Raw genomic sequence first — 55,783 nt, 5'->3', positions numbered from 1 at the left:
ATAATTTATTTAGTTCTGCATTTTTGTTTGTTTGGTTAGCTTGTTTTGTTTTCCTGAGACAGGGTCTTTCTATGTAGCCCTGGCTGTCCTGGAATTCACTATGTAGAGCAGGCCAGGCTTGAACTCACAAAGATGCACCTGCCTCTGACTCCTAAGTGCTAGGCTCGAAGGCCTCTAAACTTACTCTTAAGGACTCTTTATGATTCCCTTTTTTTTTATGAATTAATTTTAACTTTATGTGCATTGGTGTTTTGCCTGTATGTATGTCTATGTGAGAGTGTCAGCCCTGGAACTGACGTTACAAAGAGGTGTTAGCAGCTATGTGGGTGCTGGGAATTGAGCCAGGCTCCTCTGAAAAAAAAACAGCCAGCGCTCTTAACAGCTGAATCATTTCTCCAGCCCCCAACTCTCTTTTGGGTCCCAGTTGCAGAAGCACGCTAGTTTCTGTTAGTCCAGAAATATCCTTCTCTCCTTTTTCACAACAACCACATGGAGAACACTTGGATTTGCAGCCACGGCACATCCCCAAACAAACTTGTAATTCCTCTCTCCAGTTCTCATTGATCCACAACAAGGATTCCCCTGACTCAAAAGCACACACACTTTGCTGTGGGTCAAACACTCTGCTTTACGGGAAGACCTTGTTTGTCACTCCCAGCACTCATTCAGATCACATGACCCTACCACTCTTCAGCCAGAGCATCAACGGCTACTTCTGTGGCCATTGCAGTCCTCATAAAAAGATACCTTAAACACATTATCCACTACAGGGAGTTTTTGACGACTGGTGGCTGGGAGAGAGCTGTTCATCTTGATGCAACTGACCACCTAGGATGTTCCAGGAAAAAAATAAAAATCAACAACTCTACCTCCCTCTTCTGATGATGGTTAACACACTTGCTTCAGTCCTTACATTTTTTGTTTTTATTATTTGGGGGTGGGAGAGTTTCAAGACAGGGTTTCTCTGTGTAGCTCTGGCTGTCCTGGAACTCACTTGTAGACCAGGCTGGCCTCGAATTCGGAGATCCCCCTCTGCCTCCTGAGTGCTGGGAATAAAGGTGTGTGCCATCATGGCCTGGCTGTTTTAGATTCTTTAAAACATAAGAGAAAAGTATAGATGCTTCCATTCCATTCTCTCTCTTTCATGTTGGACATGAATATTATCCTGAAGATGAGTCCTGTCTTGCTGTTCATGTTACTAAACAGTTATTACATTGGTACTTACCTAGAATAGTCTACGTTATTATGCGTTATTTATTTTTATTATAATTCATTCATTAATTTATTTAATGAGACAAGATATGGCTGTTTCCCAAGATGGCCTGAACCTGTCAATCCTCCTGCCTCTGCCTCCTGAGTGCTGGGATCAGAGGTGTCTGCCCTCACACCTGGCTTTGGCTTTACTTTTTATTTTAACATTTCAGCTTTTGGCTTCCTGTAACATGGTACTTCCTGTATGTCAAAATTAGCTTTCAAGATCCATAAGTTCATTGACCATTCTATTTTCCACCTTGAGTATTTTGTTACCTAAGTAGAAATTTAAGTTATTACCATGTCTTATTGTTTACAAGCAGTGCTACAGTGGACACTTGGCTTCTAGAATGTTCCACAGAGCGGGAAACATTATTCCAGGTGCCAGCATTTATGTACGAATTTCTTTAGTGGATGAACCAATAAGGAGAGCTGTTGCAGCTTCACATTAATTAGATAGTGCCAAATGAGTCCTCAAAGTAACTGGCAGTTTATACTTCCAAGAACAACATCTAAAATTGCCATTTTCATTTGAAATTCCCATTTTCGTCTAAAATGCCCATCATCATTTGCAAGCATCCGCCCTGTTCATTCTTCAGAGCTGAGAGTGTAATCTGTTGTAATTGTTTCTAATGTTTTATTTTATGTAGAGGGTTGTGTTGTCTGCATGTATGTCTGTGTACCACCTGGTGCACCTGGTGCCCTTGGGGGTCAGAGGAAAAACTGGGGTCACCTGGAGCTGGAGGAACTGACTGCTGTGAGCTGCTGGGAACTGAACACACTGCTCTTGACTGCAGAACCATCTCTCCAGCCTGTTGCGATGTTTTAACTTGCACCGCCTACATGACCAGTCAGTTTGGGTACTATTTACTTATCTGTTTACCTTTGGGACAGGGTCTCATATATCCTCAGTCACACTAAGTAGCCAAGGATGACCTCGAGCTCCTGATCCTCCTATCCCTGCCTCCCAAGGGCACTGGGATAACAGATATTCATTGCCAACCCTGGTTTTATGTGATCCTGGGGATCAAAGCCAGGGCTCTGAGCAAGCTAGGCTCGCACTCTACCACAGGAGCCACATCTGGGCATCTTTCACAATTATGTTGTCCTTCTCGGTACCCTCGGTAGTGAATTGCTTGGTTGAAACCTTTACTGAATTTTCAATACTCTCAGGGCTAGAGAGATAGATTAGCAGTTAAGTGCATCTATTGCTCTGATAAAGGACCCAAATTTGGTTCCCAGAACCCATGTTAGGCAGCTCTCAACTGTCTAAAACTCCAGCTCCAGAGACTACAACAGTCTCTTCTAAAGTACGCATGTACTGCACTCATGCGCATACCCCATCCTCCCGATATACATAATTAAAAATAATACAATATTTAAAAATATCGATACTCCGTCTTTTTCTATTATTTTTACTAGTGCTTATGCATTCTAAATGTTGTTTTCTTGTTGCAGATAAGCTTTGCAAATATTTTTTCCCAATATGTTGACTTGATTTTTAGATTAGTTTATGCATTTTCAACTCTACTAAACCATTTAGGTTTTTCTGTTATTGAATTTATCTTTTTGTTTGTGTCATTTAAAATTCATTCTCTCTCGAGGCACGGTACTATACACCTGTAATCCCAGCACTCAAGAAGCTGAGGGGAAAGGATTAAGAACACTAGGACAGCCTGGGCTATGTAGTGATACTTTGAAGACAGAGGGGGAGAGGAAAAGGAAGGAACATAGGGAGGGAAAAAGGAAGAAAGTGGAAAAAAAGGAGAAGCCAGTTGCGGTGGCTCATGCCTGTCTGTAACTCCAGTTTTGAGGTATCTAACACCTATTTCTGGCTTCCAAGGACATGTACATACGTGGCACCCACCGCTACACTCGTATAAAAACATTTCTAAAACCAGAAGGTAGGCTTGAACAGACACCCCAGCAAAGCAGAGGTCCATGGAAGCAGTAGACTTTATAAGTCTGAGAAACATCAATTAAAGTAGCAGGATCCACAGATCAGGCTGGGCAGCCATTCTAGCATTTTGACAAGCTTTGGCTTCAGTGAAAGATTCTGTCTCAAAAAGTCAAGTGAAAAGAGTGGACATCAACCTCTGGCCTGCATACACACATCTACATACACTATGCCAGTGAAGTTCATCCTTCCTAATGCTGGGACACCTTAATACAGTTCCTCATCATAAAAATATTTTGTTGCTACTTCATAACTGTGATTTTGCTACTGTTATGAATCTTAAATGTAAATATCTGAAATGCAAGATATCTCATATGTGACCTCCAAGGGGGTCATGACCCACTGGCCAAGAACTATTGCACTATGCTACACACACACACACACACACACACACACACACACTTAAAAAACAAGAAAGAAAAATAAATAGAAGGAAAGAAAGAAGAAAGAGAAGAAAAAAAGCATGTGGTAAGGGTTGGCTTGCCTTCTGTCACAGTTAGGCCTTCTTGTCACCTACGTCCATGGTGCCAGGGAAATGTTGGTGAGCTCAGATGATCTTGGAATTCTGTCTGCTTTGTTCAAAGCATTACCAGCCCATGGCCATACTAGGCACATGCTGCTCTTTGCAGATGTTTGTTAGCTGCTGGATGAGAGGGTGGGGAGCTCCGTGACGTCCCTTTCCAGAAGCACAACGAGGGTGTTGGTGGTGTTGGTGATGGTAGACTCCTCGCTGCACAGATCTCAGATGTGGCCACATAAGATGCTGTTGTAGGTGTATGTTTCTGAGTATTTTTGCATGAGAGAGAACTCTTCCAAAGGGATTGGATGTGGAGATCAAGTTAGTATGCCTTCTTCCTATGGTTTATGGGGCTGCTTAGCAAGTTTTGAGAAAGACCTGTAGCTTTTCATAAAGAAGTCCATGCCAGGCAGCCTGCACATCTATCTCCTCAATAGGATCAGACTCTTAAGTGGCTGAGTCATTTCCTAGAGTGAGGATATTGCTCAGCAAACAAGGGTTACCTAAGGTACTATCAAATTTGGATTTTCTGACTCTTTTTGCTTTAATTTTTTCATTAATTTCTTTTCTGCTGACTCTATCATGGTCCATTTTCTCTTTTTTCTTTAGAAAATCATTTTATAGTTAAATAATAATTGCAAGAGTAGTAGAAAGGATCAATGTCTATTTCTCTTCTTTCCAGATTGTCAACGTAACCCCGTGTCAATATTAATGGCCAGAATATTCTCAGCATTTTTTTCTCATGTCCCTTCTCTAACCTGTATATTTATTCCAAAATCTCACATTAGTCTCTAATTGATGGTGGTTCTTTCTTTCTTTCCCTGTCTCCCAGTTAATCCTTCTGGAGAAGGAAGGGTGGGTCATTTTATACAGCATCTCTTAGTTTGGGTTTTTGCTGTTCTCTTATTGATGAAGTTGATGACAAATACTATCAGGAAGAGATAATGTGTCCTACAGAAAATATCTGGGTCTTACACAAGAGAAGAGACAGTGTGACCTTCTCAGCTCATCATTTGAGAAACTCCATAATTTTGCTGTCTTGTTGTTCTGTGTAGTGTTCACCTTGAACACTTAGAGTGGTCCTGACATGTTTCTGTACTAGATAATCATTGTCACCTTTGTGATCTATCAATATCTTTAACAGATGCTTTCAAGAATCACATCTATCTGTCTGTCTGTCTGTCTATGGGTGTATATGTCCATGCTTTGATGCATGGAGGTCAGAGGACAGTTATCTGGGCTTGGTTCTCTCCTACCATTTGCATCTTGGGGAGATGGAAGGAAGGGAGAGATCAAACTAAGGTCTTCAAACTTACCAGCAAGCACCTTCTACCTGCTGAGCCATCTTACCAGCCCCTGGAGAGATACTCCAAGGTTACACTATCCTGCATCCTCCTCAAACTTTTGTCCCCTGATTTTAGGATAAGAGAGAAGTTCTATAGGAGACATTCAATTTCCTAAGGCAATGTTTTAATTATAGGTACTGTAGAAATGTAATCTCAGGCTCAGTTTACAGAGACAATTGTGAAGTCCTTTTCACTATTGCTATGTAGGATCACTACCAGCCCAGAAGTAAAATCTTCTTGATGGCGTCTTTCCAGAATGATTACAAAATGTCTCCATCCAACTCCTGTTCCTCCAGGTGACTTGCTCTCTCTGCAGACAATACATATTCTTAGCTTCTCCACTATCCATTCAGAAATATTCCTTGTACCTATAACCACTGTTGATATTTTTCTTTTCTATGCCAATGGTAGTATGACTTACATGTAGCTCCATACCTTAATTTATGCTCTTATATAAAGTACACCTTGGTGATCATTGCAAGTTAGTACATAGGATGTCTGGTCACTGGGTCTGATGGTGGCAGAGCCTTTTCTAGAAGGGTCCCATCAGAACAGCTACTAGTTTCCCCATGGTGGGTGTTCAGTTAGCTTTCTGTCTTTTGGTGTCAAAGTTTTTGGCAGTACATTATGCAGAGGCCCTGCGCTGTGACAGCCTACAGGCTGATAAAACCGCCTTTAAGTTGAAAATATTATAAATCGAAAGAACACCTAACATACCTGATCTCCTGACACCCTAGCTCAACTGAGGAGCACACAGCAGAGGACTCACTCCCATCCCCTGTGACTGCCTACATGTAGCTGACTGGCAGATGCAGCTTATGGTAGCTTTTCAACATTACAGGAGATCATCACATTTCATGTCCATATTTCCAGCCTAGGAAAAGATCAAAATTTAAAACTCACAGAATGGTGTGAGTTTGGGGCTTGGGTAGATGGGCAGAGTTTCACACTCCTGAGACACCTCTGGCCTTCACCTCCCAGGAGCTGAGATCATACACATGCATCACCACATCCAGGGTGTTGAAGTGTGGTTCCTGTCGAGAGGAAATCATTCTTGTATCATTGTAAAGTAAGACATTAGAACTGTAACCATACTGGTAGGTCACAGTCTGTCTCATAGAAACGTGAGTGTTACTACCAGTGAGAACATTATTTGGCACAGAGCCTCACTATTCCACCCAGGACCCTCCTGCACCAGTGCTCTGAATGCTGAGATGACAGGTGTGTGTGTGTGTGTGTGTGTGTGTGTGTGTGTGTGTGTGTGTTGACATGTATTATTTTTGTGGTGAATTCCTGTGTAAGGGAGATGCTTGCATTCCAGCACTACTTCCAGCAGCCTGAGTAGTTTTCCTTTCCCAGATACCTTCGCTCAGATAAAGCTGGTCTTTCCCTACACTGCAGAAAAGAAAGTCCAGACATGGGCCTGGAGATGTTAACAGTGCTCAGCAGTTGGTGCCTGCTGCTCTTCCACAGGACCTGAGTATGGTTTCCAGCACTCACATAAGAAAGCTCACAAGTGTCTGTAACTCTAACAGGCCCCAGGGGATCCAACACCCTCTTCTGGGCTTTGAGGGTACTTGTATACACACACACACACACACACACACACACACATTCACACACATATTTGGAAAGATAGGCTGCTGAGGACATAACTTTAGTCTTTGCCTTGTGAGCATGAAGCCCTGAGTTTGACCCCCCAGAACCCATGAAAAAATCTGGAGGTGGTGATGTGTGTCTGCAACCCCTTCGCTGGAGAGGCGGAAGAATCCCTGGAATTCAGGGGCCAACCAGGCCAGATTACTCAGTGAACTCCAGGCCAGTGAGTGAGTATGCTTTAACAAACAAGATGGCTAGCTCCTGAGGAACAACACCTGAGATTGTCTACTGGCTTTGCGCGCGCACACACACACACACACACACACACACACACACACACACACGTGTACACAGGAAGAAAACATTAATAAAAAAGGACAGTGAAACTCTGAGTGTGCTACACACACCTGTAATCCCACATGTGGAATTCAAGTCCAGCTAGAGATACAGGAGAACCTATCTCTAAAAAAAAAAAAAAAAAAAAAAAAAAAAAACCTAGCAGAGCATCAGGAGCCAATACCATGCAGAACTCTCTTACACCTCTTAGTGGAGTACAGGCTCATAATCAATAGCTGCTTACTAGGCTCTCTGGCCTGTCACACTCACTCAAGAGTTTGTCTTTACTCTAGGATCATCAAGGTTGCCTGGCAACCACCAGCAGGCCGGGCTCTCACATGGTTTCCTTAAAGAACATGGCAAAGCTCTCCTTCCTGTTACAGTCCAAGAAGGGCCTAATTAGTGTGAACCAGAATCAATGCTGGGAAAGGGGAGGGGGGGGATGTAGGATGGTGAAAAGAGTGTGGAGAGCACAGAAGAAGGTCCTGCACACTTGGGAGCCAGCATGATAATAGCCATGATTTCTTAAGGGTCTGTGTATGAAAATCACTCACAGATAAAAATCTAAATTCTCTTCCTTCTGCCTCCATGATAGAACACAGCACAGGGCCCAGCAAGCAGGGCTTCTGAGGCTCATGGCTGAGCTACTGTGAAAAGAATATAGGTTCTATAACCTGGAAAAGGTTCCCCGTGCGGTTGGGAGCGATGGTTGGCTTAAAATATTTAGAGGTTAAAAGGGCAGCATGAAGATTTGGAGGAAAGGAATTCAGGCTCAAAAAGAGGAGGGTGTTTTTTTACGTAGGGTTTCTTATAGGCTGGCATGACCTTGAACTCCATATGCAGTTGAGGATGACTTTGAGCTTCTGAGCCTCCTGCCACCTCCTGAGCACTGGGATTATTGTGTATCATAACACTCTGTTTATTAGTGCTGAGGATTGAACCCAGGGCTCTCGTGCACGATGATAGGTTATCTCCGCCCATGAAATAAGCCAATCCAAGCCAAATTAAAGCACAAAAAGGAAGTTTATTGGGATCATCTCTCAGTTTCACCAGTCCCCAGGGACAGGAACAGGGAAGTCACCATGTAGGAAGGGAGACGGAGAATGGGAGTGGGGTGAGAGTAAGTGCATGCAGAGAGAGAGAGAAACGCAGAGAGTGGGAGACCAATGTCTGGATTACGTAAGTGAAGAACCTCTGGGGAAAATAAGTCCAGTGCTTGGGCTGCAAAGTTCAGGGTACAAGGCCAGGTATGCCAGCCATGCCCTGTATCAGGTAGGGACTGAGGGATGCTGGGAGAACCCGGAGGCCTGTCCTGTTTGGTATGTTTAATAGGCACCTCAGCCACTCATCCCAGTTCTGAAACCCAATATCCCAGCCTTTTGTTGACAATAAATGAATAAGGGGCGACATACTCATCTATGACTACTTCCTGCCAACTTGGGATGTCATTATTGGGGAGGTCCAGAAAGCAGGAGTGTTGGCCAAGTCCAGGAAGAGCAAACTGTTGTTTTACTTGCTGTCCAGGTTGTGGGACCCATGGGATAGCTGCTTTTGGAGCTGTCCTGAATGCAGATTTTGAAGAAATACCTGGACCTGGCAAGATGCTGCAAAAAGATATATGTGTTAGGAGCAGAAGACAAAGTTAAGGAGTTTAGGAAGAAAAATTTTTTTTTCTTGGGCGTACATTTGCAATGTTTAGGCCCATGGTCTTGGTAGTTGGAGAAGGCATTGTCTCAGAAAAGGGGAGTAGATCCCTCCCTCAGGATTGGCAGGTGGGGAAACAGGCTGTTGACTGACAGTAATTATCTGGAGTCCATTTGCCTGTGAGAGGCGGATTAGAGTGGATTCCCTGAGACGTACAAGAATCTTTTTAAGTTTACAAAGAGAAATACATTTTAGACATGTTAGCATCACCATTATTTGTAATCTGCACTGAAATTCATACTGTAGGGAAGGCATTAGACTCACACCTTTGTGTCATAGTAGAAGCTTGGAAAATAATTTAAAATCATGAGCTTGTGACTATGATAGTGGATCTACAGTGGAATGTTTTATCAGAGTTAGACTAATAATTTATCAGAACTCCCTTCATTAATGTTAAAGCTCTGAACTTTGACAATTTTACAGTAACCTAGTGATGGGAAGAAATCTGAAGCATTTTTTTATTCTTTTTGCATATCTTAAATCACTTTCTTATCACCATTTAAGTGTTTATATCTTCCAACCTTCCTAACTTGTATTTACCAACCTTAAACACCTTTTTATACCCTCATAACTTAAGCTTTTTAATCCTTAGATCCTACATAAACTCTACCCTTTTTTTTTTCTAATTATTTACCGCTGTGAGATACAGGTGATTGATTCCTAGGAGCAGTGAACTCACTTGTAAAGAGAGTTTCTTTAGATAAAGGAATAATAAAAAGTAACTTCTTTCACTAGTCTAGTTTCACTGCAAACCCATCAGAGACCTGATAAGGATAAATTTCACCTAAGCAGGAAGTGCAGACCAGACAGCTTCTGATTCTGTAAGAGTGACAGAGACTCACCAGCTACCTGGTCCTCAGGGTCCTCTGTGGTTGGTGGGGCACTGTAGGCAGAGGCGATCTTTGGCCACCAGGCCCGGAAGATGAGAGGCTTTGTCTGTGGAGAAGGAGCATGAGAGATACTAACCTCACCTTGTCTTAAGCAACATGTAGCAACCAATTCTCCAGCATCCTGTTTGCCCACATTTCAGGCCTGGCCCAGCAAGGGGTGAGGCACTGTGGCAGTCTTTCCCAGTGGTTAGCTTACTGCTAGGATTTGGGAGTCTCTGTCTGTCACGGTAAGTTTAAACAACTTAAATGTCATATTCAGCAGATTCTCTGACAGGTTTGAGGGCTAGTACCTACTGAGTACCTACATATCTGAGTTAAAAAATCTTTTGTCTGTTTTTAGTTATTTGCTTTAAACTATTCCTTTCAAACATAAAACAGGAGGCTAAATAAAGCTTATTCCTGTAACTAACTGCATCAGTTCTTAGCATGACTTCAAATAAATTTCTGAACACATTAAAAGATATGATCATTTATAAGGTGGTTGACTACCAACTTGTATTTCTTAATTATCCTTAAGAGTTTCTAATAGTTTAGTAGCTTTCATGAGACTTTAGGTTTAATCCCTGTTAGGTTTGAGCCTTAAACATCATGAATTTGAACTGAAGATCTTCTAGTATCAAAATAAAACTTTTAATCACAGGTATAGTCCATAGAGACTGACGACATTATAGGCCATTGTAGTTTTCTGCATGGCTTAGTTTATCCAAACAGCAAAGCTTAAAGCTTAAAAGCTAAAGCTTAAAGTTAAAGCTTAAAAGACAGAGAAGCTATATAAACATTATTTTTAAAAATCTACAGCTTAATATAGATTGGCATCTTGGCAGCCCTTAGGTTAAGATGGCGGTGAAGCCAAACTTTTTTTTTTTCTTTCTCCAACCCGTAACAGAGATGGCTGCTAGCCTTGTGGCTGCCCTTAACCAAGATGGAGGTGAAGCTATGGCTCTACCTTCTTTATCCCATATCAAGATGGCGACCAGATGGCATTGTTTATATCATTTCTGCTGCTGGCCTGAAGCAGCCTTGGTAGATGATTTAAAGGAACCAGGCTGCTCTGTCACCACTACAGTCGCTGCTACCTCTGCCACTGATGCTGTGCACAGATCCTGAGACCAGGCATGGACGGGAAGGTGGTAGTAGTGGTGGTGATGGTGGTGGAGGTGGGGAGGGGGGGGGCTGGGCGAGGCAGCATCTGGAGCCGTATATACAGGGGTGCTCAGCCACTGAAGCTGTTTTGCGGTAAAGGAGGGGGAAGGGTACAAGAGTGTGGTTTCCAAAAAAATAACTGGACTCACGGAGTTCAGACTGAAGTTGTCCATACAAGGCCCGAGACAAACTCAATTTGGATTCTTTCCTCCATTTTAGATCTGGTGGCACCCATTTTCCTGCCTTTGTCGGAAACTGAAGGCTCAACATGGCGTCCTGCACATAAGCTTGGGTCGTACAGTGGGGGCATAGGGGTACCTTGGAAAAGACGTCTCCAGGTTCCTAAGGATCCCCAGTGGGAACAAGACTGTCTTTGTTCTGGAACAGACAGGCTTGCCCAGACTGGCCAGCTCTTGGCAGGAGAGCCTCTTGGGTGATTAATACCTCAAAACATATTTGGTATAAAGGAGGTTTATTATAGGAAATGGGGAGGGGGTGGGGATAGAGAGCAGGGAGGAAAGGAGTGTGCCCAGGACAGAGAGACAAAGAGACTGAGAGAGACAAAGGGACATAGAGAGACCAACAGAGGGGATGTGGATGGCCGGCAGGTCCTTTTTAATCTGGCACACACCTGGTAGTGGAGGCGGGTGATGATGTCAGAGGTTGCTAGGCCCCTGAAAGGCAGGCTAATGGGACTGCCTGTATGCTGACACCGGGTGTGTTTAGACCTGGAAGAAACACGGGGTGCTTCAAGGCTGCTGGGAGATGGTTACTCACAGAGTTCAAATCATTCAGTGTCAGGAGGAGAGAAAGACCAGCTTCGCCTAGTCCACTGGACTAGTGCTCCACAGCTCAGCACCAGATGATGGGTTATTTCCATTGACAAAATAAACCACCTACTAGGCAAGCAGTCAACCCAGTGAGCAACACGCCCAGCACAGAGGGTGTTTGGAAATGGGGATGGCCCCTAAAGGAAGTGTCTGTCTTGGGGAGATATGGAGTCCATACAGTACAGGCCTTTGAGCCTGAGATGTGTGGGCACCATTGGACCTGATGCTTTTGACAAGTTCATTAAGTATAAAAGGCTCTGGGGTATCTACTTCAGACAGCCTCTGATCCTGAACAGGCACAAATAGTTCAGTGTGAGAACACAGGATTTGCCCTAGTCTCTCAGTCGGATTGGACTTCTATAATAAAATACCCCAAAACTAGGTGGGTGACCAATAATAGAAATGTGTTTCTCATAGTTCTTGAGAAGACATCCATGACCAGAGTGCTGGCTGCTCTGGTGTCTTTCGGGAGCTGCCATGGTTCTTAGGTGGCTGCTTCTTCAAGTGAGTGCTCTCTGGCCTGGGACTAGGGATGTCTTTCAATTGATAGGATGCTCGCCTTTCATGCTGGAAGCCTTGGGTTCAGTCCGCAGCATCACATAAAACTGGCCATGGTGACACACAACCATAATCCCAGCGCTTGAGAAGTAGAGGAAGGTAGAAGTAGGAGGCAAAGCATGGCTTATCCTTGGCTACCTAGCAAAGTCTGAGGCCAGCCTGGGATACATATGACCCTATCTCAAAACGGGGAGGGATTCTTAAGTGTATAGTTCGAATGACTGGAGATGTAGTTCAGAGGTAGAGGGGTTTGTCTAACTTGTCTGAACCCTTTAGGTTCAATCCCCTGTACTGAAAAAAAAAAAAAAAAAATTTACATACAAGCATACAGTGCAGCGATGTTTGTTAATATTCTCAGCTGCCCACTGATAACTCTGGCTGCTTCCTAAGCTCTCTGCTCACAAACTTACGGAGCTATTATCTGGGCTGGGATATGGCACATACACAGCAGACCCTCTTGTTTTCTGTATCTCGAATCAGATCTTTACTGAAACAGTTAAATGTATACATTAAGGGCTCATGTGCAGCTGGACAGAACCTAACGTGATTTGCTAACATAGGTACCATGCTCTCTTCCTAAATGCTATGGTTTCCAGAGCCCAGAAGAGGAGGGGATGTGGAGATTGTACCGTAGATAAGCTTCAGAAGCCCAGCTTTTGAGATGATTAATGGTCCCTGGGCTGCTGCTCTGATTCAGTCTGATATGGCTAGAAGAGAGGGGAGTCTTGTTTAAACTATCCCTGTTCCAGCCCCACACTCTGTTATCTCAGCAAGGTCAGAATCAATCCGTGTTTAAACTATGGGTGGGGAGGGTGGCTTACAGAGGCTCCACCCCACCCCTTCACAGCCAGGGCCACCCAGCTCCCAACAAAGCAAAGAAACAATTCTGAAGTGTTACCTAAGGCCCTAGAAGGCTGACTTGAAACTTTGGGGCTTAGAGAGTTGCCCTCTTTTTCCCCAGTAGGTGTTTTGAGACCCCTGAAGCCCTGACCTTCGAGGAAGTGGGCAAAGGAGGACCAGGGTGGCTTTTCTGCCGAATGGAAGTGCCAGATGGCCAGGCAGGTGTGCTTGCTGACATAACAGCCTTATCAGATGCATGTGGGGCCCAGCCCCCACACGCAATTCTGATTAGTGAAGGGGGAAGGTGTCCTCTCCCCTCCTCTCTCTCTACCTCCCCCCTTCCTCCCTCCCCTCCTCCCTCTCCTCCTTCTGGGCTGAGCAAAGGACCATCCAGGTGGTTCTCAGTTGTTTATTGTCTTTTTCCCCCTCCTCTTGGTCTCTAGAAGAACTCTGGTAGTCTCCTTCTCTCCCTACTCACAAACTGACTGGAAAATGGGGCTGGGGAAAACCCCTCCATGGCTGTCCAAAACGACGGAGTCCTGTTGGGCATCTCCAGAGTGCCTGATCTCACTAAGGTCACAGTGTATGGCTTTAGCACCCCTAAACTTCTGTCCTAGACCTGGCCTCTGCCTTCTTCTTTGTCCCCTTTTAGGAGGGGGTCCAAGTTTCATGTTCAGTTACTGTCGCTATTGGATATCTATCGCAAATATCAACTCTCTATGATTCATGCCTACCTAACGATGTTGGGACGGAGCCCAGCTTCTTAGTGGATATACCCAAAATGATGTCTTTTTTTTTTTCATATGTAGGCATTCACCTGGGTTCCTTTTACAATCCTTTCCAGTACTCCAGCTCCCACAAACTGCTAAAGGGGATCTTAGGTTAGGTGGCATTGTGAACACACACGCTTTCCCCTTTCCCACTCTAGTTATATTGTAAAGGGAATAGCGTACAGAAGGAAGCAGATAGATATGGTGGCGAGGGGGAGGGCGGTCAGGAGGAAGAGGTGGAAAGTACAGCACAACAGTGGGCAGAAGCTGATAAGCACTGTGACTGCTGCAGTGGATCCTGTCGCTTCCCCTAAAGGGTTCCAAATTCAGGGTCAGATAAAGAGCAACCCACTACCTGGTGTTTACTCCGGGAAAAGGTGGAAGAGCTAATCTAAGGCAAAACCAGGGGATCCAGGCGTGCTTGACAGTGTACTAAGGCAGTGGCACAAGAACTGAACATGAGGAGTCATGGAAAGCTCTTCAGTGAGCCCTGGCCTGGGATGGGAGATGGGACTCATGATGCTTATCTTCCCTCCTTTTTTCTTCGTCTTGAGCTGGAGTCACATATATGTCAGGCTGCCCTTGAATTCATTACGTAGTGAGCATGACCCTCCTTCCTCCACCTCCTCGGTGCTGGGATTCCGGGCATTCGCCACCATACCTGGTTTTATTCGGTGCTAGGTATCTAGCCTAATGATTCATGCAGGATAAGCAGGCCCATTACCACTGTGCTACAGGCCCAGTTAGCACTCAGTATTTTTAAAATTCTTCAGTTGAGTCCTTTGGCCAGCCAGATTGGGAACCACCAGCTTTGAACACATTCTTTTCAGCACCCAGGAGTAGGATGAATTAGCCATCCACCTGCCTGCTGTCCTAAGGGAAGCTTGCTAGGTAATCACAGAGGTTGCTAGGATACCTCCGTCCGGAACCCCTCTGCCTTCAGCATGCTAGGCTCACCTGAGATGCAGGACACCTTTGGCTTCTGCGTCCCTATGGATGGTGCTGCCCTGAGGGAGTAGAGGAAGTACCCATACTGGGTAATTCAGTGTTTCTCCAGGGACCCTGCCTGCCTTCCCACTGCTTCCTGAGGACCAGCTCCTGTCACTCATACCCCTTAACTCCTTGCAGTCCAAGTCCTAGCAAGGACCACGTCCAACCATTCTCACACTTTTCTTTATAACTGAATTCCCTCCCCTATCCTGTATGTCAGGTCAATTGGATGCCGGGTTCTCTTGGTCTTCCTGAATCCTGTCCTCATCCCACCTCTATAATTGTACCTAGCTAGATGACTGAATGACTAGCATAACACAGGGTACAGAATGAAAGCAGAGATCTGTCTTTGCTGAGACACATGCAATCAATTCTTTAACTTTTTTTTTTTTTTTTAAGACAGAGGTATCTGGGATCAGAGAGATACCTCAGCCACCAAAATACTTGCCATGCAAGCAGTATCTCTGTAACCCACCACAGCACTGGGCATGGTGGCTTGTGTTCATAATCCCAGGGCTGGGTAGGCAGAGTCAGGAAGATCCCAGGGCTCTCGGGCTAAGCCTAGTCTAATCAGAGAGCTCCAGACCAGTGTGAGACTCTGTCTCAAAAAGCAAAGTGAGCAGCTCCTGAGGAATGACACCCAAGGCTGTCCACACACATGGGGGTCCGAGAGTCCAGCAAAGCTGATCTTTATTTGACTGAGCCCAGCAGAAAATGATCAGTTGGGGACAACAGCACAGACTCAGGAGCTGTGTCTTCGAACATTCATCCCAAGTATTTGAGCAAACATTTACTGTACTAAGGCTGCTGCTGATCGATCAGGCCATGGAACAGACTCAGGAGCTGAACTGCGACCTCGAGCCAGAATGTGACAGAGTTTTTAAGCCTGAAATCCACAAACATCTGTACCAAGTTATCCCACCAATCAGGATTTAGGGATAGGGTACTCCCTTAAGGACATGTCTTTGTGGTACACTTATTCTGTTCCCGTTGATTGTGTTATTCAACTGTGGTGGGGTGACTTGCCTTAGTATTCATGCTTCAACTTGCCAGCCCAGGATGTCAGTTACCCAGGGAGGCCTTGGGAAATTAAACTCCATTTGACTCCTATTCAAAATGGAAGTTTTATTCAAAATGGCTTCAGTTTGGTTCCTTCTTACAACATGTGCTCTCCTCGCAAACACACATGCATCAGTGCACATGTGCACACACCAATAGAGATGTCTATCAAGTGAAAGTGGCTCTCACTCTTCTGCTCACCAGTCATAGCCAGTCAACAGACCCCAGTCTAAATGTGCTGACATTTTATGACCCATGTGCTGTGAAACAATATTTATTTGACCTCCCAAATCTATTTGCTTAGGTCTTAATGTCCAATACACGGGTGGTTGGAGGTAATTAGACCACAAAAGCAGCACCTGCAGTTTGGTGGCAGTGCCCTTGTAAGAAGCGACAGGAGAACTTGATCCATACCTTCCCTGCCCTAGTGAGGTTAGGTTGTAACTGACCATCTCCAACTGAAGGACTACACTTCCCAGCTTCCCTTTTCTACTATGGAGGTCATTTTTTTCCTCTGTAGGCATATTGGCCATCCACACACATGAGTGACAAAAATGTCCCCTTGCTGTAAATAAACATGGTCCCTCCTAAGGTCCGACCAAGCCTCTTTCTTTTTGCTTTATTTTTCTCTCTACAGCTTCTGTTCATCCTGAGATTCTCTGGAGAAAAACCAACTTCACCATTTTGGGCCAAACTTAAAGCAAACTTTATTAAATATTAAATACTGACCAAGAGATGGACTCTGGTCAGGACCACTCCCTGGAATTTCTCAATGGAATGGCCCTGAGACTCGTGTTGCAGGGGTTTATGAAGACAAACCTATAGACCACCATACTTCCCCATGAGGCTTTGTTATTTTCCAAGAACTTCAACTCCCAGCATTCCAGGTTACCTGGTCCTTGGGCAGATGGGTCTTACAGATTAACTTTTGGACATTACACTGCCCTTTAAAAAAATAATCTAACAAAAACCAGGAAGAGGATCCCTACCGCAAATGGGATCTTGACCTTGATTTTAATCTCAGACTTTCCAGCCTTCAAAAGTGTAATAGTTTCTGATGTTTAAGCTGCTTTGCCTGTGATATCTTATTGTAGGAAGCTGAACTAAGACCACTGATGACTCTACCCTACACGCTCCATGTACCCCCTTCTTCACTTGTCATGTTGTGATGTTTTTCCTTTGTTGTCAACTTGACAAGATTTAGAAACACCTATGAGATTTTTAGTCAACTAAGAACTGACCACAATCCAGAACCTAGTGCTCCTCCCGCATTCCCACCCCATGCCCCTGAAGCCTTCAATGACTCAGTGAGGCTCCATTATCATTAAAGGCCAATGCGTCTCCATATTTCCCCCATGCACATGCTCCACACCCCCATAAAGTCCACCATCATGACCTCTATCTGATCCTCCTCTATCTGTTTCCATCCCATCTGAGAGGCAGCCATTTTGCATCCCCCTTCCTTCAATCAATCTCTTGCATGAGGTCTGTTGCAGGCTGTGATTTTTTTTTTTTTTTTTTTTTTTTTTTTTTTTGGTGGCAGTCCTTGGCCTGAGGGGCCAAGATACTCTTTTACAGCAAAACCCTCTCACTGGTGAGGCATGAGTCTGGCTCTTGTCCTGTGTTTCTCATTGGCAGAAGACCCATCTTGAAAGTGGACAGCACCATTCTGTGGGACAGAGTCCCAGACAGGATAAAAGAGGGAGGAGAAAGATTCCAGAGCACCAACAGCCCGTGTTCTCTGCTTCCCACCATGTTCAGTTACATTTTTAAAATAATTTGTTTTCTTCTTAGACAGCTCTGTTATTATTTTTATAGAGGGTTTTATGTAGCTCAGGCTGGCCTCCAACTTGCTGTATACTCAAGGATGAACTTGAACTCTTGATCTTCCTGCTTCCGTACTCCAAGTACTTGGATTACAGGCATATGCCAACGTGACACACCTTCCTACACATTTCTGTTAAAGCATTTCAGACCCAGTGTGTATACAGTCGGGATTCCACTTGGTCACTTGAAACTCTTAGCATCCTTGGTTTTGCTGGATTTTTTATGTGCCTTTTCCTGCTCTGAGATGTTTTGGTTATACTACACATTTGGCACCCATAGTTCCACCTGCTTTGACTCACACCTGTGATTCCTAAACAGTTGGTGATGCCTTTCCTCGAGCTGTTTTAGTGTTACTTCAGCAATGTTTTTTGAAATCTGTCTCTTGGAGTTTGCTACAGTTTCTGGAAGGTGTCTTGTATCTTGTGTTTTCCCACCTAAGGTCCCCCTCGTTCTCCCCACAGAGGTGTACCTCAGACTTGATTAGAGACCTCTCTTCTTGAGCATGTGTTGGAACTGAGAGCCATGTGGGTGGGCTGATCCTGCTGCATGTCCACATGGCCCTGTGCCTCTTAACTAACACTTTCTGAATTTCCATCTGTTTCATAGTGTAACTTGCTCACAACTATATCCTCAGTAAGTCGGGAAAAAAAAAAAAGATAAAGGGAGGCAGATCAGGAGGAAATGTCCTGTCCTGCCAAGTCATAGTGTCCCCTGGTTCCTTCCAAGGCCTCTGGTGTCCTGCAGCCTATAGAAGGAAGGGATGGACTGGTACTCCAACCAAGGACCATGTATGGATATAACCTAGAACCTCTGCTCGGATGTAGCCTGTGTTAACTCAGTAACCAAGTGGGTTTCCCTAGTAAGGGGAACAGGGACTATTTCTGACATGAACTCAATGGCAGGCTCTCTGACCTCCCCACTCCCCAAGGGAGGAGCAGTCCTGCTAAGCCACAGAGGAGGACTTTGCAGCCAGTCCTGAAGATACCTGATAAAACAGGATCAGATGAAAGGGGAGGAGGTCCTCCCCAATCAGTGGACTTGGAAAGGGGCAGGGAGGAGATGAGGGAGGGAGGGTGGGATTGGGAGGGAATGAGAGAGCAGGATACAGCTGGGATATAGAGTTAATAAAATGTAACTAATAATAAAAATAAAAAAAGAAGGAAGGGATGTTAGTTTTAGCCTAACGGTTCACGTTAGCCTCCTGCCCCCGGAGCAGGACCAGGCTCTGGGGGCTCCTAGACCAAGCATGGGATAGTGGCTGAGGGAAGGTGCATGTTTTGTGGGTGACCAGATCAGCCCCCCACGCTCCTGCCTCTGGCTCTTGCAGTGCCCCCATTATAGGCAGGACTGATGTGAGTCCAGAGAGAACGATTTGTTCAGTCCTCAGAATAGAGGCGATTACCAATGCCGGAGGGGAAGAACAGCTGCCCACCATCCCCTGGCTGCCCTCACCTGATAGCCTCTCTAGGTCTTATCAAATTTCTGTGTCTTACAATTACCTCTAATTTCATTGCCCAGAAGAGAGCTTTTCCCTGCAGCCAAGATTATTTTATGTTCCTCCTTTTGCCTCTTCAGCCCAAGCCTCTTGCTTTCCATAAGCTACATGAGCCATCCTTACCCTGGAGTTCTGCCCACTCCCCACCCCTGGTTTCTGAAGCTTCAGTCATTATTCCTCATCCTGTCCCTGAGAGGGGAAGGAGGAGAGAGTCCCTGGAGTGCCCTTGGCCCCCAAGTTTAAGGAAGGTAGAGAATCCATAGGATTCTCCACAGACATTTTTCTTACACTGATCTAGAAACAGGTGAGTATCAGGCTTCAGTTTGGCTTCATTGGGCCATCCATCTGACAGGTGCCTGTTAAGCTGTTTATTTTTTTAATTTCTTTTTAATGATCTGTATGTTATTTTTAATGTTCCAATGTTTACTACTCCAATATTTCCAATATTTTAATATTCCAATATACAATGAACACATGAATATGTCTGACTTGCCTCAACGATTTGTAATGTGAATTCTTTAAAAGGTGCTAAAAGTAACAATACTGGCACCGTAGCTACTACCGTTTATTAAATTTGCCCCACGCTCTAAGCATACACTCTTATATTTAATCTCCAAACAACCTCAGCAGCCGATTATCATTTTTCATGACTTTTTGGGACAGCATCTCCATGTAAGCCAGGTTAGCCTCCACCTCGTAGCGTCTCTCCTGCCTCTGCCTCCCAGTTGCTGAGATTACAAGTGTGAGCCACCATGCTGGTGTCAGTTTGACACTCCCTGGAGTCACCTGAAAAGGGAATCTCAATCGAGAGACCGCTCAGATCAGATTGACCTTGTCTAGGAGGACCCAGACCATGATGGGTGGTACCATTTTATGGGCAGGTGGTCCTGTTGCTACAGGAGGAAGAGAGCGTCAGCCTGAGTGAACCAGCAAGAAGCATGCCTCCATAGGTCCTACTTCAAATTCCTGTTTGATTTTCTGTCTTGACTTTCCTCAGTGGTAAAGTGCAATCCATAAGCTGAAATCAACCTTTTCCCTTAAGTTGCTTTTGGTCATGGGACTTGTTACGGCAACAGAATGAAGCTGGAAGATCTCCCATGTCCCCTAATACACATTAGAGGCACCACCACCCAGTCAAAAACTCTTTAGCACAAATCAATTTTAGCCCACGGCGAGGTGGTTCCTTGCCTCTCTGCCGTGCTCCGATTATGTTCTGGGATGCTGTAGTTTCACTCCTTCCGGATCAGGCACCGAAACCTGCAGAGCACACTTCTTCTGTAGGATGGTGTGAGTGGTGTTGGATTCCAGGCAGAAAGGGATGAAGCCTGGAGTCCCTCAGGAATGGCTGGAGCGCTTGGAACAAAGTCTGTGAGAAAGGACTTCCGGTCTCACTGGGGATGTGGAAAAGAGCTTTCCACGGAGTGTTTCCGCTACCTCTTTTAAGGAGATCTGCCGGAATCAGACAGCAGCAGAAACTCTTAAGTTCCAAAGCTGAGGTAGACGGCGGCAGGAGCCTGGTTTGGTTTGGGCGGTCAGAATGGCTGGTGAACAGCAGAAGTTCATGGCAGCCAGGTGGGCTTTAGTGGTGACCACAGCAGTTCTGCCGGTTCTGCAGCGTGAAGTCCAGGGATCCAGCAATGAATTCTTTGGGGAGAAGGGGAGCCCTTCTTTCCTCCAGTGTTACAGCTCCGAATAAACAGCCAGTCTAAGTGGATGATGCTCACTAGTTTATTTCATGTGAACCGGGGACTTATAAACCTTGGGCAGTGGGGTGGAGCTTTGAGGATGAATGCATTTGATTGGCTGCGGCTAGGATGCTGGCGATGCTCTATTTGCATGGGGACAGCTTATGTGACTTGACCACGTGTAACCACGTTGGGGGCTGTGTCACGTGCTCCTGAGGCAGGCACGGAAACAAGGAGAGAGCTTTGTCCCACGCCTTTTATTCTCAGGATGAGATTTGGAGTCTAAAATGTGAGATTTCCAGGGTTTGAGCATGTTCCATCTCCGTCCCTTCCCAATTCCTCTGGAGGCACAATCCGTGAGCTCCATAGAGCCCCGGTAATGCCTATTCACAGCCTTAATTTTAAGATTTGTTCCCTACTTTGGAATAGTTTCAAGTCTTTCAAGGTGTAGAAATAGCAATTGTTTGGTCCAGCGCTGTCAAAGGCAAGACAGCTGCCCGCTTGAGATGAGGAAGGCAAGCCTTACAGCGTTTGTCCTCTCTCAGGCCACTGTCCAACTCACTTCCGGAACACAGGTCTGAGCTTCCTTCTGCAAGGCTCTCTTCTTCACATTTCACTCAGTACTTCTGTCCCTGCTTTTCCTCCTACCTGGAATCCCACCCCCGGGGTTCCTCCAGTGTCTTCTTTTCCATACTGCCTTAAGACAGGACCCCGTATATCCCAGGCTGACCTCAAAGTTGAGGTGCTGCTGAGGAAAACCTTGAACTTCTGATTCTCCTGTTTCTGTCCTGTTTGGAATGTGCACTGTGCAGCACCACACACAGTTTTACTCAGTGTCAAGGGTGGAACCCTGGGCTTCACAAATACGAGGCAAGCGCTCTCCACACAGAGCCATCCCTCAGTCCCCTTATCATCTCTTTTGGAGCATTAGGGTAAGTGGTCATCCATCCACCTGCTTTGCTCTGAATACCTCTGGTGGATGCTTTCCACCTGCTGATGGAAGGGCACGATCTGATCTTAGGTCTGAAACCCAGGACAAATGGCAGAGGTGCCTATTTAACATATCAAAGTGGACCTGGGATCCAGGTTCTCCCAGCATCCCTCAGTCCCTACCTGTTATAGAGTCCTTATGGTGAACATGCCCTGCCCTCCCCACCCCACAAATCATTTCCAGCCCAGGGGTTGGGATGCCCTTCCCTGTACAATCTAGCCATTTTGGTTACCTGGCCTTTTTGTGTATCTTCTCCTCTCTTGGCCAGTCTGTTGGCCCAGGCTGTGCCTTTTTGTCTGTATATTCTCTCTCCCTTCCCCCTTTCCTCACAAACATGTTCACTCTGCACTCTCCCAGATGCCCCTCCCTCTGGCTATGCGCTCCCTTTTATCTACAATAAACCTTCTCCTTCATCATATCTAGAAACAGCTGTGTCCTTCCTTCTTAATTTGTTTTTATCCATCTGCAAATGTCCTTCCAAGCATCCCTAAGGTAGAAATTGTGACCATTTTACCTCCTTTCTGACATATCAACTCAGCACAAAGCTTGGCTTCCAAAAAATGGACTGAGCATACACTGAGTGGATGAATTGCAAAGCAGGTTTGTTTTTGTTTTTGTTTTTTGGGGGGTGGGGGAAGGTATGCCTTTCCCAGCTGACACATTCCTGGTCAGGACCCACGCTTGGCTGAACCAGCATGGGCTTTAAATTCATTCCTAACCTCGTTGGTCTAAAGCTCCCATCTTAGGAATGGCAAGAAGCAGCCTGATACTAAAACCCACACTTTCTTCCCTGCCATATGAGCAGGGACAATGAAAAGGCATTTGTTTGGTCTCTCAGGCTGTCCAAATATCCATAAATGAGCTCAAGCTGGACTATAGGATTTCTGATGGAAGACAAAAATCATCATTCCTCAGGAACTCATGAAACTGGTTCTCAGTTGCTAAAAGGAGTCATTCTCTTACCTCTAGCAGAAGGGACATATGGTTCTATTGGCACTTTTTCTGTAGCTGTGGAAGCCCATGCCAGCCTCCAGGCTCCCTCAGTCTCTACTCACAGGTACCTATTATACATTTCAAAGCCCATGCTATCATACTAGCCCCTCTCATTTCTCTACCCTAAGCTCCCTCCCAGATATTCATACTTACTCCCACTTATTCTCTTGTCTCTCTTGCAATGTTCTCTCTCTCTTACTATCTCACTATCTCCACAATTCCCTCTTGCTCTCTTACTTCTCTAGCCTTGACTATGTCCAGTCTGCTGACTATGTTTAGTCTATTTCTTTCTCTCTCTGTTTTGGACTCTTCCAAATGCCTCTGGCTGTTCTCTCTCTCTCTTTCTCTCTCATGTCTACAATAAAAACCTTAACTATATCATGGAACAGTCATGTTGGCAGTGTGCATCCTTAATTAAAGTATTTTCCAGAGAAGAGAAACGTGTGTGTGTGTGTGAGAGAGAGAGAGAGAGAGAGAGAGAGAGAGAGAGAGAGAGGGAGAGGTGGGGGAGATACTGAGATGAGAGATGGAGAGAAACAGAAACAGGGAGATACAGAAATAATATCTAGGGCAAGTAAACTACTAAAATAATAAATGTCCTAAACCACTGCTGCCATATTCCCTTGGCCCCACACTAGATATAATTCTCCCCACAGAACAAGCAGAATGGAATTCATCTGTATTCCCTGAGCACTGAAAAAGACAATGGGATGAAGGCATCTGAGAAAGACTAAAGTCTCAGGGTCACTAAAGATAAGGCAAAGCAACTCAAGGGCAGTGAGCTTGAGCAGAAAGCATGTCGGGAAAGAAAGTCTTCATACAGCTGACAATTATTTGAAATCTGAAGGTGGAGCAATTGCAAGCAGAAACCTGACATTTTCTGCAAAAAGCAGAAGAGATGAGCCTTGCAAGGAAGAACAGGGCAGGAAAGCAGAGCAGGGTCAAGTGTCTGGCTCTTCTCGAAAGACAGACAGTGCAAGAACCTCTTATCCACTGTTCCCATCTGTCCTTTGAGTAGTCATTAGTGCTTTTAGTGAGCAGGGTGGGAGTCAGGTCTTGGTGGGTCTTCCCTCCTCCTTGGAAGAGAGGAAAATATTGGGATAGAGAGAAAGCAGCTATAGGGACATCTGGAAGACAAGGTCAGAGAGGTGCATCTGTAAAATGGGATAATGACACCCACTTCACTGAGTCCTCATGGGGATTAAGTGAAGTGAGGCAACTACAGAGGGTCTGGCATTCAAAAAATGCTTACTAAATAGTGATTGTAATTATTTGGATTCACAGACTTCCCATAACTCTGGTGGTATTGTAATACTAAAGAGAGAAGTATGATGAGGCACGAAGCACTCGGTGGCCTCTTCCCGAAAGGGAGGAAAGACAAGAGCCTCTTACCCTGCTGTTCCTATCTGCCCTTGGTGAGGCTAATGCAGGCAGCCTTCAGTTGCTAAAAGCCTTGATGAAAGAGCCACAAGACGAGAGTGGGCATGGAGAAGGTTTGTAAATCCTTCAGGCCTCCTTGCCATTCCCTCCCCCATTCCTGACCGTGGGGAACCTTCTGAGCACAGAGGAGGAAGGAGGAGGGGTGTTGAGAACCAGTGTGTTTGAAGACCACCCTGCTGTCTGTTTATACAAAAAGTTGTGATTAGTATCTAGCAAATATTTACTGAGGGACTGCTTGTGTGCCTGGCATTGTGTTAGGCCTTGGGGTCTGTAGCTGTAGAAAAAAAAAAAAAAATGGGACCAATCTTCTGGAGAGTGAAATCAAATTTAGCCCAGAGAAAATATCCTATTCTTTTCTGAGTCAGAACACTTCTGGTTACCTAGGCCAAGCACTGTAACATTCTTGACACCTTTCTTTCTCTCACATTGTTCATCCAATTAGTTGTCAAGTCCTACTGGCTCCATCTTATGTTTATCAAAAATCTGACTACTTCCCACTCCTGTCACCCTAAGCCGGATCACCATCATCTCTTGGACAGGAGCTTCTTAGCTGGTCTTTGCTTTTATCCTGTTATTTCAGGCTCCCTCTCTTTAGGGCAGCCAGAGTGAAACTCCTTAAAACACATATCATTACGCCACTTCCCTGCTCCAAGTATTTACGTGACTCCTTCTCTTACTTCAGAATGAAGGCAAAGTCCTCACAGTGACCTACATGGTTGCCTTGGCCTCGGTTGCCTCTTTAGCCCCATTGTACTCTGGCAGCAGTAACGTCTGTTAGAATGAAGTGAAACCCACTTCCTGGAAGAGGCAGGGAGCGAAGACAGTGGGGGCCTCCCCTACTGCTAGCAGACTTCCAGGAAGTGGAGCACTGTGGCCTCCACACACTGGGCCCTGGATTAAACTGACTAACGGGAAGACAGGCGATGAGCAGTCAGATGTTTTTCAGGACATAATTATATGAAAACGAGTGTAAGCTTCACATAGAAACATGTATAATACTAACACATCTTAATATATAAACAGCTCCTAGATGACAAAAAAGAAAAAAGACATGCCGCTCAAAAAAATGAGAGAAGTCAATGCAAAAGAACTCATAATAGAAAATTAAAGGTCTTGACAGTATGTAGAGGAAAAGGAATGCACACATTTAAACTATAAGGTATGTTTTTTTGTTGGTTTGTTTGTTTTTTTTGTTTTTGTTTGTTTGTTTTCTAATTCAACTGGCAAAAATAAGAAAGGTTTATGTTGCTGGCCTGGGGAGATGGCTCAGTAGGTAAAGGTGCTTTCTGCAAAGTCTGATGACTTGTGCTCAGTCCCTGGTACCCACATAGTAGGAGAGAAACTATTCCTGCAAGTTTCTTCTGACTTCTACACACTCACTGTAGCACATAACCTAACAGACAGACGAAATGAACAGACAGACAACACAAATAAATGTAATACAGTCTTTAGAAAGAAAGATTTGTGATATAAGGAGCGAGCCAGAAGCTGGGGGCTGTGGCACACACCTGAAATCCCAGAACTCTGGGAGGCAGAGACTTGTAGATCTCTGTGAGTTCAAGGGCAGCCTGGTCTACAAAATAAGTCCAGAACAGCCAAGGCTGCACAGAGAAACCCTGCCTCGAAAAACCAAGAAAAGAAAAGAAAAGAGTGAGCAAAGAGTGCAAATTAGCACAATCTTTTTGTAATTAGTACACTTGATTCTCTGGGGGACAATTTTGTGGTTGCATTTAAGCATAAATAAAATGTACATGTGGGCCATCTATTCATTGTCTTTGCTGTGCAGTCAGGTGTTGGGCTCCTTGTTGATGCTCAGCTGGGCTGTTCTTCCTATGCTGGCTTTGCATAGGAAGAAATGTGCACGATCTCAGCACAATAAAATCTGATATGCATCAGGGGCCCTTCCAGTTCTGTGGCATTGTGGACCAGTGACTCCCGGAAGCCACTAAGCAGAGTGTACTTTGTTTCCTTATTGTTCCTGTAATCAACAATGGGAGTCAGGGCCTGGCCCTTGAATCTTCTCTACACCCTGTTGCCAAAATCTCTGGGTTTCTGCCAGTTTTCCTTAATTTTGACATATCTGACTGACTGGTGACAGATGAAGTTTTTGGTCCTCTTTTTTATAATCTTGCATTTCAGCAGAGGTCTGAGGGCAGGCCCGATGTGAAGTAGGAGAAGGCCACCATTTTCATATGCAGCTTCAAGGAAGAGAGCTAAAACTTTATTTAAATATGTAATTGTAAAATTTTATTATATAATATATATAATTATTACACATATTAATATATGTATTATAAACATATAATATATTAAAAATATGTATTTCAGACAGGTTCTCATATGTTTCATGTTTTGTACCCAAGAACGACCTTGAACTTTTGATCCTCTTGCTTTTTTCTCCAGGATGCTGGGATTAGAGGAATGCACCATCTTGTCCTGTTTATTTGATACTGGGGATTGAACCTGGGTTTGTGTGCGCTAGGCAAGCACTCTGTCAACTGAGCTACATCACCAGCCATAATTTTCTAACTCTGAACCTCGTAACTTTGTTAATAATGCTGTTATAACCGAAGACACACATTGAGAATAATTTTTTATTAATTACAGTTTATTCACTTTATATCCCAGCTGTAGCGCCATCCCTAACCTCCCTCTTCTCCCATGCCCTTCCTCAAGTCCACTAATAGAGGTGGTTCTCCTTCCCGTTCCTCTGACACTAGCCTATCAGGTCTCATCAGGACTGGCTACATTGTCTTCCTCTGTGGCCTGGTAAGGCTTCTCTTCACTCAGGGGCAGGTGATCAAAGAGCCAGCCACTGAGTTCATGTCAGGGACAGTCCCTGTTCCCATTACTAGTGAACCCAGTAGGAGATTGAGCTACCATGGGCTATATCTGTGCAGGGGTTCTAGGTTATCTCCATGAAAGGTCCTTGGTTGGAGTAATGGTCTCAGAAAAGACCCCTGTGCCCAGATTTTTTTGTTCTGTTGCTCTCCTTGTGGAGCTCCTGTCCCCTCCAGGTCTTTCTATTTCCCCCTCCTTTCATAAGCTTTCCTGCAATCTGTCCAAAGTTTGGCTATGAGTCTCAGCATCTGCTTTGATACCTTGCTGGACAGAGTAAAGGGGAACGCTCCTCCATTGCTGGTGGGAATGTAAACTTGTACAACCACTTTAGAAATCAGTCTGGTGCTTTCTCAGACAATTAGGAATAGTACTACCTCAAGATCCAGCTATACTACTCCTAGGCATATATCCAAAATATGCTCAAGTATACAACAAGGACATTTGCTCAACTATGTTCATAGCAGCTTTATTTATAATAGCCAGAATCTGGAAACAACCCAGATATCTCTCAACTGAGGAATGGATACAGAAACTGTGGTACATTTACACAATGGAATACTACTCAGCAATTAAAAACAAGGAAATCATGAAATTTGCAAGCAAATGGTGAGAACTAGAAAAGACCATTCTGAGTGAGGTATCCCAGAAGCAGAAAGACACACATTGTATATATTCCTTTATAAGTGGATAATAGACATATAATATAGGATAAACATACTAAAATCTGTACACCTAAAGAAGCTAAGCAAGAAGGAGGACTCTGGGTAAGATGATCAATCCTCACTCAGAAAGGCAAATGGGACTGACATGGAAAGAGGGAGAAAACAGGGAACAAGAAAGGAGCCTACCACAAAGAGAATAATTTTTAAAGGTGAAAACAAACAAACAAAAACAAAACCCAAAACCATTTCTCTTCCTTCCTTTTTTTTTTGTCTTTTTCCTTTTTGTTATATAGAGTCTTATGTGGTTTAGATTGACCTTTCCTCTGTATCGGAGGCTGACTTTGAACTTCTGGTCCTCCTGCCCTGCTGGTTTTATACAGTGTTGGGGATCTTATGATTTTGTACATGCTAAGCAAGCTTTCTACCAACTGAACTATCTCCCTAGTCTTATGGAAGAAACTTTCACACTCATAGGAGTTTCTTTTCTTTTCTTTATTTTTGAAGAAAAAAAAAGTTGGTGTGGGGGGGGTGGCGGGTGTGTGTGTGGGAGTGGGTGTTAGGCATGGGCTTGCCAGGCATGTGTGTGAAAGTCAGATTACAGTGTTCAAGTCCGTTCTCTCCCTCAGCCTTTGGTACAGGTAAGCAAATTCAGCAAGTGCCTTTATCCACTGAGCACTTGGGAGTATTATTCAATCACCAGCACTGTTTATATGCAGCAGCATGCCTGAATTAAGTCTCTTTGTACCAACATAGAGCAAGCTTAGAAACACACTGAGAAATGAAAAGGGCTGGTCACAAAACGCCTATGCCAGAATCTTTTCCTATTTAAGCTGAAGTGAAACAAAACTATAAATAGAACTGTGTATGCTCATACATGTAAGTGGGTAATTCCTAGAAAGGCCTGGAGGGATAGACAGTTCTAAGTACAGAGGGAGGGGCAGGCCTGCCATGCGGAGGAGGTGTAGCTACTGTCTACTCTGTTTCTATACTACTTACATTTTACAAGAGTAATGTGTTTTGCGTTATTTGTGCAGTTAAAATTTTGGGTGGGAGCTGGGTATGGTGGCTCGTGCCTGAAATCTCAGCTCTTGGGAGGTGGCTGAAGGTGTATCAGAAGGTGAAAGCCCTCTGGGATCATAATGAACTGAGACCAGCCTGAGCTACATGAGATTCAGTCTCAAATGAAAACAAAACATTACTGGCTGAGCACAAACCTGTAATCCCGGCTACTCAGGAGGCCGAGGATCACAAATTCAAGAACTGCAGCCTAGGCAACATAGTAAGACTGTATTTCAGAATAAAAACTAAAAGCACGTTTTCCCAGTATGTACAATTCAATCCCCACCATCTAAAAATGTGTAAGCATACTCATATATATCTAACTTATACATTCATATGAAATTTAGTTTTTCCATAAATATAACAGCTCTCCCATACTCTCATCCCACATGTGCTTATGTCACAGACATGAAAGCAAGTAGAGAAACGTGCTTTACTGAGTTTCCACAGCTGGGAATATAGAGAAGGAGCCAATGTTCACAGAGAAGTCAGAGTGCTTGGCCTGGGTTGGTGAGTAGGGTATGAAGCAGTCCTGAGCCTTGAGAAGTACATAGCTTCATCGAGGAAACAAACCCTCAATATTCCAAGGCAAAGTAGTCTAAACTGGTAACAATCAAATTAGAGTAAACAAGCCCAGGTAGGTGGCATTCACCTATAATCCCAACACTGGAGAGGCAGAGGCAAGAGGATCATGAGTTCAAGGCTGGCTTTTGCTATATAACAATATATGTTGAGGGACCACCCAGGAACGAGAAAAACAACTGTGATTATTTGAACTGAAGCCAGGTGCAGATAGCTCATGAAGGGCAGGGTGAACTGTTCTGAGAAAAACCATAAACAACCAGCTGTAAACTATCTACAACCAGCTATAAACTATCTTCATGCTATTCTTGCTGACCAATCAACGTATAGAGCAAAAGCGGTCTGATTTTCAGGTATAAAAACCCTGTGCTTTGCATGTTCGGGGTCGTCTCCTGTCTTTGGAGGGGTGACCCTATCACGATTGGAATAAACCGCTTGCTTTTGCATCAAGTTGTGATCTGTGAGTGTTCCTGGGAAGGGCGTGATCCTGAGCTCCTGAGCAGTGAGACTCCAGGTCTTACAAAGTCAGGCCAAGTGCTAAGAATGTCCCACCCTAGTTTTAACATGACTATTACTATAACTAATTTTATTCCCCTGTGATATACATACTTTAGATTTATTACCCTCATTGTCTAGGTGGGAAGGTCAAGACGCTGTGCAGCCAAGGCTGGCCTTGAGCTTCTGATTCTCCTGCCTTCACTTCCTAAGTGCTGGGACTACAGCTTCATGCCACCACGCCTACTGCCGCTTACCCTTGTGTGACCATGTGTAGGCAATGTCTGTCCCTTTTGGGGTCTCAGTTTCATTCATGGAGAAGGAAGGGAATTGGGCCTTGACAACTTTGGTAATACTTTCTCAAGACTTCAGATTTAAGGATAACAGATTTATAGATAACCTCAAGGAGCAGGTGTAAACATTTCCTCCAAAAGGGCATGGAGTCTCTGAAGCTCTGAAGCCCCTGAGATTACTGAGCTTGGAAATGTTAGGACCTATCCAGAGATTTATCTTTCTCTTCACAACCAGTCTATATTCCTAAGTCATCTTTCTTCCTTGAGCCTCAACCTCCCTCTCCCCCTCGTAAAAGTCAACAAATATCTCTTCCTTGTGGCATTGTGTGCAGAGCTGTTCATTCACTGAGTCTTTTGGGGTGGGGGAGAGCAAGGGTCAGCCTGGCCTCTAATTCTACATCCTATGTCTCATAAGAGCTGGGGATATAGGTATGGACCCCACTATGCCTGGTTCACTGATGGAATCTTAACTGAGCTTCTACAAGATGCTGAACCTATTTATAGGTGAGCCTGGAACAGAAAATAAGACAAAAATCCCTGTGCTCAGTTTATATTGTACTAAACGGAAGGGAAGCAAAACAAAGCAACACACAGCAACAAGAACAGATATTAGACAGTGATGAGTGAAGAAATAGCGATGGTGGACACAGAAGCCTTAACAGAAGACATTTTGGGTTTGGTTTCCTGTCCAAACATCAAATATAAACAACACACATAGACAAACACACAGAGACCTAGAGAGACAGAGATGGGAGGGGGGACATATATGTAAAGACTTGAATGATCCAGAAAAGGCTGATGTGGGAAAATTTGTGGTTAGACAGCCTAGGAAAAGGCACAGGCTCACAGGGAAGAAATAGCTTGTAAGCGATTGAATGAAGTAACTTGTCATTGAAAGGCTAGTAAATGTTACTGGATTCGTTTAGTAGGAAGCTTTTATTGTATTCCCACTGTGTGCCCACCAATAGCAGTGGGCACGGAGAACTCGGTGACACGGTGCGTGTATAATCCCGTCTTCCACCATTCCGCAAGAAGCAGATGGAAACTTAATTCCTATTCACTAGGCTCAGGGTTTTTCATCCAGCCTCTACGGCCTCCATCCCTCCTCCCGGCGCCAGGGTGCGCTGCGCCGTTCCTCAGCTGAAGGGCCTCTCGCTCTTCCGCGTTTCCCTTCTCGCTGAGCAGCACTTCCGGGAGCGGGCGGAAGCAGGGGCCGGTGGCTGCCGACGCCGGGGTCCGAGGCATGGCGGGGGCGGGGCCGGGGGAGGTGTGCTTCGAGCAGACTAGGGCGACCCTTGCCCTGGCCCCATGAGCCAGGACCCGACAGGTGAGGACTTGTCCTTTTCGGCCCGTGAGAGTTCCGCAGCGGGCCCTTGGCGTGATACCGGGGTCCTACGAGCCCCGGCGCCAGGCTTTTCCCGGGGAGGCCCCGCCCTGGGCTTTTCATTCCGGGGGCAACCCATGGGCATCTGTGTCTGCCTTTTGGCATCCTTTTCTTGTCTTGAAAGCAGTCGCCAAGAGTGAGGGGACATGTGCACTTGTTATAACGAGGAAGAAAAAAAAAAAAAACCCAAAAAACTTGCTTTCACACATTTCAGTGACCCGGTTTAGCCAGGCTTTCTTTCGTTTCAGAACGCACCAAAGTGTCTACTACCGTGTGCCAGTCCCAGGACTAGATCAAGAATATAGCGTGGTGACCGAAGTAGGCCTGGTCACTTCCAACAGAGAGAATGCAGTTCAGCGAGGAGAATCAAACACTAACACACCGTGCAAGCGAACCTGTAAAAAAAATAAATAAATAAATGTGACAGATTGCTATAGAAAGAACAAAAAGATTTGAGTTAGGATGGGTCAAAAAAGACTGCCTAAAGTTGCAACGAGAGAAATTAAGGCAAAGGCTTGGGAGGAAATATTTTGGAAAATGAAAGTTCCCCTGTGTTTACCCACATTGCCCAAGAATAGGGCTTGAGGTAGGCCCAGTTTTTAAGCTTGCTACCTGCCAGGCACTGTGGTGGGCATACGAAGAGAGGCGTGTAGTTTAACCTAGAGATCATCATATACATATATAACACACAGAGTTGCAGGGAAGGAAGAAGTGGCTAGTGTGTTAGGATATTGGTCTCGTAAAGTGAAGGAAAACCTTCGAAGACAAGGTGATGAAGCTGATACCCGAGATAGTTTTCAAAGATGAAAAATTGAGTTTCTACAAAAGACCGGATAGTATATTTCAGACTGTGATCTGTCACAGTCACTCAGCTCTTCTTTCCTAGGGCTAAAGTGGCCATAGGCAATCTGTAAATGACTGAGTTGTGGCTGCATTGCAGGAAAAGGTTCTTTGTAAAACAACCAGAGGTAGTAGTTTAGAGCCCAGACTCCCTCAGGTCTGGGTCAGTATGCCTTCTAGATCTTTTTCCAATGGCTGTAGCTTGTACAAGGATAAGCTTGAAACAAGGATTGCAAAACAATACCCTTACTCTATGTTGTAAGGTTTCTGTTTGTTTTGTGGTCCTGAGGACCTAACCCAGGGCTACTTGTTAGGAGAGCCTTTGCAGGAACACTACCCTCACCCTCCTCCAAGCTTTTGATTCCTCTCTCTGACTATTATTGAGGGACATACCTTCTTTCTTGGCCATTTGTACTTTATCTGGTGTTATTTAAAAGAGGGTTTGTGGCTATTTGTTGAGTTCTAGGAGTTCTTTAAATATGCTAAGTATTAACTCCTTATCAGATAATTGGCCAGCAAATATTTCTATTCATCCTTAGGTTGTCCTCCTCTCCCTTTTTTTTTGGGGGGGGGGGCGGGGGAGTCGTTGATAGCGTCTCACTGTGTAGCTCTGACTCCTGGAACTCACTATGTACTAGGCTGGTCTCAAACTCCCAGAGTTCTACCTGCCTGCTGGTCTTATTGAATACCAATAATACCAATACCAATACCAATACCATGTATGTGAGCCTATTAGGCTTTGGCTAGATATCTGAGAAAAGCCCTCATACTCATCTCCTTGTCTCTGGAACTGACTTATAGACACCTAGAACTGTTTTACTAACGGATCTAGAGGATTCTCAGCCAGGCATGTTGACAAGATTAATCGTGGCAAGTGAAGGTTTATTTTTAAGACTTTTTTTTCCATTGGCCTGTCTGTGTAAGTGTTATGTTTTTTGGCTTTTTTGTTTGTTGTTTGTTTGTTTATGGTGACTCTGTGATAGTATCTGAAATCAGGAAGTAGGAGTACTCCAACTGTGTTATTTTCCACATTGTCTTAGCTATTTTTCATTCTTTGAGAATTCATATTGCTTCTAGGGTAAAATTTTATTTTCCCAAAAATGCCAGTAAGATTTTGATAGAGATTGCTTGAATCTATAGATTGCTTTAGCATAACAGTCTAGTAAATGTATATATTAGAGATCAATGTTTACCTTTAAAAAATAAAATAAAATCAGAAACCCAGGGTCTTGGGGCTGGGAAAAGTAAGTAGCAAAGTTGATAGAGTGCTTGCCTAGCCTGTGGAATGCCTTAGCTTCAATTTCCAGCACCCTGTAAGTTAAGTGTGAATACACAAGCCGGTAATCCTAATACTGGAGAGTTGGGGCAGGAGGATTAGAAGTTGAAGGTCATCCATGTCTGCCTAGCAAGTTCAAAGCCTGCCTGGGATACATGAGATCCTGTCTCAAAAATGAACGAAGACAAGGTTTCAGAGTGTATTCTAGTCTGGCATTGAACTTGAAGTGATATTCTTGCCTCAGCCTGCCGAGTGGTGGTTGTGGAATTTTTTACTTATATGCCACCACACCCTGGGAGAGTGATTTTTGTGCTGTTCACATTTGATACACTTGGCTTATTCTTTGAAGATTCCTTTTTGCACTTGGAAGATACTCTTTCTGTATTGTATCTTTCCTTTAGACTTTTAGCTTTAGAGATGTCAGGATCACTGTGTAACTCTAATCTTGGAAGGAGAAATTCCGGTCATTGTCCTGGGAGATCCTGGTCCAGTAAGAGGGAAAACTATTTAACTTGCATGTACGTATGCATTAGTAGATTTTGTTTCATTTTCTTGAGTTCCGCTTTATTTTTTTTTTCCATACAGAGATGTTATAATGGATCATCATGTTTCCACGATTAAACCTCGAAGAATCCAAAATCAGAATGTCATTCACCGCTTAGAACGCCGGCGCATCAGTTCAGGCAAGGCAGGAACCCACTGGCATCAGGTCCGAGTGTTCCACCAGAACGTCTTCCCCAACTTCACGGTTGTCAACGTCGAAAAGCCCCCTTGTTTCTTGCGTAAATTCTCACCAGATGGGCGCTACTTTATTGCTTTTTCATCTGACCAGACATCTCTTGAAATCTATGAGTATCAGGGCTGTCAGGCAGCAGAGGACCTCTTGCAGGGCTACGAAGGGGAGATCTTGTCCAATGGCAATGACCAGCGGTCGGTCAGCATCCGAGGCCGGCTCTTTGAGCGCTTTTTTGTCCTGCTGCACATTACCAATGTAGCAGCCAATGGTGAGCACTTGAATCGGGAATGTAGCCTCTTCACTGATGACTGCCGGTGTGTTATCGTGGGCTCTGCTGCCTACCTCCCAGATGAACCTCACCCTCCTTTCTATGAGGTATATCGGAACAGTGAGTCAGTGACCCCCAATCCACGATCCCCTCTCGAGGACTATTCCCTCCACATCATCGACCTTCACACTGGCCGTCTGTGTGACACGCGCACATTCAAGTGTGACAAAGTGGTCTTGTCACACAACCAAGGGCTGTACTTGTACAAAAACATCCTGGCCATATTGTCTGTGCAGCAGCAGACCATTCATGTCTTCCAGGTAACTCCTGAAGGCACATTTATTGACGTTCGGACCATTGGCCGCTTCTGCTATGAAGATGACCTGCTCACTGTGTCGGCCATTTTCCCTGAGGTGCAGCGGGACAGCCAGACAGGCATGGCCAATCCCTTCAGGGACCCTTTCATCAACTCCTTGAAGCACCGGTTGCTGGTTTATCTCTGGCGCAGGGCAGAACAGGATGGCAGTGCAATGGCGAAGAGGCGCTTCTTCCAGTACTTTGACCAGCTGCGACAGCTGCGCATGTGGAAGATGCAGCTTCTGGATGAAAACCACCTGTTCATCAAATACACCAGTGAGGATGTAGTGACACTGCGGGTCACAGACCCGTCGCAGGTATGGGGTGAGCTCTCATGCCTGGGCCCTTTCTGTATCAGGAATACACACTTTACCGTAGTGTCAAGTTTTGCTATGTTTGGGTTCAAATTTAAAGTCCATTTCCTTTTTGTCCAGCCTAACATAATTGAAATTGACAAATGGCGGGTAAATGTCAAGCCGCTGTTATGTAGACAGGCGACTCTGTGGTTATCTCAGTTGTTCCTCAGGGCATTTTTAGTACCTGTCATACGAGAGCACAAAATACTGTAGGGTCAGGGTTTGGACCACATATGTATAATTCTCTCAAAAATGTATAAGACTGCTTATTGAACCAAACAGGTTCTGGCAGTGAGAACAAGCACCCCATGCAAAACTGGAATTTCTTTAGGGCTTAGTAGCAGAGCGCTTTATTTAGGATATAAGGCTGTGGGTCCCCAGCACTGGGGAAAAAAAAATCTGACATTGCAGCCAGGTATGGCGGTATGCATCTATAATGCCGACCATCTAGCTGTGGGAAGGCAGAGGCAAAGAGATCTCAGATTCAAGGGCATTGAATTCCAGACCTGCCTGGGTTATGAGTCCTTGACTTAAAAAATTAAAGGAAGATAAGTGGTCTTGAGAGGGAAGGACACAGACAGCGTGGATGTAAGTTAAAGTACTTTCTGGAAATCCGGGGAACCCTGGATTTTGGTCTTTGAAAGGCTCTCCACTTCAGTGCCTACCTTTCTGAAACTTTGGCTCCCTTGCCCCAAGCCAATTATCCCATTGTGGAAACAGAACAGTGAAGCAAACAGTAAACTAGGAAGTCAGCCGACTCCACCTTTAAGAGATACTGTACACTGGTGGGGGTTGACTCTGCCTTGCAGGCATGAAGGGGGTTTGGATTACCAGAACCAGAAACAAGTTGGCCAGTCAAGCAAGCTCTGGGTTCAGTTGAAAGACACCATCTTAATGAATAAGATACACAGTGATTGAAGAAGACTGCTAACATCAACCTTGGGCCTTCAAGTCCCCAGGTTTAGCACATAAAGTACTCACACGCACACACACACACATATGCACCACATATGCATGAGAAACATAAATAAAAAGAGACACTGTATAGGACATCATGTCTAAAGCTCTCACTTAACTGTGGTAAAATATCTTCCAACAGTCCCTCAACTCCCCCCCCCAAAAAAAATCACAGCTTGTGCATTCTTAAAAGGAGAAGTGCTCAGGTTAGATTTTATTTTTAAAAGTCTTTTCCTTCCTTGTTAATGATGAGCGGTGTCACTGAGCCACCACAGCTGAACATCTAGTTCATCTTATGCGTCATGGAAGGTAGGTGGTAGAGTCCTTGACTTCATTCCCCTCCTGTCCTTAATTTCCCAGACTGCTGTAGAGGGAGAACTGGCAAATGTTTGTGTAATTCTATAGTCACATAATTAGGAAAGATCCTGTTAAAACCCTGATATGATCAAAGTGGTGTCCTGGTCTATAGATGGGACATGAGTCAGTCTTTTATTTAGGTTTCAGCTATAATTACCTTTCTATTTTGGAAGGAATAAGTTGTCTGTTATCACTGCCCTGAGATTATCCTTTTTCTCTTTTGCTAAAAGGTGACCTATTTTTTTTATTCCTGGTGGTTATAGTCAGTCATAGCGAAGAGTGCTGCTGGGGCTCTGCTCTCTGCTCATGGAGTTTGAAACTCGAAACCTAGTCTCTGTGCCCCAGTTGTCCTCTTCTCTCCTCCAGTTTAATTTGATAAGTTCCAATAAGGCTAATGAGTAAAAAATTCATCCATAGACAAAGCCTTGGTAATATTATGGGCATTATTCTCAGGTTGTCCTCCAACCTCTTTAATTTGCAGCCAGATTTAATTTCCAGGTGACTGCAAAGTCATGTAAGAGGAGCTCTGGGAAGGACTAATTACTAGAGAGACAGATGGGCCCAGTGGCTCCAGAGGTGGGGAATAGAGATTTAGAGTCAATCAGTGGAGGGTGAAATACTACTCCTTGTGTCCTGAAGACGTCTTAGAATCCTGCTGAAAGCTTGCAGATTCAGTTCACATTGCTGCATTCACTGTGACAAAACCTCAAGGTACCTGGAGTTTCTTGTCAGGAAAGGCAGAGCACTGGCGACCTGAGGGAAAAGGCTGGGTCACCCAGGGCCCCATTCAGAAAAAGCACTGACTGCCATCTATGGCATTTGAATGCTTTTCAGGTTTCCCCCTCTAATCTTAATTGGCAGAAATCTCAAATGTATCTTACAAAAGCTCTTGGCTGAAAGAACATTTGTGGAGAAAGAAATGGAAAATGCCTGTCTGATTTTTCATTTGTTCATCTGTAGTATCCTGCGTGGATACAACTTGCTCAGGCAGTTTTAGCACACAATGTACTTAAGGCGTCTCTCTGCATGCTAGAAATATTAAGAGGGAAAAATAAATGCCCCTAAATTGAACTTTCAACTGTACACATAGAAGAGAAAATCATTTACCAACAGGCAGCCCTGGGCTGCAAATCACTTTCTCAGCAGGAAAGAAAATTAAATCTGGCATTTTAAAAACTTTAAAAAAAAAAATCTTAGGGTGGATTGGGGAACAAGTAGGGAATAAACACTTGGAAGGAAAAATATTGAATTTGCACAGTTTGAAATGAAAGATTGAAAACCTTTTTATACACACAGGCTGGCCAGTTCAGTAATCCTAGCAGCACAGTGGTATGGGAATCTGGTGGCTTCGAGGCTCTCAGCTGATAGAGCCAGTGCTGCTTCCTCCATTCCCAAAACCTCCCTCTGTAATCAAGGCTGAGCTCCGTTCTCTCTCTCTAGTGCCAAGGCTGAGGTCCCTGAGTGGACTTGGGTGGCGTGGATTTTAAGTCAAGTGGAAAGTTGACTAGGCATGGCCATCCCATGGCTGCCCCTCTTCTTCTGCAGGCGTCCTTCTTTGTGGTGTACAACATGGTGACAACTGAGGTGATTGCGGTGTTTGAGAATACATCAGATGAGCTTCTCGAGCTCTTTGAGAACTTCTGTGACCTCTTCCGCAATGCGACCCTGCACAGTGAAGTCCAGTTCCCTTGCTCAGCTTCTAGCAACAACTTTGCAAGGCAGATCCAGCGCCGGTAAGCTGTTCCACCGGGTCTCTAAGCCTTAACTTTAAATGGTTGGTGTTAGGCTGGTAGCCATTCGCTTCAGGACACTTTGTGTTCTGTTTGTCTGCTTGTTCTTGGTAGGTCTGCCTGTTAGAACCAACTCCTGCGCCATCTTGATATTTTCCCACCTCTGAGAACCTGTGTAATTATTTGTGCATCTTCTGGGTCCATCTTAGATCATATGTGAGCTGCAGAAGGATAGAAACTACATCTGTTTATTGCTCTATTCTCAGTGGGGCACTGCCAAGTCCTTAAATGTTTGTGGAATGAGTGTGGAGGTCACTATGCTTAAATATGGCATGTTGAACACATGCATTTATCTCTGTTCCATTAGAAAACCCCACTGAAAATAGTGAAGGGATAAAGGTGTGCACCATAAGAACAGAAGAGACAAACAGAGCTTTTGATACATTTTGGAGGTAGAAAGTTCGTGGTGTCTAAGAACCTTCTTATATATTAGCATAAAAGGAAGATTCCTTTGGGGTAAAAGCCCCTGCTAGATCTGGTGTAGACAGGCAAGGCCTCTTCAGCTTTCATAGCTAAATTGCTCTAACCTTAACAAGGTATGAAAAATACCTGATGTTGGTCCCCAAATAGGCCAGACCACATTGAGCTGGTGAATCAGAGCAAGCATTACTGCATCTGGGAAAGATGAGCAAACAGGTAACTTACTGCACTGACTCTGTGTCTGTATACAGGGATAGTTGTGGTCTAGACAGAGATTCTGCCACCTCATCTGCCTGTGCCTTCTCTCTGACACACCTGTCTTCTGCCTTAGTAACATTATCTTCTTTTTTTTCAATTTTTGAAGCAAGGTCTCACTGTGTAACTCAGGCTGGCCTTGGACCCATGGTGATTCACCTTCTCAGCCTTATTAGTGCTGGGATTACAGGTGTGGGACACTTCCCCTCCCTTTTTGGTGGTAGTGCTGGGAATTGAACCTAGGAATCTTCTTTCAAAATTAACTTTTAGGTTACCCATATCGTTAACAAGTTAGAGAAGGAGGGTGTCCTCGTTTGCGTCCTAAACACCATGACTAAAAGCAACCTGAGGAGGAATAGGTTTGTTCTAGCTTACACTTCCAGGTCACAGTCCATCAGTGAGGAAAATCAGGGCAGAAACAGGCAGGAACCTGTAGTCAGGAACTTGACAGAGAACCACAGAGGAATGCTCCTTATTGCCTTGTTTTTGGCTTATTCCTAGCTAGCTTTTTGATACAGTCCAGGACCACCTGCCCACAGTGGGCTAGGCCCTCCTTCATTTGTCAATAATTAAAACACTTCACAGATGTGGCCACAGGCCATTGCCATCTAGGCAATTCTTCAGTGTGGTTTCTTCTTCCAGACTAACTAGTATAGCGGATACACTCAGTCAAAACATCCAAGAGGCAAGCTCCATGCCATCAGGAATTTTGATATCTATTCACTGCTGAGTCCACACCAAGACTAGTGTGTGTCAGCTCAACGGAACACAGCGATGCCTGCTGATGGATGGCATTATTTAGGAGTCAGAAGAGCTCTTCTCCAGTGTCAGAGCTCCTCTGGAGTTAAGAAGTATCACAGGTACCTCGTGAAGGGATAGTAACAGTTGAAGAAAAGTTGCATGCTCATTTAATGAGCTTAAATTTTTTTTCTTGCCACTAAAAACTGAAAAGTTATAAATGCCCTTGTGTGTCTTGCTCATAAAATGTATCTTGAGTAGATTTTGTAAGCTACCCTATCATAGTTTGCTTTATTGAAAATATGATGTACATATAAATTGAATTTTTAAAATATTTCTTGCAAATACATGGCTCCTAATGCAAAATTGTGTGGTTAATGTAATCTTTATGTAAACAAAACAAAATAACCAAATAAACATGAGTAGCTTATGGGTTAGCATAAAACTTGCCAACAAACAAAATGGACTCTTAAGACCTGAATCATTTAAGAAGCATCTTTATCCTAAAAGAGACCAAAAAAAAAGAGGAGGAAAGGAAAAGGCAGAATTGCAGTCACTGAAAACAACTGGCGGTGTAAGTACAAGGGTATTTCTAGAATACTGATGCTCTAAGAGACCTAAAATTTGTTAGATTTTGCTGAAGAACTCCTCAAGGAGAGAAAAGGGAGAAAGGTGACATACAGAAATAGGAAAGAAAGAGTTAAAGAAAAACTTGAGAGCATTTGTCCTAGAGTTCTCTACCTAGCTGCTCCTAAGAAAGAGAAATTGAGGACCAAAGGGCTAGAAACAACGTGAGTACTTTCTAACCCTGAAAGATAGAACTTTCTAGGTAGGCAGGGCCAATCCGTGGCTATTGGAACCAACTGTAAAGCTTTGAGGAATTTTTGCAAGCTGATTGTTAAACATAGCCATTACTAAATTGTAACTACTCCTTTAGTTTGGCATTATCCATGCTTTTGAGGTTACCTTCATCTGGTTGAATCTACATAGTAAAGTGCTATGGTTCAGCTCCAGCAGTCTTTGACGATGTTATGTTGGTGCCTTGAAATTGGTCACGGCAGGAAGTTTTACACCATAGAAGTTTAGCAAATGCTACAAATCATGCCCTTCCCCTCAAAGAAAAATATCACCCACTTTACCAGCATTGTGCTCAATCAAATATTTAGTATAGTCAGTGAGAAAAAGCACACATGGAGGTTTGTCATACAATTTTGAAACATTGGATATAAAGGTAAATTACAAAAACTTTGAGCAAGAACATACGTTTTACATGCAAAAATGTTATTAGAATGGTGTCAGATTTGTCAGTGACAATGCTAAGGTCTTAAAGATGTTAAGATCTTGCCTCCAAAAATGTTGTGAAAAGGATGATTTCAGAGGCTTGGGAATGTAGTTCAGTGATAAAGCGCTTTTTGGTACTCACAAGGTTCAGGGTTCTATCCTGCCCCGCCCCTGGTGCCACCCCAAAATGACTGTTTTGTTTTTCTTTACTTTTTGGGCAAGAGCAGTCCAGGCTGGCCTTGAACTTGAAGTTATTCTGTGTTGGGTTCCCGAATGCTGGAATTACAGATTAGTGTGTCTGGTGAAAAGAATGATTTCTCATTTTGAATTCTCTATTCAAATAGAGTAGAACAAAGATGTTTTCAGACCTGTGAGACTGGAAACTACGTGTCATCAGTAAACTACAAAGTAATGGTTTTTGGGCAACAGATAGAGTCAGAGTTCCAAAGGTGCTGAAAGGGGATCTACATGATCACAGTTCCCAGGTCAAACCTGAAGGACATGGGAAAGTGACAAATCCAGGAAGGAAGTGTTACAGGAAAAGGCAGAGCCTGGGCAGTGTCTGGTGGGTCTCTGCATCATCACTGCTGTCTGTTTGGGTCATTAGTGTTATGTGAGCAGAGCTGTTGAGGGAAACCAGGAGCTACCCATGGTAAATCAGAAAGGCTGATAACATCGGCAGAGGCAATAGCAAGCCCAAAGGTGATTCTGAGGCCTTTGAAGGACACCAACAAGGCCAGGTGGCAGGATTGGAGAGAGCAAGGGGCAGTAGGTGAAGATAGGACCAGAGACACAAATGAGTGTTCTAGAACTTCAGATGGTACAGAGTAGTGGCAAATGATACTGATTTTATCTTTATCTCCCTCTCTGCCTCTGTCCACTGGCGATTGACACTAGGAGCCTCTGGTATGCTTGATGAGTGCTGTGTTGCTGAGCTATATCCCCAGCCATGTTTTTCACTTTTATTTTGAGGGATCTCACCAAGTTGCTCAGGCTGGTCTTCATCTTGTTCTTGAACTTTCAGTCCTGCCTCAGAATCCCAAATAGCTAATATCATAGACCTATGTCCCTAACCAGAAGGGTTCCCTTATTTTAAACTGAGAAGTAAAAAGAATGTCATGTTTGTATGTTGATAGGACTGATCCTGTAGAGAATCCTTCTTAGTATGTGAGATCTACTGCCCACAGAGAGATTGGAGTACTGTGCAGGGGCAGATGCTCTGTGGAGACCGTAAAAGGTTCTCTTCTACTTTCCCGTGTTTGTCAAGGGAAATGAGGTAGCTGTGGAAGAGAGTGGAAGTATAGATGACTATCCTTCCACATCAAGACCTACGTGGGTTTGTAGCCATGAGGTTGAAGTGAGCATTACTGTTTGCATTTCTCCAGCCACCAGAAACTCTGAGCAGTCACAGGCACAGAGTCAGGAGAGGTGAGCTTCACTAGAGTTCTAGTGTAAAGCAGAGTTCAAGGTTGGGGAACATGCATGCAGCACAGCTGTCTTATGATTGGCTGGGAATCGTAAGATGACTAAAGAAGAAAGTAGACATAATGGCTGTGTGAGATGGAAAAAAAATGTTGGTAGACTCATTGGGTTTTGAAGGATTGTTGAAGTTGGGATGTGTAGAGGCTGGGGAGATAGGAGAGGAAGGCTAGAACTTGGGACAGTGCCTGAGATTACAGTGGTTGCATGGTAAGGGTGAGGCTCCTCGGATGCAGGGTAGAGGCTGAGAGGAAAGTCAGACTAGGAAGCCATGCTGTTAGAAGAATCCTTCCTGAGAGTTTTGAAGTCATCTGGAATTTTGATGTCAGTTGGACAGAATGACACAGCCAAGAGCTAAGTGCTGCAGATTCCAGGTAGACGGCTTCTTCATAATTGAGGCAGTGGGGAGCTGGGCGAGTGAGGATATGGTGGGTATTGCCGGAGAATAGGAACTGCTTCAATGTACAGGTCCTTAAGGTTGTCCTGGATGTTACCATCAGTGGTGGCAGGGACAGAGACACAGCTCCCTGATGCCACCCACAGTATTCTGAGGAGTTCCCTTATCATTTGGGAACCTTCATTGCAGTAAAGCCAGATCCATGGCATGGCTACAGAAAAGAATCTCGGGATGGAAGTTATTAGAAGATATTTTGAACAGATTTAAAAACAGGGTTAGGAACAGGGGTTAATAGAGAAGCCTTGGAAAACGGTGAAACATACCTACTAAGAAATGGGGCTCTCAAATGAAAGTTGTGATTAAATGTCTTTAAAGTAGCAATATATACTGGTTTTGGTAGCTTTTTGGTTATATCTAAAAGGGCTGCTAAGGAACCGTTTATTTTCTGGCAAATGAGGTTTAGGGTAGTTCCAGAGATTCATTAATAGGAATTTAGCTGATAAAAGCCCTAGTTAATAAGAGCTGCAGGGAAAGTTAAGATTTCAAATAAATAATAAAAAAAAATGTATGTGTATGGTGTGTATGTGGCACATGTAGGATACCCAAGGACCATTTTTGGGAGTCAGTTATCTCCTTCACTGTGGAGTCTGATGATTGAACTCAGGTCAGGTCTTCAGGCTGTGTGGTAAGCACTTTCACCTGCGAGGCTACCTCTTTGGTTGTTAGACATGTGCACATGAGTTTTAAACTGAGGCAGCTGCTGAGAAAGCCTTCCTCACTGATGCTTTGTTTTAGGTTCAAAGACACGATTATAAATGCCAAGTATGGAGGGCACACGGAGGCTGTGCGCCGACTGCTAGGTCAGCTGCCCATCAGTGCCCAGTCTTACAGCGGGAGCCCCTACCTGGACTTATCTCTCTTCAGCTACGATGACAAGTGGGTGTCAGTCATGGAGCGACCCAAGACTTGTGGAGATCACCCTATCAGGTACTTGTCACCACCACAGCTCTACGCTGCTTGAATCGAAGAACACTGCTTTGCTTCCTCTTTCCTCTTCTATGACATGGGTCAGTGGCTGATGGCCAGTGCTTCTGGCTGTTTTTGTTGGGTGGTGAGAACTTGAGTCACTTAGGTATCGTTCTCAGAACTTAGCTACTGATGCTCTTGGTTCCCCACGAAAACATTTTATTCAGATAAGTGCTGTCTGCTTTTAAAAGTATCCAAGGAAGTTGGGCATGGTGGCACACACCTTTAATCCCAGCACTTGGTAGGCAGAGACAGGCGGATCTCTGAGTTTCCGTCTAGCCTGTTCTACAGAGAGAGTTCTAGGACAGCCAAGGCTACATAGAAAAACACAGTCTCAAAAACAAAACAGAACAACGACAACAAAACCAAAAGCATCCAAAGAAAGGAGCTGTATTTTACATTTTTAATAACTTAGTGACAGTCCATAACAGATTTTTTTATCCATTGTATCTTACTCAAATTATTTTATCCGTATAACTTAGTAGCAAAGCGGAGATAATTTATTACTGCTGGAATCTGTTTGTTTTAAGATTATTTTATGTCTATGAGTGTCGTGCTTGTATGTGTATATGTATACCACATGTGTACCTGGTGCCTGCAGAGGTCAGAAGACGGATTCAGATCCCCTGACCTGGAGATTTGATTGGTTGTGAGCCACCATACTGGGAGTTACAAGTGGTTGTATAGTACCATGTGGGTGCTGGGAATTAAACCCAGGCCTTCTGCTAGAGCAACAAATCCCCTTAACCACTGAGCCATCTATCTTCTCGGCTCTTACTGCTGAAACGTAAAGCTAGCCCCTGGTAGTCATCCTTCTCTCTTAAAAGTAACACCTGTTTCTCTGCATCCGGAGCCTGGCTGTGATAAATACTACGAGGAAGAACTGGCACTGTTTGTTCCTTTCCTCCTTCGCTTGCTCCCGCTCTTCCTCCTTTCCTTCCTCTCTAGGCTAGCTTTGAACTTAATGTGCAGCCAAGGATGACCTTGAACTCTTCCTCTCCTCCCTGTCGTTTTATAGTAATGCCTTATCACACACAACTATAGTCAATATGTTTTGTCATCTAGCTTCATTGTGTATTAAAAAGGTCTGTGTAACATACTCTGTACAATTAATTGCTGTTCATAGCAGTTTCCTCTGGAAATTGTAGTAAAATTTGAAAACTCAATTAAAAGTTTTGTTTTATCATGGTAGATTTTATATCTATGATGACCCTCTGTATACCCCCTAATTTCAAAGGTTATCAACTTGTGACCAGCCTGGTTTCCTTTCTCCCCACCTCCATGCTGCTCTGGACTATTTTGCAGTAAATCTCAGTTTCCCTAGAACTTTAACCATAAACATTTCATTGTGGAGTCTTAAAAGATAACAAGCTTTAACAAACAACAAAAGCCTTGAAGGCATCCTATCCAAACAAAATTGACAGAAACTTATTACTGGGCTGGGAATGTAGGTCTGTAAGTGGACTGCTTACCTAGCCTGCACCAAGCCCTAGGTTCAGTTCCCAGGACACAATAAACTTGGTGTGATGGTGCATGCCTGTAATTCTAGCATTTGGGAGGTGGAGGCAGGAAGATCAGGAGTTCAAGATCATCTTCAACTACATACCAGGTTTGCAGACAGCCTGGGATATGAGTCCGTACCTCAGAACAAACAATTGTTAATGTGACCAAGCATCTAATTACTTTTCTCTGTACTGCATATTCCCTGTATGAATATCCTATTTGACTCACGTTCTAATCAATGTTCATTTGCATGTGGCTGCCACCTTAAAACCTTAGTCTATAAGTAACTTCATTTTTCTTGCAACAAAATCATTGTTCGTCACCAACATGTTCATCCTATAGTCTGTCTCTCACATCTGGGTTCATTGCATGCTGTGAGTGGTATTTACTGTATTTCTCATGCCTCCTGCTTTCTTTTAAGTTGGTAGTTAGAATTAGAAGCACAAACAACTCACTTTAAATTATAAACCCTGTATGTGTTGGGAACTATGTAGGTAGGTTAATGTGCTTTCTATGCATAAAAGCACAAATCATTTGATATAGTCAGATGGGTTTGTTTCTTTCCTTGCCGATCTTCCCTGCTTTCCTGGTTTGAAAAGATGAGCCTGTGCAACACACTGCTGTGGCTGAAGAGGCTTCTCTTGTAATTCCTTTGTGTTTTTACTTAAAATGAGAACTGGAAGGACATTAAAGGCTTGTCATGAGGTGGTGCTACTAGACACTGTCTCTGTCTGGTCCATTCTGGTCTTTGGCAGTGTGTGTGCTTGCGCATGTTTTCATGTGTAGCTCTAGTCACAGCAGGCACCGTAGCTTGTCGACTGCTTTAACTGGAGGGATGCTTGTCCAGTGTGTTACACAGCCCTCACTGCTGCAGTCGCATACTGATACACTGTTCCATCTAGTAGATGCGCCATCATTTACCCAGCCTTTTGCCCACCTCTTTTATACATTTTCACATTAGAGCAACTCTGATAGTGCCATCGTTAATCATTTAAATTAAATTCTGAGGCATGAGCTCTTGGGGATGGGATTATTTTAGCAAAATGTATGAATATCCTTGAGTCGCAGTTGTGGCACATTTCCCTGATAAATGCAAGGCCCTGGACTTGAGCCTCGGCTCTGCAAAACAGTGATAGTAATAAAAAGTATGAGTATCTTTAGATTTGTTTCTCTGTCTGCTTTTCAGAAAGGGAAATCAGAGTAGTTTAGTTCAGAACTCTCCATTTTCTGGAATTATCCTTTAACCTGTTTATCATCTCTAGTTTTCCAAGTCATAAGTCCTTCAGAAACATTTTGTTTCATTGTACCAGATGGGAAAATGCTAACCTAACCCACTCACCGTTTTGTTTACAGGCGAGTGCCCTACTGCTGAGCTGCATGCCCAGCATGTGATTTTCTTTCTATGTATGAAAAACAACAGTCTTCAGAGAGAATTGATTTTATTTTATGTTTTTATTATTTTATTTATTGAGATGCTCTCATACAGCCCAGGCAAGCCTCAGACTTGCTATATAGCCAAAGCCGGCCTTGAGCTCCTGATCCTGCTGCCTCTGCCGGGATTATAAGCATATGTCACTATACCTGGTGCAAGAATTTGTTCTTAAAAACTGGAAATTGTAAAGAGTAGCCCAGAATGGTGCACTGTTCTGTACAGTAGCCGCTGGCTATTGAGCAGTTAATGTGAGATGAGGCTGAGCTGAGCTGAGTGTAGGGGCACATAGCGGATTTCAAAGATTTGGTGAAAAAGAAAATGTATGGTTTCTCATAATGTTTTTTACAGTGACTGTGGGTTGTATTGGTAATATTTTGGATATATTGGATTAAATTAAATATATTACAAGATAGACTTCACTTTTACTGTTTTTTAATGTGGCAGTTCAAAGATTTAAGTTACACATGAAGCTTAGATATACTTAGTATTTCATTTCTCATGCCAGCTTAGGCAGTCTTTAGGCAGGAGCTTCTGGAAGTGGGAGGTTGTAATTCAGAGTCTAATTCAGGGTCATCCTGAGAAGAGGAAATCACTGACTAAGGTCAGGAGTTAACATTACAGTCACTCTGCATCTAAGCTGAGTTGATCAGATCAGTGGCTTGAGGTTCTGCTGAGCTGGGGTTGCTGCAAGAAGCCATTTCATTTTTCCAATGAATTACTGAGTGTGTGCATCCCTGCTGTGCAGATTTCAAGACAGCAGTGATAGCAACACCGTGTCCTTTTTCTCTTTAGGTTCTATGCCCGGGACTCTGGCTTGCTGAAATTTGAGATCCAGGCGGGCTTGCTGGGCCGCCCCATCAACCACACTGTGCGACGACTCGTTGCCTTCACCTTTCATCCCTTTGAGCCATTTGCCATTTCTGTTCAGAGGACTAATGCAGAGTATGTTGTCAACTTCCACATGCGACACTGCTGCACCTAGTTGCCTCGCAACTGTGCTGCCCAGGACTTTGCCCCTGCTTCAGTCAATGGGCCCTAGAGCAAAAGCTGCTGGCTGCCAGATTTTGTTATTTCAGATTGGTACACCTCACCTACAACAGAGCCTGAGATTGAGGATGGGGCCGTAGCCTAGTGGGACTTGGTTTTCTGTTACCCAGCTGATCAATTTTAAAGTTCCCTTGCTTTTCCCTGTGGGAAGACCCAGCCCGAAGTCAGTTTGATTTTGTTTACTTAGCATTTTATGTCTGTGAAGAGGGAAACATTCACAGCTTTCCCCCTTGGTGTTGGCCTTTGGCATTATGGTGTGAAGCCTGCAGCAGGTTAATCATGTTTACTCCTGAGAATTATGTACTCCTTCCCGTTCCCCCAACAAACAGGGCTGTTTTTATATGAGAAAATAAAGCTTTGGTATTTTCTTATGAAACTGTCTCTTGCTTGATGTTTCCTTCACACCAGTGCTTTCTGGATAGTTGGGTTGAGAGAGGGACTGTGAGAGAAGCGAAAGGCCCTGAATGCAGCAGCTGCTCCAGGCCGTGCTAAGTAGCTAGTGCCCTCATGAAAAGCAGCCTTTTGCCAGCATTGTTTCCTTCCCAAGGGCTTTCTGCTGGTAATTGTTAGCACCGTGGAGGTGGGGATAATCACGCATCCTCATGTGGAAGCATGCTCACATCTGCTGCCCATGTCATGCTGGTGGGCGAGCATGTAGCCCTGGGAGTCTTGGCAGAAACAAACACTGTAGCACGTACTGTCCTTTGAGTAGATGGAGCTGGAAAGCTCCGGGTGTCCCTAAACAAATCAAACTGGCTGTCCGTGGGTGTCTGAGCTCGCAGAGCTCTCCTGTAGACCCCTGCTGGCCTCACACTGCACCCTTCTGTCACATTGTCAACCAGTCTCCTCCAGAGGGCTTGTAAGCCTGTTTATATTTCATTTGCATAATGTTTCCCCAATAATAATGCAGTCAGCTTGTTTAGAAACATCTGTCTCAGAAGGTACCTTTGAAATGTTTTGTACCAAAGCAATCTAAAAGGAGCTATGGATATAAGCAGCTGTGTCTGTTCCTTCTGCTAACCAGACTTCTGGGAAGCCTAAGAAATGTGATAGGAGATGCTAAGCCCCACCCAAACCAGTTCCATTAATGTCATTCATCCTCAGTATTGAATAGATAAATTTGCTCTCTGCTTTCACTACAAGATTTGAGCACCTACTATGAATCAGGTTGATAGAGCACTAGAAAGATGTGGCTGTTAATTCAACAGAGAAAGGGGTACATACAGATTTTCCCTGAGGATGGTGGAGGGAGCTGAGGAGAAGCAAGGGAAGGAACACTGGGGAAGAACTACTGGAATTGTGTCCCTGAGTGTTATAGGACCCAGAATGGTACCACCAGCCTTTAAAATGGTTCTTCCCACTTCCGCTAATTCTGTCTAGAAACTCTGTCACTGACATGCCCAGAGCTTTGTCTCCCAAATTATTCTCCTTTCTGTCAAGTTGACAGGATGAACACCACACTCCTGTATTACTTTTCATGTCTCTATAACCAAATAACCTGACTGAAGCAACGGAGGGCAAGAAGGGCTTGTTTCATTTAGTTCACAGTTATATGGTGAAGAAGGGGTGGCAATATTCATGGGGCTGGAACAGATGCTTAATTTACTCTCATCTTGGCTGCCAGCTCATAAGGAGACACCGTAGGTAGGAAATGGCCAGCTATAATCCATCTTCATCTCTTTACACATTCCAACTAAGCCTCAGATGCAAAAGGTTGCACAACCTCCAAGACTGGCATCACAGATCTGGGCACTAGGTAGTCAGACATACAAGTCTGCAAGGGACATTTTGTACTCAAACTGTAAGAGCCCCATTTCTGACCAGGCAAATGTTTAGCCAGTGAGTGGTTCTGCCACACACCTATGATAGCACCGCTAAGTCTTGCATCTGGTTTCTTTGTTGTCCCCTGTGGCCTCATCTTGCAGAGTTGGGGCAGTGGTGAAAGAGTGTGGAGAGGATTTTGCTCGATCATAGACCCTGTGGCTTACATCCCTTCCATTACACATCCCATTGTTCCTGGCCAAATGCACACACCTAAGCAAGAGAGTCTGAGAACTGTCGCATGCTTGGCAGCCATGTGCTGGCTTTTCTTGTATGCAGAAGGAGGGAGACTTGAGTTTTGATAGACAAGTAGCCATTGCTGGGACATGAGTTTCTTCATTAGCTGTCACCTACCTGCCCTCAGGGTTCTCTTTTTCCTTATTTTGCCTAGTTGGCTTGGTGTGATACAGACACTGTCTTGCCAATGCCCTTGATTTTTTTTTTTCTGTTTTGCTTCCTTCATATTATATTAGAACAGTTCTGTGTCTGTGTTTGAATGGCTGAAAACCGTGTTTGCTCTTGAGTTCCTGATCACAGCCCTGAAGTGGACTCTCAGCACAGCAGAGTTAGCTTCATATAGCCTCCCTGTCTTATTTTCCACCCCTGGAGGCTGCTGTTTTTCACCTTCTCCTGCCTCTTCTTCAGAATTCTTCTAGATTTCTTAGCTGGCCACCTTGCCGCTCCATGTTAAGACAGAAATCATAAGGTGGGAATTTCTCTTTCCTTTACCATGACACATGTCTGCACTTGTTCCTTGCAGATGCCTGATGCAGCTAGTAACATCCACAGTTCAGAGCCGAGAGAACAAATACATGCATGCTTACTGCTCAACTCACTTTCCCTATTCTTAAACAGTCCAGGGCCCCAAGCTCAAGGAATGGCACTGCCCACAATAGGCAGGTCCTGCTGCATCAGTTAAACACAGTTACCATATTTCTCTTCATGTGGGCCAACCTGATCTAGACAGTCCTTCACTGAGGTACTCTTCTCAGAGGATTCCAGATTGTTTTAAGTAGATAATTAAAACTAAGCATCACATCCGTGGAATAAGGAGAAGATGAAGTTAATTGCCATAATTCCCAACTCCAGTGGCACAATCCCCACTCTGGGAACGTGCCCACGTTTCTTCTTGCAGTGTATTTTAGTAAGCTCGCCGCCTCTTTGCATCTTGGTAAATTCTTTCCCCACATCACTGCACTGTCTTTTATACACTGTTTTGCAGGACATCTAGCGCATCAATAGAGAAACTCCTGGTTCTAGTTTCCGCGATAGCATGCTTCTAGTCCTCTTACCTGCCTTCTCGTTGTTGGCTCCCTTTCCTGGCCTCTCTCTTTAGATGTCGGACTGCACTAGCCTTGAATCTTTGATTCCTACATCTTTTTCCTCTTTCTTTAGTAGTTTTCTCTTTTTCGTCCCCTATGTTTTCAGTTATAGACTGATGGTCTTTAAAGCTGTAACCAAGCTCCTACCCCCATACCTTTGAGCTCCTAATTCATATAGCCCATGACTTTCGTGAAGTCTTCATTTGGATATCTAGTAAGCTTTTCAAAACTAGTACTAACATCATTGATTCTTATCCCTATCTCCAACATACTTTCCTTCAAGATGTACTCTGCTGAACCAGGTGTGGTGGTGCATGTCTGTATCTAGCACTTGGGAGGCTGAGGCAGGAAGATCAGGAGTTCAAGGCCAACCTCATTTCATAGTGAGTTTGCGGTCAGCCTTAGTTAAATGAGACCATGTTTCAAAAGAACCTAACCAACCAATCAAACAAACAATGATTTCCCATATGGCTTCAAAAGCTGTACCCATTAACTGGAGCTCAAATAATAGGACATGCCTGTCGATTCTTCTCCCTACCCCCATACCTGATTTCATTCTAGTGGGTGGCCATGAGCAGTCTAAGCCAATTGGGTAGTCCTAAATCCATTGCTACTGACTAGAACAGGAGACTAAAACCTTTTCGCCTATGGGGTTACTTTAAAGACAGCATGCACTTCAGTTCAGGTCAGTGGCATAATGAGATACAGGCTTCTGAGTAGTATTTCTCTATTGATAGTGGCAGTGAGGGGATACATAAGCCTACTTTCTCATAATCCAAGGATCTACATCCAAATACAAAAGAGTCAGCCTTAGGATAATGTTAACCTGATGTAAAACAAAGAGCAGAAACAAACTTGTTGATCCCTAAAGCCATCCTATATCTGCATTTTCAGTTCTGGGAGACAATGTCCTTATTGTTTAAAGCTCTTTAGATTGGGTGGTCTGTTTCTTGCAGTTGAGAGCAAATTAATAGATACAAAGATAACAGTCTTTGTGGAAAGGTTCATCCTTCCATCCTTCATCTCATCCTCCTTTCTTCCTTTTTTTTTTTTTTTTTCTTTTTTGAGACAGGAGAGGGTCTTGCTGTGTTCCTCAGGCTGGCCTTGACCTCTCCAGCGTGACTCCCAGCTCAAGAGTGTATCCCAGTATACAGTGTCACATGCCTATCTTAGATTCATGGGCTTTGTGGAGGCTGGAGTTTAATGGATCTTATTCTGGTTTCCATGAAGCCAGATGCCAGGGTTCCTGTTCTCAGGGCTTGGCTCCGTGACTATTTCGCGTCTTCCTTGCAGCCATCTTTGAGTTTCTCTGTGTGTTTCTGATAACTAAGTTTAACTAAACCTGGAGATAAAGAACTCCGCCCATTGAGTACTTGCTGATATTAAGTTCTTGATCCCTGTGTATTGTTTATATTGGCTTTGTTCCTGATGGATTTAAGGTGGCTCTCAGTAAATTCTAGCATCTCCACTCGGTGTCCAAGGAGTTCAAGACTCTTCGGAGAAACACGTTCTTTGAACCTCAAATGTTTAAGAGAAATGCGAGCGGCAGAACCGACATGTTGGCCTCAGAGCGAAGCTGCTGTGGACCTTGGAGGATGCTGTCGTTTAGCTTATCCCTGCCTATTTTATTTGCAGCCCTTGCAGACAAGCATAAATGAGTGAAATCCTAAATTAGATAATTTTTAAAAGGACAGTAGCTTCATTATTTTCGAGTGCACAGAGTAACTTAAGCCTGGCAATGAAGTGTTCTATCATAGCAGCCCTTAGGGACATTTCTTAATGAGTAGATTATAATTATTGCTAATCAGCATAATAGTTCCCCAAAACACGTGCTTTGAAAGCAATTGAGCATATTAAGTGACTTGGATGTTCCAAGGGGCAATTTTGTTTACAACATTAATTTGCAATCTACATCTCCTTGATGGCTGTAACCCTCTGTTGTTTCAAAGAAATTTATTTTAAAGGCTTTTTTTTTTTTTTACGTCAAACATTTGATTATGCTTGTAGGAAGCTGAGGGGTGCATTCTAGGACTGGAGAGGTGCATAGTAGGACTGAAATTGTTCCCCCTTGGTATCCTCATCCAACTGTGGGATTAGCTCTGGCTGTCATGATTGCCTAGTAGCAGCCTTGGCTGTATCACCAACAGCAGGATAACCCTGGGCTTGATTATCAGAACTTTTCCAAGTCTCAGTTTCCCTTCTATAACATGAGGGGAATTGTCCCACTTTACAGGGCTGATGCAAGCACACAGTGGGTGTCAGCTAAAGCTCTTACTGTACTAGGAACTCAATAAATGTCTGCTGCGTTCTTCCGTCTCTTTAGACATTTTGGTCCAAGGGATAGTTTCTTGTTTCTTCAGCACCTCAGAGACTGTTCCCAGCCCTGGAGACTGAGATCAACTTGACCCTTCAACCCCTGATCACTGAATGAAAACTGGTAGCATCTCAAGTGGCGTCATTCTGCTGTCGCAGCCTCTGTTCCCAGCATAGCTATGTCCGAGCAGGGACATACACCTGAGTTCCCGATCCCTGTGCTCCTTGCTGCAGCACTGATTAAAGGGAGTTTGGTTTCCCGAGGGCTTGTTTCCATTGTGCTGTTGATATCACTGTCAAGAGCCAGAAGCCACTCTATGTACCTTACATAGGAAGGAATGGAGTCCATCCCGTCAGTTCTGGATGTATATAGAGTTTTTGCTGTGCATCCTTAAAAATCGGAGGTTGTCTTATGACCAGTTCCCTGTCAGGGTCAGGCATGCAGCTACTGTGATGTAACTGCTGTCATCACCTGTCCACATGGGACTGGCTGTGTTTGTCCCTGTTGCCATCACTTCTGTAATGTGCACTGTTGGTATCACAGGCATTGTTTAGGACACTTTGTAAAGGATTGTCAAAAAGACCACAGTATCATCAGGTCTCCTAATGCAGGGCTTTTGTATATGGCATAGATGCAGAGCCATGGGGGCAGTGTTCAAATTAGTGAATTTAAGGTTTGTCACCAAGCTCTTTATAACTAAAAAAGAATGGTATCACCAAGAAATGACATTTCTACTGACATGATGAATCGGTGTGGAAATATCACCTGTCACATTAAGAAGTCACACGACTGAGGGAGAGATTGTCTCGCCCCTTCATCAATGCAAGAAGCTTTACTAGGCCGGAGCCTGGCACAGCCAAAGCATGTGAAGCACAGGGCTAATCGTTAAAGCGGGAATAGATTTGTCAGGGCTCCCTGCTGACTCTGAACAGGAGCTGATTAACTCCCGGGATAGGAGGTCCAAAGTGGGAAACACAGATCGGGTATAAATTGAATAGGGAACACTGGCAAAACTGCATGTTCTTCAACATGCCTTCAGCACCGCCTGACACAAAACTGCAAACGTCACTTAAAACCCAAGATTTTTCTTCTGTCTCTACTGTGTGGTCTGTGTGAGTCTGAACTCTGTAGAAGGCAATGTCATGCCACTCTGTCAAAAGGCTGGGCATGCCTGCTGACAAGTTCAAACTCAGGATAGTCTTTGAAAGATTTCGTTGCAGATTTCGAGGGTTGGAGTCTGTCCTCGAGAAGAATATAGGACTCACAATTATGTCTCTTCCTGTTCCCTTGAGGTCAAGGTTTGTTTTTCTGATGTTATTTTGGATTAAAAAAATTTGTTTTTGATAAAGTGTGTCTGAGAAGTGATTTTCTAAATTAAGATCTGTTTACAGGTGAGATTGAGGTAGTGGGCATGTGAGGCTCTTGAGAGCATCTACAAAATAAAATAAATAAAAAAAGAAACCCATCAGTATCATTTTGGGGAGGAATGAATGAAAAAATGTTAGAAACTTAAAAGTTCTAAAAAATTTTCTTGATCAGGTCATACAGAGGAAGCAATAATTAGTAGTTAGAACACATCCCTTCAAAATCTTAGAAGGACATGAGATTTGTCCTGGTTATCAAGCTGGTGGTATGTGTGTGTGAGGGGCAATACAAGTTTTAGGACATTGAGAAATGTATTAGGAAAATGTCATGTCTGAATGGGGGCACATGCCTGTCTTCCCAGGCCCCAAAATGGCAGTACCACAGTATCGTGGGTTGCTATCTGGGCTCAGCTCCTGCTGGACTCTGACTGATAATCAGAAGGTTTGTTATTCAAAATCAGCATTCCTTAGAAACCTTGTAAAATCGGTTTCTGTTTGCCAGAAAAAGTCATTACTTTCTGATCTGCCACCTATAACCCCTAACTTCTGGAAAGGGCAGGGCTGCAGATTAGCCAAGATGGCATTATCATCATCATCATCACCACCATCATCATCACCACCATCATCATCATTATTTTGGTTGAGACAGGGTTTCTCTTTGTTGCCTTGGTTCTCCTGGACTCCCTTTGTAGACCAGGCTGGCTTCAAACTCACAGTGATCCACCTGCCTCTGCATCCCTGAACACTTGGACCAAAGGGGTGTGACATCACACCCTGCAACATTTGTCATTTTACAACAAGGAAGGACTTATGAAATTGAATACCTACAAAGGAAAATATATGTATGACAAAACATACCAAAAGAACACTTAGATTTTATAAATCTATAATTGAAAATATGAACAATATA

General features: G+C 44.1%; 1 protein-coding gene across 1 annotated transcript; it reads left to right on the top strand.

Moving 5' to 3' along the window:
* Positions 1–31,356: 31,356 nt before the first annotated feature.
* Det1 (DET1 partner of COP1 E3 ubiquitin ligase) lies at positions 31,357–48,428 on the top strand. Its single transcript, XM_021643735.2, has 5 exons — positions 31,357–31,480; positions 34,239–35,331; positions 38,230–38,417; positions 43,840–44,031; positions 47,798–48,428. The coding sequence occupies exons 2-5, from the start codon at positions 34,249–34,251 to the stop codon at positions 47,985–47,987; spliced, it is 1,653 nt and encodes a 550-aa protein (XP_021499410.1). The 5' UTR covers positions 31,357–31,480; positions 34,239–34,248; the 3' UTR covers positions 47,988–48,428.
* The last annotated feature ends 7,355 nt before the right edge of the window (positions 48,429–55,783 follow it).

This window comes from Meriones unguiculatus, chromosome 14 (assembly GCF_030254825.1).
Source record: "Meriones unguiculatus strain TT.TT164.6M chromosome 14, Bangor_MerUng_6.1, whole genome shotgun sequence".
In the NCBI taxonomy this organism is placed as follows: Eukaryota; Metazoa; Chordata; class Mammalia; order Rodentia; family Muridae; genus Meriones; species Meriones unguiculatus.
This window is presented reverse-complemented; position numbering and strand designations above follow the sequence as displayed.

What these genes read in the sequence shown, in the direction of transcription:
- Det1 (XM_021643735.2), top strand. Translation starts at nt 34,249, where the DNA reads ATGGATCATCATGTTTCCACGATTAAACCTCGAAGAATCCAAAATCAG. An exon ending in GGGTCACAGACCCGTCGCAG is followed by an intron (nt 35,332 to 38,229) that starts GTATGGGGTGAG and finishes CTTCTTCTGCAG; the next exon opens with GCGTCCTTCTTTGTGGTGTA. An exon ending in TGTGGAGATCACCCTATCAG is followed by an intron (nt 44,032 to 47,797) that starts GTACTTGTCACC and finishes TTTTCTCTTTAG; the next exon opens with GTTCTATGCCCGGGACTCTG.